General features: G+C 39.8%; 3 protein-coding genes across 11 annotated transcripts; 1 reads left to right on the forward strand and 2 right to left on the reverse strand.

Moving 5' to 3' along the window:
* Positions 1–12,759: 12,759 nt before the first annotated feature.
* Positions 12,760–34,552, reverse strand: LOC132805808 (zinc finger CCCH domain-containing protein 10-like). Of its 8 annotated transcripts, none has more exons than XM_060821087.1 (4): positions 34,505–34,552; positions 22,457–22,526; positions 18,163–18,793; positions 12,760–13,086 (listed from the first exon to the last, which is right to left on the reverse strand). In XM_060821087.1, exons 3-4 carry the CDS (start codon positions 18,743–18,745, stop codon positions 13,064–13,066), a joined length of 606 nt encoding a protein of 201 aa, XP_060677070.1. In that variant the 5' UTR covers positions 18,746–18,793; positions 22,457–22,526; positions 34,505–34,552; the 3' UTR covers positions 12,760–13,063. The 8 variants fall into 8 exon arrangements, with proteins under 8 accessions (XP_060677070.1, XP_060677069.1, XP_060677072.1 ...); XM_060821086.1 differs by lacking the exon at positions 34,505–34,552 and adding an exon at positions 23,379–23,865; XM_060821089.1 differs by lacking the exon at positions 34,505–34,552 and adding an exon at positions 23,375–23,865 and having other exon boundaries at positions 22,482–22,526.
* Positions 34,553–34,702: 150 nt separating this feature from the next.
* LOC132805814 (zinc finger CCCH domain-containing protein 10-like) lies at positions 34,703–50,084 on the forward strand. 2 transcript variants are annotated; one of them, XM_060821099.1, is made up of 2 exons: positions 34,703–34,830; positions 47,376–50,084. In XM_060821099.1, the coding sequence occupies exon 2, from the start codon at positions 47,423–47,425 to the stop codon at positions 48,623–48,625; it is 1,203 nt and encodes a 400-aa protein (XP_060677082.1). In that variant the 5' UTR covers positions 34,703–34,830; positions 47,376–47,422; the 3' UTR covers positions 48,626–50,084. The 2 variants fall into 2 exon arrangements, with proteins under 2 accessions (XP_060677082.1, XP_060677083.1); XM_060821100.1 differs by lacking the exon at positions 34,703–34,830 and having other exon boundaries at positions 47,382–47,522; positions 47,615–50,084.
* Positions 50,085–60,857: 10,773 nt separating this feature from the next.
* LOC132805857 (lens fiber major intrinsic protein-like) lies at positions 60,858–70,034 on the reverse strand. Its single transcript, XM_060821173.1, has 4 exons — positions 69,672–70,034; positions 62,990–63,154; positions 62,247–62,327; positions 60,858–61,043 (listed from the first exon to the last, which is right to left on the reverse strand). Exons 1-4 carry the CDS (start codon positions 70,032–70,034, stop codon positions 60,858–60,860), a joined length of 795 nt encoding a protein of 264 aa, XP_060677156.1.
* Positions 70,035–72,089: the final 2,055 nt, after the last annotated feature.

The raw sequence follows: 72,089 nt of genomic DNA on the forward strand, positions 1-72,089 counted from the left end.
GGAGGATGAACAGTTCATCAATTTCACTAACACCTTCCACCATGACTTCAAGTTCACCTGGACCATCTGTGACACCGCCCTCCCCTTCCTGTACCTCTCCATTTCAGGCAACCGACTCAACACGAACATCTACTTCAAACCTACTGACTCCCACAGTTACCTGGACTACACCACATCTCACCTGCCTCCTGTAGAAACACTATCCCTTACTTCTAACTCCTCCGCCTCTGCCACATCTGCTCCCAGGAAGAACAATTTCACCATAGAACATCCCAGATGGCCTCCTTCTTTAAGGTTCACAATTTCCCCTCCCATGTGGTCGACAATGCCCTCCAGCACATCTCCTCCACTTCCAGCACCTCCACCCTTGAACCCCACTCCTCCAATCACAATACGGACAGAACCCCCCTCGTCCTCATCTTCCACCCTGCCAACCTCTGGATACAATGCATCATCCTCCGCCATTTCTGCCACCCACAAACAGACCCCACTACCAGGGATATATTTCCCTCCCCACCCCTATGTGCGTTCCGTAGAGACCATTCCCTCCGCAACTCCCTTGTTAGGTCTACGCCCCCAACCACCAACCCACCCTCCAGTCCCTGCACCTTCCCTTGCCACCACAATAAGTGCTAACCTGCACCCGCACCTCCATCCAAGGCCCCAAAGGATCCTTCCACGTCCGACAGATTTACCTGTACTTCCACACATGTCATTTCCCAATGTGATTTCCTCTACATTGAGAAAACAGGATGCCAACTTGCGGAATGTTTCAGAGAACATCTTTGGGACACACGCACTAAGCAATCCCACCGCCCTGTGGCCAAACATTTGAAATCCCCCTCCCACTCCACCAGGGACATGCAAGTCCTGGGTCTCCTCCATTGCCAAACTCTAGCCACCTGATGCCTGGAGGAAGAATGCCTCATCTTCCACCTTGGGACCCTCCAATCACACGGGATCAATGTCGATTTCACCAGTTTTGTCATTTCCCTTCCCCCCCCCATCCTATCTCAGATCCAACCTTCCAACTTGGCACTGCCCTCTTGAACTGTCCTACCTGTCCATCTTCCTTCCCACCTATCTGCTCCACCCGCCTCCCCAACCTATCACCATCACTCCCCACCTTCATCTACTTATTGTATTGCCAAAAACCTTTTCCCAGCCTTCCCACCCACCTCTCCCCCTCCCCTCCCACCTTGCCCAACACCATTTATCTCTCAGCCTCCTCAGGCCACCCCCTCATTCCTGATGAAGAGTTTTATCCTGAAATGTTGACTTTCCTGCTCCTCAGTTGCTACCTGACCTGTTGTGCTTTTCCAGCACCACACTTTTTGACTCTGATCTCCAGTCCTCACTTTCTCCTGATCTTCTTCACTGTCTACTGCACCACCAATTCTGGTGTCATCCATAAACTTACTAATCAAGTTCTCATCCAGATCTTTTATATAATTAATATACAGTTGACCCAGTACCAATCCCTGCGGAACACCACTGGCCACAGGCCTCCAGTCTGAAAAACAACCCTCCACCACCCTCTGTCTCCTACCATCAAGCCAATTCTGTATCCAATTGGCAAGCTCTTCCTGAATCCCGTATGATCTAACTTTAGTAACTAACTTACCATGCAGTGCCTGTTTTTGTTTCAGATTTCCAGCATCCTCAGTTCTTTGGTTATTTTGTGTAGGATTAGTTGGTGCTTTTAAAACCCAGTTATTGTAATATAAATGTCTGCACAAGCATGGATGTCATTGCGCACTGAACATGGTGACATCAACAGCACATGCACAGACAAATCCGAAAACTTGTAGCAATCAGGTGACATCATCAACCTCACGTGTCCATGAGCCGGTGGCCATTTTGGCATTCTGAGTAATTATTTGAAGAATACTTGTAATTCAGGATCAAAGTGAGCAACTTAAAAGAATCACAATCACTACAGAACATGTACGGGGAAAACTATTAGATGTAAAGGTTGACAAGCTCTCTGGATTCGATGGTCTGTATCCTGGATCTAAAAATAAATGGTAGTACATTTGGTAAGTGCATTGTTTGTGGCCTTCCTAAATTTCCTAGGTTCTGGGAATTGAAAAATAGTTAATATCACACCACTGTTCAAGAAAGGAGGCAGAAAGCAGGAAACGATGGGCGAGTTAGCCTAACCTCTGTTGTAGGGAAAATGCTAGAATTCATTATTACGGGGGGTGGGTAGTAACAGGACATTTAGAAAATTATAATACAACAGAGTCAACATGCTTTTGTATAAGGGAAATTATGTTTGAATAATTTATTAGAAATATTAGGGGAAGTAACAAGCAAGGTGGATAAAGGGGAACTTCTAGATTAGTGTACTTGTATTTCCAGTAGGCATTTGATAATGTGACACATCAAAGGTTACAACACAAAACAAAGCACATGGTATAGAGAGTAACACATTAGCATGGATGGAAAATTAGCTCACTAACAGTATCATCTTCAGGTTAGCAAGTTGTTACTAGTAGTGTGCTACAGTGCTCATAGAAAAGTTGCTGCAGTGAAAGAGAGGTTCGGCCCCTTGTGTCAGAGGAAGTGGTAAAGGAGAGTACAATTACAGCATTTAAAGTCATTTGGACAGGTGCACGGAGCGACAAGGTTTAGAGGGATACAGGCCAAGCTCAGGAAAATGGGGTTAGTTTAGTTTGGGAAACATGGTTAGCATGAACGAGTTAGACCAAAGGGTCTGTTTCTATGTTGTATGACTCTGTGTTTGCACCATCTGAATAAACTAGCCACACATTCTAATCTCATTTGGTCTGTAGCCTTGCAGGTCACAGCATTTCAGCTGCAGATCCAAGTTCCTTTGAATTTGGAGAGGATTTCCACCCCAACTACAAACTGGGCAGTGAAAGCAATGAATCAGTGGTAGGGTCTGAACCATTTACTATCTATATCAATGACTTAGATGGACTTCAATGATTTGAAAGGACTGAATATATGATAACTAAGTTTACTGATGACAGAAATATAGGAGGAAACTAAAGTTGTCAAGAGGCATACAGTCTACAAAAGAGTTCAGATAGGCTAAATGAGGGGGCAAAAATTGGCAGATTAAGTATAATGTGGGAAAATGTGAACATGTCCGTTTTGGCAGAAAATGTATGATTTGAATGGCAACTGCAGTACTGTGCAGAGGTATCTGGGTTTCTTGGGACATAAACAATAAAAAAGTTGGTATACCATGTACAGCAAGTGATTAGGAAGACAAATATAATGTTGGTGTTTATTGCAGGGGAAATTCAGTAGAAAAGGAAGTGTTCAGGGCACAGCTGTACAGGAGAAAGTGAGGACTGCAGATGCTGGAGATCAGTGTTGCTGGAAAAGCGCAGGTCAGGCAGCATCAAAGGAACAGGAGAATCAACGTTTCGGGCTTATGCCCTGCTGCGCTTTTCCAGCAACACATTTTTAAGCTACAGCTGTACAGGGCCTTAGTTAGACAGTTCTTCATATGTGGGCTATGTTTGGTCTTGTGACTTAAAGGATATAATTGCATTCAAAGCAATTGATTCTAGAGAAGGCGATATCTTACGAGGAGTGACTGGGCCAATTCCTTGGAGTTTTAGAAGTTTGAGAGGTGATCCTATTGAAATAAAAAAACCTGAGGGAACTTGACAGGGTGGATGTTGGGGTGTGGAGAACTAAGGGAGGAAATGTTTAAAAATTAGGGGTCTGCCATTTCAGACCAAAATTATGAGAATTTTATTCTCTCAGAATTGTTAGTCTGTGGAATCTTCCTCCCCAGAATGTAGTGGAGGCTGAGTCAATGAATATATCGAAGGCCGAGTTAGGTAGATTTTTGATTAACAAGGTCGTCAAAGGTTATGGGGGCAAACAGGAAAGCAGAGTTGGCTCTCACTGTCTACCCTATCTAACCCTCTGCTTATCTTATACGTCTCAATAAGTCACCTCTCAACCTTCTTCTCTCTAACGAAAACAGCCTCAAGTCCCTCAGCCTTTCTTCATAAGACCTTGCCTCCATACCAGGCAACATCCTCGTAAATCTCCTCTGAACCCTTTCCACAGCTTCCAATCCTTCCTATAATGCGGTGACCAGAACTGTACGCAATACTCCAAGTGCGGCCGCACCAGAGTTTTGTACAGCTGCAGTAAGACCTCGTGGCTCCAAACCTCAATCCCTCTACCAATAAAAGCTATCACACTGCATGTCTTCTTAAAAACCCTATCAACCTGGATGGCAACTTTCAGGGATCTATGTACATGGACACCGAGCTCTCTCTGCTCATTTACACTACCAAGAATCTCACCATTAGCCCAGTAATCTTTATTCCTGTTGCTCCTTCCAAAGTGAATCACCTCACACATTTCCACATTAAACTCTGTTTGCTATCTCTCAGACCAGCTCTGCAGCTTATCTATGTCCCTCTGTAACCCGCAACATCCTTTGGCACTATCCACAACTCCACCGACCTTAGTGTCATCCGTAAATTTACTACCCCATTCTTCTATGCCCTCATTTATAAAAATGACAAACAACAGTGGCCACAAAACATCTTCATGGTACCCCATTAGTAAGTGAACTCCAGGATGAACATTTCCCATCAACCACCACCCTGTCTTCTTTCAGCTGGCCAATTTCTGATCCAAACTGCTAAATCACCCTCATTCCCATACCTGTATATTTTGTGCAATAGCTTACCATGGAGAACCTTATCAAACGCCTTACTGAAATCCATGTACACCACATCAACCAATTTACCCTCATCCACCTATTTGGCCACCTTCTCAAAGAACTCAATAAGGTTTGTGAGGCACAATCTACCCTTCACAAAACCATGTTGATGATCCCTAATCAACTTATTCCTTTCTCGATGATTATAAATCCTACCTTTTATAACCTTTTCCAACACTTTACCCACAACCGAAGGTTCACTGGTCTATAATTACCAGGATTGTCTCTACTCCCCTTCTTGAACAAGGGGACATTTGCTATCCTCCAGACTTCTGGCACTATTCCTGTCAACAATGATGACATAAAGATCAACACTAAAGGCTTTGTAATCTCCTCCCTTGCTTCCCAGAGAATCCTTGGATAAATCCCATCCAGCCCAGGAGACTTATCGATTTTCACACTTTCTAGAATTGCTAACACATCCTTTCTTATGAACCTCAATCCCATCCAGTCTAGTAGCCTGTATCTCAGTATTCTCCTTGACAACATTGTCTTTTTTCAGTCTGAATACTGATGAAAAATATTAATTTAGCACTTGCCCTGTCCTGGGACTCCATGCACAACTTCCCATGACTGCCCTGATCTTATTCTAGTCATAATTCTATTAGATTTAAAATAGTGATGGAAAAGGATAGACCAGGTCTAAAAGTTGAAGTTCTAAATTGGAGAAAGGCCAATTTTGACGGTATTAGGCAAGAACTTTCAAAAGCTGATTGGGGCAGATGTTCACAGGTAAAGGGACGGCTGGAAAATGGGAAGCCTTCAGAAATGCAGAAAAAGTATATTCCTGTTAGGGTGAGATAACAGGCTGTTAGGTATAGGGAATGCTGGATGACTAAAGAAATTGAGGGTTTGGTTAACAAAAAGAAGGAAGCATATGTAAGATATAGACAGGATAGATCAAGTGAATCTTTAGAAGAGTATAAAGGCAGTAGGAGTACACTTAAGAGGGAAATCAGGAGGGCAAAAAAGGGGACATAAAATAGCTTTGGCAAATAGAGTTAAGGAGAATCCAAAGGGTTTTTACAAATACATTAAAGACAAAGGGATAACTAGGGACAGAATAGGCCCCCCCAAAAATCAGCAAGGTGGCCTTTGTGTGGAGCCGCAGAAAATGGGGGAGATACTAAATGAGTATTTTACATCAGTATTTACTGTGGAAAAGGATATGGAAGATATAAAACATAGCGAAATAGATGGTGACACCTTGAAAAATGTCCAGATTACAGAGAAGGAAGTGTCGGATATCTTGAAATGCATAAAGGTGAATAAATCCCCAGGACCTTAGAACTCTGTGGGAAGCTAGAAAAGCAATTGCTGGGCTCTTGCTGAGAAATTTGTGTCATCGATAGTCACAAGTGAGGTGCCAGAAGACTGGAGGGTGGCTAACGTGGTGCCACAGTTTAAGAAGGGTGGTAAGAAAAAGCCAGGGAACTATTGACCAGTGAGCCTGACATCGGTGGTGGGCAAGTTGTTGGAGGGAATCCTGAGGGACAGGATGTACATGTATTTGGAAAGGCAACGACCGATTAGGGATTGTCAACATGGCTTTGTGTGTGGGAAATCATGTCTCACAAACTTGATTGAGTTTTTTTGAAGAAGTAACAAAGAGCATTGAGGGCAGAGTGGTAGATGTGATCTATATGGACTGCAGTAAGGTGTTCGACAAGGTTCCCCATGGCAGACTAGTTAGCAAGGTTAGATCTCACGGGATAAAGGGAGAATTAGCCATTTGGATACATAACTGGCTCAAAGGTAGAAGACAGAGGGTGGTGGAGGGTTGTTTTTCAGACTGGAGGCCTGTGACCAGTGGAGTGCCACAAGGATCGGTGCTGGGTCCTCTACTTTTGGTCATTTACATAAATGATTTGGATGCGAGCATAAGAGGTATAGTTAGTAAGTTTGCATATGACACCAAAATTGGAGATGTAGTGGACAGCGAAGAAGGTTACCTCAGAGTACAAAGGGATCTTGCTCAAATGGGCCAATGGACTGAGAAGTGGCAGATGGAGTTTAATTCAGATAAATGCGAGGTGCTGCATTTGGGAAAGCAAATCTTAGCAGAACTTATACACTTAATGGTAAGGTCCTAGGAAGTGTTGCTTGGAGACCTTGGAGTGCAGATTCATAGCTCCTTGAAAGTGGAGTCACAGGAGGATAGGATAGTGAAGACGACATTTGATATGCTTTCCTTTATTGGTCAGAGTATTGAGTACAGAAGTTGGGACGTCATGTTGAGGCTGTACAGGACATTGGTTAGGTCACTGTTGGAATATGCATGCAATTCTGGTCTCCTTCCTATCAGAAAGATGTTGTGAAACTTGAAAGGGTTCAGAAAAGATTTACAAGGGTTGGAGGATTTGAGCTATAGGGAGAGGCTAAACAGGCTGGGACTGTTTTCCCTGGAGTGTCAGTGGCTGAGGGGTGACCTTATAGAGGTTTACAAAATTATGAGGGGCATGGATAGGATAAATAGACAAAGTCTTTTCCCTGGGGTGGAGGAGTACAGAACTAGAGGGCATAGGTTTAGGGTGAGGGGGGGGGGGGGAAGATATAAAAGAGACCTCATGCAGAGGGTGGTACGTGTATGGAATGAGCTGCCAGAGGATGTGGTGGAGGCTGATACAACTGCAACATTTAAAAAGCATTTGGATGGGTAAATGAATAGGAAGGGTTTGGAGGGATATGGGCTGGGTACTGGCAGGTGGGAGTAGATTGGGTTGGGATATCTGATCGGCATGGACGGGTTGGACCAGAGGCTCTGTTTCCATGCTGTACATCTCTATGACTCTAGTCTTTCTTTTATTCCTAATATACCCTATAGAAAGCTTTGGGGCTTTCCTTGATCCTATCTGCCAACAACTCACGCCCCTTCCTGGCTCTTTTTAGCTCTCGGTTTAGGTTTTTCCTAACTTGTAACTGTCAAGTGCCCTAACTGAGCCAGCAAATCTCAGTCTAACATAAGCCTTCTTCTTCCTCGACAAGAGATTCAACTTCTTTCATAAACCACAGCTCCCTCGCTTGAACACTTCCTCCCTGTCTGACAGGTACATACTTATCAAGGACAAGCACTAGCTTTACCTTAAATAAGCTGCACATTTCAATCGTGCCCATCCCCTGCAGTTTCCTTCCCCATCCTATGCATCCTAAATCTCGTCTAATCACATGTTTATCAGAGTCGAAAAGTGTGGCGCTGGAAAAGCACAGCAGGTCAGGCAGCATCTGAGGAGCAGAAGAGTCAATGTTTCAGGCATAAGCCCCTCATCAGGAATTCCTTCATCACATTCCTGATGAAGGGCTTATGCCCAAAACGCTGATTCTCCTGTTCCTTGGATGCTGCCTGACCTGCTGTGCTTTTCCAGTGCCACATTTTTCGACTCTGATAAACATTAATAGACAAGAGGCTTGAAGAACACAGCAAGTCAGGCAGCATCACAGCCTGAACTTTTCCACCTCCTGAAGCTGCCTGACTCGTTGTGTTGTTCCAGTCTCCTGTCTGTTTATTTTGGATTCCAGTATCTGCAGAGTGATAAATGTTAGTCAGCTTATAACTGCTATGAGATATTTCTTGCTCACTGAATGTAGTCAGGACCTCACATAAATCCTCAAACAACTTCTCCCACCCTCAATAGTAAACTGAAGAGCTACCCTAAATTACATGCTCAAGTTTCAAAAGTAGAGTTTTGGCCCGAAAGTGGGCATAAATTGCAAACGCCTACAAGAATTTTATGCACATGGAAATAATCAAATAGGTAGAATTATACGAAAATATATTTGAGTAGTAGCTGTTCATACTGAGAAATGTCACAAAATACTTCACATAAATTAAAAGGTTGAGTCTTCAGGATCTTTCAAATGCATCTGGGTGAGTCGCAAATACTACGGGAGCATAGCTTTAATGTCGTTATTTTCACAACTAATCTTGATTTCGTATGCAGTTAGTTAGCAAACTTGGAAATTTAGGACGGAGGGATGAAAACACAGTTGCATCACAGGTGTTGCTTTGCAGTGCAGGCTGAGGTAGTGTGAGAGGAGTTACAGCACAACTGGTAGAGAAGTTTAAATGCAACATACAGCAAATCCTCGTTCTTCACACGGGATAAAGGCACGGACTTTTCGCGGATAACAAAAAACTCCCAGACAGTTCCGATGTAACTCTCCGATGTAGCGTTAAGGACCGCTAGATCAGAGTAGACGAGTTACTGACAAAAAATAAAGGAATCTGGAACCAACTTTGCGAGTACCCGGATCGCAAACAGAGTGAGTGTAACAAGTTTACATAAACATTCTGAGAAAAGAGTTAGATGAAAGAGATGACAACGTAAACTAAGATTCTGCAGACAGGACGTGTGCAAACATTTTGATATGTTACATGCATACTGGAAGGCTTTTCCCAGTCACCATTAAAGTGTAGGATGTGGGTTAGGTTTTGATTTTGTATCCTAGTCTGTTTGCTACGGCAAGGTAGAGAACTAAAACTATACAGTCTTCAAGAAAAACATAACTATTTCGACCAAAATTTAGAAATATGATTCAGTTCCAGTTCTTAGGTCAAATATTCTATACGGCTTTGATTTTGTAGTTAAACGTAGGAATTTGAGAAGCAGAGAAGTGGTTGGATCACAAGTTTCTCTACAGAATAAACACAGCAAGGAGCGGCAGGAAGCAAAACAAAGCATTACAGCAACATTTCAAATGATCAGAGCACAATTACAACTTGACAACCTTCCATTCTGGAAATACGTATATATAAATTTACAGAGAAAGTGCACGCAAACGTAGAATTTCAATATATTTATTTTTGTTTATATTCGATTGGTGTGCATTGTTCTGTCCCAAATGCTCAATTTTCCCGTTGAAACAATTATTAACTAAATCTCAGTTAATAGCATTATTGCCTGTGAACCCACGACCATCTGACTTTAAATCGCATTTGTATTAAAAATTAATTTTGTATTCTAATCTCTTCAGTGCAGTACTAATGAAATGCTACACAATTGGAAGTGTCTTCTTACAGATTAAACATTAAGCCAAGGCTTCAACATTCTTTTCAGGTGGATGTGTAATGAGTCATGGCACTATCTGAAAGAAGAGCATTGCAGTTATCCCTGGTCAACAATGATCCCTCAAACGACATCCTCACATTAATCGTGCTTTCCACAAGTTGGCTGCTGGATTTCCTACATTTTTTTAAAAAATGTACTTCAGTGACTGTAAAGCATTTTGGGATGTCCTGAGGTCATTGAGATGTACAACATGGAAACACACCCTTCAGTCCAACTTGTCCATGTTGACCAGACATCCTAAATAAATAGTTCCAAACTGCCAGCATTTGGCCCATATTCCTCTAAAACCTTCCTATTTATATACCCATCCAGATGCCTTTTAAATGTTGTAATTGTACCAACCTCCACCTCCTCTGCCATACATATACCACCCTCTAGTTGAAACAGTTGCTCCTTTGGTCCCTTTTAAATCTTTCCCTCTCACCTTAAACTTATGATCTCTAGTTTGGACTCTCCCTACCTGGGGAAAAGATATTTACTTTATCCATACCACTCATGATTTTATAAACCTCTATAATGACACTCCAGGGAAAATAGCCCCAGCCTCTTCAGCCTCTCCGTATTGCTCAAATGCTCCAACCTCAGCAACATCTTTGTAAATCAGATCATGAAAGACACAATAAAAAGTGCTTCATATGTGAACATATTACCTACCATATTAGATTTGATGTTATCCCTCTAACTTGCACCATCTTATTACAGAATTATGAAATAGCTTAACAGAAATAAGTCACTAAAAGCAAAATATTATAGCAAAAAGCAAAGGTGCTGCTAATATTGAAAATAAGCTACTTCATCGCCTTACATTGGCTCTTTTGAGGAGCAGTTTCCACTCTTTTCTCATATCTCACAAATGTTTTCTCCTTCAATTATTTATTTAACTCCCTTTTGAAACATACTGTTGGATTTGTTTAGACCACCTTGTCAGGCAGTGCATTCCAAAACTTAACTGTTTATTGTGCAAAGATTCACATTCATGTCATCTCTGTCTCTGATGCCACTATCTAAATGTGAGGAATTCCCTTAGTCACCAGCTCCTGGAAGTGAGACCAGTCTGGAGCTTAGGTCAAGGAATGTGTAGCTTCACAAAACTTATCAACTTTTTCCATAAGCTTGAATATTTCCTACTCCAGATACCCACATTACAGTTCATGCGATGTTGTTTGCGCTGCAGCTTCCAAAGTTTTGCCATTTATTTTATGCTTGCTGGAGCTATTGAAATTGAGACCTTAGTAGGTTTGCAGCTGCAGGAGGTTCACATCAGTTTGGTTATGCTATTTTAACCTTTATATATTTTCACCTCATAATGAGTTTAATAACATCCTACTTAAAAAAGGTTATTAAAAAGAAATCGGCAAGTTTAAAGATGGCAACGCTCCACAACATTCCTCCAAAATATTAATAGTAATATGCTGCATTCAACACAGCAATAAACCAAAACAATGTGCAATGTAAATACTATGTACTTAGACCATTCAGCAAAGAAAGAATCAACATAATCATAGTGGTTTAAATGTTTTCCAAACTATGAAGATTGTAACAGAACAAATGCCTACAGGCTGCATCATGGCATGTGCAGCAAATTTACATGACTGATGTTAATTTCCAACTTCTAACGTGGCTATTATTTTCAGATCTATTTTAGAATAGAAAGATGAATTTGACCAAAGGCAGGACCTGTCAAACTCTTGAAATACACAATATTTTCTTCACTGTCACAGACATTTTCTTGTCCTCATCTGTGAAGCTGTCTTGTGAAAAATACTTGTTTAAGCTCCAAGGTATATTTAAGGAAAAGATGAATTCAAGCAGTGTTACGAGGAGCCAAAGAAAAGGGGATAGAGTGGTCATATTGAGCCAAATTGTAAATGGAGGCAATCCACGACAAATAGGCAGAAGCAGCAATTTAAAGTTAAGGGAGTTACATTAAACTTGTGTCAAACACTGGTTTGGCCACAGCTAGAGTGTTGTGTACAGTTCTGGGTGCTGCACTTTGGGAAAGATGGTGAAAGCATTAGAGAGGATGTAGAAAACATTCATCCGAGGGATGAGGAACTTCGGTTGTTTAGATAGACTAGAGAAGTTGGTACCGTTCTCCTTAGAGAAGGTTAAGAGTAGATTTGATAGCAAAATTTGAAATTTGGGTGGTCTGGAAGAGTATGTATGAAAACAATGTTCCCATTTGTGCAAGGTTAGAGAACAAACAGATTTAAAGGTGATAAGCAAAAGAAGTAATAACATGACAAAACATTTTATCACACAGCGAGTAATTAGGATCAGGAACGCACTGACAGTCTGGTAGAGGCAGGTTCAATCAAGGCATTCAAGAGGGAATTACACCGTTATCTGGGAAGAAAGAACATGGAAGGTTACAGGGAGAAGTCAAGTGAGTGGCATGAGGTAAATTGCTCATAAAGAGCTAACACAAACACAAATGGCCAAATTGCCTCCTTCTGCACTTCTGTGAAGTTGGTTGTATAAGAGCCAGAGCTGAAAATGTGTTGCTGGAAAAGCGCAGCAGGTCAGGCAGCATCCAAGGAGCAGGAGAATCGACGTTTCAGGCATGAGCCCTTCTTCAGGAATGAGGAAAGTGTGTCCAGTAGGCTAAGATAAAAGGTAGGGAGGAGGGACTGGCTCATGCCCGAAACGTTGATTCTCCTGCTCCTTGGATGCTGCCTGACCTGCTGCGCTTTTCCAGCAACATATTTTCAGCTCTGATCTCCAGCATCTGCAGTCCTCACTTTCTCCTGTATAAGAGCCAGTACTAGCAAGTTATAAGGAACCAATTGATTTCATCTGCAGAAGTGGAAATCCAAAAAGAAAGCTAGTAACTTGACTGAAAAATGTAGTTCATTCAACAGCATATACCATATATCCATTGAATTGGTTCAATTTATGAAAAACAATGAAAACACAATCAGAAAAAAACTAAAAAAGACTTTGAAAATCTTTAATTTAATTGCACCACACACATTAGTATCCAACAGAAATACAATGTTTTAAAACTTTGTTCAGAAAGAGACAAGTCTTTCTACACAAAAAAAAATCCTTGGTTCATAAACTGCCCACAGATAAGAAAATGGGTGTCCTTCACCCAGCCTTTGCTTATACTGCTCTGAAACTGGCTGCTGTTGGACATACAAGAACACCTCGGACAAACCCTCCTGCTACTGCCCCATACTTTGAATATGGCGAAATAGTTGGTCTCTGTTCAGCAACTTTCTTCAGTGATGTGGTTGAACTGGGGATTGTAGGTCAAAACTCATGTCCTCTATATGGAACATCTGTGTCCATCTTTAGCAAGCAGAACAAATCAGTGTTAATTTAATCTGCCAGGAGACAGTGCACACATCTGTAGGAAAACATTCTACCTTCCAGTCTCCACTCCCAGCCTCCTCCAAATCAAACATTATAATTTAGTAATGGTGAATAAAAGAACCAATACATTTGAGTCACAACCACAGATGGGACTTGCTTAAAACAGGGTACTTAGCAAACTGACCAGAATTATTCTGAATGGTTAAAACCACTAGATTGCCCTTCTTAAAGAATCTTGCCATCTAAAAATGAATAGTTCATATTTCACACTAAAAAAATGTTTACAGATCAACATTTAAAAAGTAAACTGATAACAAATGTAGTTATACACAGCATGGAGAAAACTTGTGTTTAATTTTCTCACAAATGTGATTTTTAAAAAACTTACACAATATCAATCAAGCAAGACACAGAAGTAAACTGGAAATTTAGGTTATTCTGGAGGTTCTTATCAGTGGGAAAGTTTAACTTTGAGAAATGGTATTACATGTCATACCCAAAAGGAAAAACACACCTAAAGACACAGTTCACTTGGCTCTATTCAGAAACAGTGTGAGTTCATCCATTCTGCTCCTATTTTAATCCTAACAATAAGTGACAACACTGCTGTACATTCTTTGTCATATAATCTATATTTACATACAGTGGAAGTCAACTGTCATCTTCAGATTTTCAATAAATCAGAACTTCTTTTCATGAACACCAGTATGCACACGAACAAGTTATCAGCATTAAAATGGATGAAAACATGCTTAATGGACCATTTTCAAAGTTGTACTAGAAGTCCTATTTTGAACATCTATGAATTTAAGACCTGCCGACTGCAGTTAGACAATCTTGGCATTGCACTTTATGCTGAGAAATCCCAGGGACTCAGAATAATAAAGGGTTTACTGTATTTTGAGACTAAAATTTGTAAAAATTCATATTTCCCATGTTGCAGACCCAAACTTCTCAGTGTTGGTTTTGGCTTCTTAATCCTTCCTTGAGTGCATTTTCTACATGGCTCCCCAGTTGATAGTAATGTAACCGTTATGTAAATAGAAATTCTCATGTCTAATTTTAGCAAGTTAGAAATCTGTAATAGAATAAAAATATTGGAAACATCTGAAAAAAAAACTTGCAACAAGTTAAAATTTACCTTGAAGTTAATAACTATACAGAAAATTTGGGAAACTGCTGTTTTTCTTAAACAAATTGGATGCAGGGCACAGGTTCATTTTCAAAATGCCATCTCTCCAATTGGAAGTACCATACTTTGCTTTGCATCTCCCTCAGATCGTCAAACCTACCATGCAGTAGAGGAAGTCATTGACATACCAATGTTGTCATTTGTTAAAGTGAAGAATCAAATGGGCACAATAATGTATTACTCATACAACTTCAAATAGAAATAAACTGCCAATATTTCACACATTGTATTCTATGTTATTTACTACAGTACACTTTTATACCCTATGTATAATTGTAAGCCTTCCCCCCCCCCGCACCTTCCTGTCAGTTTTCTACTCTCCTCCTCCTCCTCACCCAATGGCATTGACACCATGCTGAAGTATCATTCAACAAGGTGTCTGCTGAAACCTCATCCAAGTGGTTATCTTTCGGTTGAGCCTAGATACTGGAGGTCAGCAGAATATTCAACCAAGGGAAGGAAACATTACACTGGGCCAGATTCTTTTAGATTAGATTACTTACAGTGTGGAAACAGGCCCTTCGGCCCAACAAGTCCACACCGACCCGCCGAAGCGCCGAAACATGGAATTCTGTCCCAGATTTTCTCCTCGCTCAACATCACAAATATTTTTAGTAGGGGTAGTTGGACATTACCATTCAACATACATTTACAATATGGATGACTAAAAAATATTTTAGTCAAGTCATATACATGTGCATATATAGCTACCTTCTATATATAGTAAGTTGTGACTCTGTATGAATGTAGATGTTTCCTATTCTCTCTCATTGACTTTGCAGTTTTGTTGCTGCTGAATTGAAAACAAAAAGCAGTTGTACTGTTGTATACATTGGTGATGCACATATGAAACCCTGATTAACAATGCAATTAGTTAAGTTTCTTGACGAGATGCAGAAATGGCACAGCGATCTACAAGTTTTGAACCTAGAACTTTGAAAAATCACATGACAAAGATGACAATCCACAAACCTTTTCTTCACATCATCTGATACAATGCTACTTTGTTAGTGAACACCCAGTTTCCACGCTTCAGGCATTAAGTATATATTTGTTACATACACAGTTTAGTTTGCCTCACCAACTTAAATCGTAGTACTGTAGCACTTTATAATCATTTTCATCCACTGTAACCTCTTAGGATATACGTTTGTGGTGAGAATGCTCATTTAGTTTTCTTTTTGCACTACAGAAGGTGTTTTATCTTTGGAGGGCTTGTATACTTTTGAAGGGAAAATAAATGATGAGCAAAAAAATGCTTTGGTCAGGAACTCTTTGTACCAAAACATAAAGGAAACATGGAATTTGATGACGTTTTAAAAAAAAAGATACAATTTTAATTACCAAAAGTAATTTCAACTAAATGCACATGTATCACCAAAAATTAACCCTCCAAGTGCTTTGAAATGGGATGGGTATAGAATGTCTATAAGCAAATATCAGAGAAATTTAAAACTAACCAAGTAAGCAATTTATTTATTTGTTTCTGATAACCTCAACTGTAATTCTAAATAAAGAAAGGAAAAATAGAACATTTGTGGCATACGATTGCTGGTAGAAAAAAAATAAAAATTATCGGTAATTAAAAAAGTGAATTTCATAAATTGTTGGAGAAGGGAAGAACAGGTAGTTTGCAATTTATATTACATTAAATTATGTGTTTTGATAAAGACTGTCAATTCATTACTAATCTTAGAGCACACTTTTTTTGTTTAGTTTATGTAGAGAGAGTCTTACCATCAGTACCCCAGGAAATAAAAAAAAATTTGTTGCTTCACAAAGCTCATCAATGTAATTTGAACTTTGAGAGCTCAAAGCTAAGGAATTGTGAACAAGAAAACGCAAGATAACTTAACGATCAGCAGTAGTTGGGAGGCATTAACCCAAGTTGCTTCAGTGATCGTATTTCAAATGTGTGTATGTTGTGTTAGCCCCCTGTTGCTGCCAGACTCCCTGATGCTGCATTTAAGAGAGCCATTTTTGGCTTTCAGTCCCCGACCCCACCACTCCCCAAAAACGCTCGAGTAAAAAGTCCCATTTATATTACAAGGCAAAATATCTAGCAGAAGACAGTTATTCTCCCTTCTTCATACCCTCCAATTACTGTCCTGACCACAATTAAAGCAGGATTTATTCTGGTGGTGGGGGAGGGAGGGGAAACAAAATGATTTGTTTTTATTGCTGAAAAACGAAAACTCTGGATTTAAAGGTGATTTAAAAACAAGTAACTGCAGAACAGGCACAATCTTTTTTAACACAAGCGTTGTTTTTTTTAAACCGCGTTTTTGTGAAATTAAACCAATTTTACAGAAACAGACAGAGCAACCATAGTGCAGGCAAAACTATTACAAGTACAGCAGCAGGAGAGCTCAAGTTGGTCTGGGCATTGCAATGCGTTGTCAAAAACTTTGCTTTCATTAGCACCAGAGTTTACAGGGTGAGCAAAACAAAAGCAAGACTTCTGCTGACACCAAGTTTTCAAAGCATTCAAAAACAAGGGTTCTGTTGGATTTTGTTTTGAACATTTGCGACATACATAGTGGCAAACTGAAGGGTGGTTTAACTTCAGTATGCTACTATTGCTGAGGTACAATTCTGTACAGGCAGTTTGCCAGTGAGTTCATAAGCCCGCACCATTTGAGGCAGGAGTAAAAAGCATCCTCATTTCATTGTTTCGGCAAAAGGGTTGCTGATGGTGAGACTCCCTCTTTAAGAATCATATTTCAACTCAATTTTCACAATTTCCCTGGGAAACAACAATGGGAAAATATTAATTTTTCATAAAGTCTTCAAACCTCAACTCTCTTCTGCACGACAGAGGAACCTCATACTTTGGGATGCATTTGGGTAACTGACCATTTGAGTGGTGGTATAACTCATGGCAATTCCTGGCAGTGATTGTGTAACTGCCACAGGTGTAGAGATGGCAAGTGGTGCCATTGAAACTGGTGAAGTCATCCCCTGAGCATAGGGTGCAGAGATAGAAGCGCTAAGACAAGGAGGACTTTGGGATGTGGCTTCAGAACACAATGCATTATGAGCTCGAGCTTGCGCTATCAACTCTTGATGAGAAATGGGTTGTGATCTCAGTGTCTGGTTGCTCAGGGTGGTGTGAGTCTTTACTATGCTACGGTTATAATTGGTAACAGTGTGCAAAGCTGGGTGTTGTGTTGGGTCAGCCCCAGTGTTCAGGATCCCCAACTTCACCTGCTTGCGCAGATCTGCATTTTGTTCCAGAAGGACCTCATTAGTCAGCATTAAGCTTGACACCTGCTTTTTGAGTTCTTCATTGCGCTTTCTGAGCATATGGTTTTCCTCCTCCAAAAAACTGAGTTCACCTGGGCGCAGACTAGGAGTGCTGTAATCAAATACTTCAAAACGCAGGCCCTCCACCCTTCTCCTTTTCGGATGTTGGTCGTAATCACATCTCTCTGTCTCATAGAGGTCATCCAAACGGTCATATCTACAAATCTCAGGAGAAAGTTCTCTATCTTGTGACGACACTCTTTCTACACTTTTTTTATCATTGTCATCACGTTTCAAATGCTGGAATTTACATTTGGATCCTCTTCGACATTTGCCCTTTAGAAAGTCACGACAGAATGGGATCTCCTTTGTAATAAGAGGAAGATTAGAGGGTGAAAGCCCAAAGGTCACAGCCACTGTCTGTTGCAAGTGAGCAGGAAGCTTTCCTGTTTTATTGTAATAATTCTCTTCCCCCTTCGTCCCGTGAATGAATGTGCAGTTCTCACGGGTACATTTACTATTCTGAAAGTACTGACAAAAGATTGACTCATGCCGCATGTCACCCACATTGTAGGCCTCAACATTGTCCGGATGAAAATACCTGCAATTCTTACCACGGTTGCAGACATTGCGCAGAAAGTCACGGCAAACATTCCGCTTGCTCTTGCTCACCTCATATTTGCTATTATTGACTAAATTATCAGCGTCATCACTTAGATCAGCGTGGTTGGTGACCTCAATATCATCTGGGTGAAAATACCTGCAATTCTTACCACGATTGCAGAGATTGCGCAGAAAGTCTCTGCAAATGTTCTGTTTGCTTTTGCCAGCCTCATCATTGCCAATGTTCACTAAATTATCAGTGTCATTCCTTACATCAGTGAGGTCAGAAGCCTCAATGTCATCTGGGTGGATATACCTGCAATTCTTACCACGATTGCAGAGATTGCGCAGAAAGTCTCGGCAAATGTTCTGTTTGCTTTTACCAGCCTCGTCACTGGCAATGTTGACTAAATTATCAGTTTCGTTCCTTATTTCGGCGAGGTCGGAGGCCTCAATATCATCTGGGTGGAAGTACCTGCAATTCTTACCACGGTTGCAGACATTGCGCAGAAAGTCTCGGCAAACATTCCGTTTGCTCTTGCCAGCCTCATATTTGCCGCTGTTGACTAAATTATCAGTGTCGTTCTCGGACATGATTCCAGATTATTTCTGCGCTACTCAGCCAAGGCTCTCAATAAACAACTGCAAAAGAAAAAGAAGCCAGTTCTTTTACAATGAACAAGAGATTAATCTACAAAAGTAACTGTGGTTAATCCTTTTCTCACAAAACATTGTAGTTGTACCTACATTATTGATTTTTTTAAAAATTAGGAGATGGCAGAAGTTTGATAACAAAATGGAGAAGCAGTTTTATTTTGATCAGGAATTTGCTATTGTAATGATGGCAAAATTGTCAGCTTTGCCATCATTTCCTTCTGTAACTGACAACATTGTCTGAAATTCACATGTACAAAGGATAGCATGGAAATTGAGAAGTTGCTCTCAATGATTTTGCATTCCTCCTCTGAAAGAACCATTTGTCTTTTCTCACTTTTAAAATGATAGGTATTAACGATTTACGGGTGTTTCTTTTCTTGATTACGTCAGTGGTACAAGAAAATAAGTAATAATTGCTAATAAGATAATTATTTGAAAAATGAATTCTTATTGCAATTATACGATTGGGATTTTGAAATACAGAGACATACAATCAGCAGTGGAAACAAACTACTGAAGAAATGTAAAGAACAGAGAAAATGAAATGCTCACCAGAGCAGAGTTCAGTCTACCCACAATTACACATTATTGTAGCAAATACTATATAAAGGAATATTGCAAACCCAACCTTTCACTTTCCACATGAAATTCCATAAGAGCTTATGTCTAATCTACTGTATAAAATTCTGACAGCTAATCATTTCAGACTTGGCCCTCAAATTCTAGATTTCAGAAAACAAAAACAAACCACTTTTAACACTGAACGCCACAGCTATGAAGATAAACGTTTAACTTAAGTAGTAGGATGAGAATACCTCAGATGATTAAATGCATTCCTAAATTGCAAACTAGCATATTGCATATACACACAATCATGGCATGTTGAAATTTATATTCATTAAAGAGTCCGTGAGTAAATACTATTGGTGGAATTTTATAGATGAACATACATACTACAGTTTCTAATTCATAAAAGCTAATTTATGAAAATGCAACTGAAAATTTAACGCAAGCAATGTCGAATTAAAATAAAGTTTCAACTTAAGTGATTCAAAAATTAAACAAAATACAAACAACTCAATTTTCTTCAATATATTTAATATATAGTCAACTTCATTGCAAGCTGTTATTGAAATAAAGGCTGGATTCTAATCCATTACATTTACACATCAACTCTGACTTAAATCTACATCCTTCACACTCTTTAATGAGGCAGTAAAACATAGTTCCTTCAATTTTTGCAAAATATTTCCTTCTTCCTAGAATCAAAACAATGGACACTTTTTGTCTTTGATAGTCTGGGGGAGGAGGGGTGCTTTTTTTTTGTAAAAAATTGTTTTTACCTCACTCCTTCTGATTTCACATCTCCTTTATTGCTAAACTTGTTCCCAAGAATCAATTCCTCTTTCATGTCAAAAACCTTTTCATCCCTATTCCCATCCTTCAGCACCTCTTAACACTTTACATCTACCAGACACTGGAGTACTGTTCCCACAATCTGAGAGGTGGGAAAGGGGATGACTTTTCTGACATTGCTCCAATTTCTAGGCACAAGGCAAAAATATCTTCCTGTCAGTTAGCCAACTGTCTTCACCCCATCATCCTTTTAACAACCACAAATCTTAATGTTTATTAATATAAACCTTCTTGGAATTTTCTTTTGTTCATCCAAAGCTCCAAACATGCAGTCTTCCTACATCTTTATCATTAAGAATGCAAAGTTTATAACCCTGAATAATTAGATGTTTGTTTTTGATTGGCCCATCAAGTGTATGCCAAAGGACCTTTTTCTGTCTTGTCGATGTTTCATGACTTGAAGCTCCTTGCTCTAATTAATTATTTCCAAGGACTTAGCCATAGATATGTACAGTACAGACCCTTCGGTTCAACTCGTCCATGCCGACTAGATATCCTAAATTAATCTAGTCCCATTTGCCAGCACTTAGCCCATATCCCTCTAAACTCTTCCTATTCATATACCCATCCAGATTCCTTTTACATGTTGCAATAGTACCAGCCTCCATCACCACTTCTGGTAGCTCATTCCATACACGCACCACCATCTGCTTGAAAATGTTGCCCCTTGGGTCTCTTTTATATGTTTCCCGTCTCACCCTAAATCTATGCCCTCTAGTTCTGGACTCCCCAACCCCAGGGAAAAGACTTTGTCTATTTACACCATCCATGCCCCTCATGATTTTATCAACCTCTATAAGGCCACCCCGCAGCCTCTGGCGCTCCTTGGACTCAGCCTATTCAACCTCTCCCTATAGGTCAAATCCTGGCAACATCCTTGTAAATCTTTTCTGAACTCTTTCAAGTTTCACAACATCCTTCCAGTAGGAAGGAGACCAGCATTGCACGCAATATTCCATTCAAAAGTATTAATTTTTTACCTTTCATTCTTTGATCCAATTATTACATACGGGTTAACCTCAGCTTTTCCAATTTCTGTGGTGTCCCATTTAAGGAGACTTAGTGGCCAAGTTCATAACTTTAGAAAATTATCTTGATTTGCACGTTTTATTTGCATTCAAGAATATGGGTCTGATAGCAACACATCATTGAAGAGAGGAAGTAGTGAATAGCTTTTATTTTAATTTATGCTACCATAACACAAAGTGACAATTATCTAAACCACAAACTGATTTAGTTGCAAAAATATATGTAACTTATCGGTTTTATGCCTCAAAAGTTCATACAAGAACGCCTCAATTATCTGACAAATTGCTTCAAAATCAGTTTATCAAATTTTTTGAAAGAAAAAAAAGGTCCCAAATAATGAATACAGGTATTGATTAAAGGAACAGCATGGCTTCCTGCACTGAATACATTTGCCAAGATAAGTTAACATCAGGCCATCAGGCAAAGGTACAAAGGCTGCACTTTTGGGAGTTCCAACCTTTCAGTTCAGCTCCAAAATCACCAGAATATAGCATTTTTATAAATAGTCTGAATCAATTTCTGGTCCAGTTTTTTTTGATATCGGAATTAATTTTAATGTTATTATGAAGGACAGGAAGAGCATAACTTTACTATGTTTTCACCCCCAAGAACTACAGATGGGACAATATTTTGTACTCCATCTATGTCCTCAGGATTATTGTTTCTTTAAATATAACATAGTGATTCAGTCCAATCAAACAGCATAACAATCAAATCATTCTGCCCATCACTACCAACTGAATACGCACATGGAAGTTATGATGTCGTACTGAGGAATCAGTCAGGATAATATAGTCCCAGGTTCATCCACAGTTTGCATTGATTCTTTTTTAAATCAACCAGGGCAGCAGTGGAAGAATAAAATAAACATACCTCGATAATTCAAATTAAACTAAAAGCAAGAGTTCTAACCTGACCACTATTAAAAAAAGTGTACACATGAATATGCAGCAAAGACAGAATTAAGCTTGGCAATGTGTTTCTACCATTGAATAGTGATTAATACCACCTCAGGATGAGTCATTATCTTTAGGTTCAAGGGGATATAACTGGGCACGACAGAAGGAAAAACAGGATTTTTAGAATCATCTCTAAGAGTTTTCACACTGTAGGGTGCAAGTCAACAATAACTGCAAATAGGACGAGTTATAAAGTTATCTGACATCCAAAGGAGAAAAATGAAAAATTTACCCTCCCTCATACCTTTGATTGATCAACTAAAACTTACTGCTTTCTCCAGCTCTTGCTCTTGAATGGCAAAACATAGAGCGATCTACAAAGAATAATATTTGGAAATAATTTTCAGTAATTGTCATTTTTAAAAACAAAAATCACATAATTAGGGTTTTTGTTTTAAAAAGATTCCAATGGTTTAGTAGATAAATGTACTAACTGTGTGGCAATAAAGCACGTTTCAGTTTCAATCATTATTTTATTCAAACTGGACTGGAGAATCCATGTCAATGAAGTATAAAAGTGGGGGGGGAGCTTAGGTAGCTTGTCGATATTCTGGACTCAGATTTAAAAACAAAGATTGGTGTATTTCTCGTCACTTGGAAAAAAATGCCAGAAATTGAGCAGTCTTAATACTGTACAGATCATGTTACCGACAGAAAAATCGTTTCTGCATGAAACCAACGGGATGAAGCGGTTTCAAATAATATTTCAACAATAAATTTGAACCAAAATTCTTTTGGCGTCCCACACTTGAAACCGGCGTTTTCGGTATCCTTTAGATGCTCTTGCCTTAGATTTTCATTTAGATTGTTTTGTGTTCAATCAATCAATTAATTCCTTGCTTTCATGCCAGTTATAACCTTAATAATATTACTGGACACGAATTCCTTCATTCCGAAGAACAAATCCGTTCTTAGGCCTACCGGAATTCTGACAGGAAATCGCACTGTTGACAGCTCTGGTGGCGGAAAGTTCTCGAACTTGCTACGAGGCTTCATTACACTCTAGGCCTCAACGGATTTACTCAAAATGATGCAACTGTCGGCGTATAAATAGAAGTGGGGAACACTTTTTTTTAATAAAGTAACTACAGAAATAAGTAATTACACTCAACCTGGAATAAGACCGATATATAAAAATATAAAGAAACAGGGCCACATTTACCTACACGGTGTAAGCCTTTTTTTTATCCTCTAAGTCCTCCAAGCACAACGAATATGGACTCAGGTCCTCCGAGACAAGAGCACCCGTAGAAGACGCTATTGAAACCAGTCTACAACCATTGTTTAATGAACAGTAACTCGCTCAGCAAACGTTTCCCATCTTATCACAAACTTTCCTTTGTGTTCTTTCTTCCCCGACTTCGATATTTCCTTAAAACGTTTAAGATATTTAACTTTTTTCAGTTCTGAACAAAGGTATTTGACCTGAAACATGAATTCTCTCTCTCTCTCTACAGATACTACCAGAACTCTCAGAATCACTATGAAGCTGAAGGAGGCCATTCGGCCCATCCTGCCGCCACCACATTTCTATGCAGTGCACTTCATAACATAACTAACTCGCTGTGTCAAAAAAAATCACATTGCCCTTGCTTTGTTTGCTTATCACTTTAAATCTATGCCATCGTTCTTTTTCTCTTTTATGAGCAGGAACAGTTTCTCCCTATCCACTCTGTCCCCGCCCCGTCATAATTCTTAAACTGCAAGGGGAACAGGGTAAAAACAATGACTGCAGATGCTGGAAACCAGATTCTGGATCAGTGGTGCTGGAAGAGCACAGCAATTCAGGCAGCATCCGACGAGCAGTTCGTAGGATGCTGCCCGAACTGCTGTGCTCTTCCAGCACCACCGATCCAGAATGCAAGGGGAACAGTACCAACGTTTCCAATCTATCCTCATAACTCACCAACAGATTTACACTCAGTGCCATGTACATATTTTCGACATTTCTGTTCAGTAGTACTGCCTCACAATTCCATTTCATCTTTCACCTCTTACTTTTCAATAATGGCTTTTTTTCATTTTAGATGTGAGGGTATCATAAGCTTTAACAACTGATGGATACTGACACCCTTCTGGATTCTTCTCTTTCCATTTCTTTGACTCCATCCCTCCTTCCAGATTTCCAGAAGGCATTTAATAAAGGACCATGAAAAACATTATTGTCGAAAAGGGCTGAAAAATGTGTCGCTGGAAAAGCGCAGCAGGTCAGGCAGCATCCAAGGAGCAGGAGTATCGACGTTTCGGGCATAAACCCCGAAGAAGGGCTTATGCCTGAAACGTCGATTCTCCTGTTCCTTGGATGCTGCCTGACCTGCTGCGCTTTTCCAGCGACACATTTTTCAGCTCTCATCTCCAGCATCTGCAGTCCTCACTTTCTCCATTATTGTAGAAAATACAAGCTCATGATGTAGGTGGTAATAATATTGGCATTGACTGAAAATTGGCTAACTGACTGGAAACAGTGTCGGCTTTGAAGTGACTAAGGGGTGTCTATGCTAGTGGTTGTCTAATAAACCTTTCTTTTAGGAAATCAAATCCCACTGAGAAGGCTGTAAAGTTTCTAAATAAAGAGGCAGTAAAATTTGCTTGCAAACCCACAGAGAAGCTAGAGAAATAAGAAATGTGATTACTGAACAAACACTAATTACAATGAGGAGGCCAGAAGGACTGAAATGACAGAGTTTTCTCAGAATATTGAATGAGGCAGAAACAAACCAGAAATTGTTGGAAAAACTCAAAGTCTGGCAGTATCGATGGAGAGAAAGCAGAGCCAACACCTCGCGTCTAGTTCATTTCTTCTCTTGCATAACAGCAATAGAGTTCCCTTGACACTCACTTACCACCCCACCACACCATCATCCACATCCAAAAATCGTTACAGATAAAAATGATTCCACCAACTCCAACAGTTTGTCACCACCATAAACATATTCTCATCATCTCCATTGTCAGCCTTCTGCAGGGAAGAATCCTTCCAGGACATCCTGGTCCACTCCTCCGCCATTTCTACACATCTGAAATATTGTGTAAAGTCTTGGTTGCCTTATTTAAGGAATGGTGTAAATTGTTAGATATAGTTCAGAGATCATTTACTGGACTAATACTGGAATAGGTATGTTATCTGAGGAGATGTTGGACAGGCTGGGCTTACATCTGCTGGCATTTGAAAGTAAGAGATGATTTGATTGAAACATTTAAGATCCTGAAATGTCTTGACAGGGTGCATGTAGAAAGAATGTTTTCTCTTGTGGGACATGCTAAAACTAGAGGTTACTGTCACTGGTGACCAACTGCTATGTGTGGATCAACAGTGGTAAGCGAGAGTCAGGACGCAAACATAGTTATCTGTAACTGCAAATTATAGTCTGAGCAGTATAAAAATAATTTTTATTTATATTTTTGATTGCGATCTGAAATGGGAAAACAATTGTTTTAAAAACCAAAGATAGTTAAAGGATTGCCGCACTTTTTAAAAGCCAATAACCTGACACTCATTGAAGTACTGCTTGTACTTCAACTGTTTGGTTTGCAGATGAGTTGGAGCTAAATGATGTGTTTGAAATGTAGAATGAAGTATAAAAGTAGGGAGGTTTTGCTAAAATTATGGAATACTGTGAACAGTTTTGGGACCCTTCTCTGAAGAAAAATAACTGGCATTGGAGGCAGTCCAGAGGAAGTTCACTAACTTGATCCTGGATGTGGAAGGATATTCTTGAGGAGAGGTTGCAGAGGTTGGGCCTGTATTCATTGGAATTTAGAAGAATGAAAGCTGACCTTATTGAAACATACAAGATTCTTAGGAGTAAAAACTGAGGTCTGCAGATGCTGGAGATCAGAGCTGAAAATGTGTTGCTGGTTAAAGCACAGCAGGTTAGGCAGCATCCAAGGAACAGGAAATTTGACGTTTCGGGCCAGAGCCCTTAGGGTAGATGCAGGGTAGATTTACCTTGTGGGAGAGTCTAGGATCAGTGGGCATAATGTCGGAATAAGCGATTGCAGATTTAAGACAGATGAAGTGAAATTTCTTCTTTTAGAGGATAGTGTATCTTGGAATTTTTTTATCACAGAGGGCTGTTGAGGTTGGAGTTGTTAAGTATTTTCAAGGCTAAGATAAACAGACTTTTGACCTGTAAGGGAATCAAGGGTTATGGGGATTTGGCAGGAAAATGGAATTGAGGATTATCAGATCAAACTTGATGGGCTGAATGGCCTTCTGCTCATACACCTTATGGTCTTGTGCATGGAACTTTGGTTGGCCAAGTGTAGTTGATTGATCTGTGAGCTAGTGTCTCGTTATCAATAACATCTGCCTGCCAACACCTACATTGATTGGTTCCCAGATTGCTGAACAGCATGTGGGGATAAATGTTTTCACAGAAATCACTGGGCCTCTGGAGGAACAGAGGCTGTTTTGCTTCTGTAGTAAAAAGCACTTGAGTCTGAAGGCAGCCAGTTTATTTTCTTTTTTTTTAATCCAGAAGTGCTCTTTTTTCCCATCACCAAGTTACCCATGATATTTTTTCACCTGTTAACATCCACCAGTAAATCATCCGCGTTCTCCTAATGATTAAGCTACATGCAAAGCCCATTAAGGGAAACACGATGTGGAGATTCCGGTGTTGAACTTGGCTGGACAAAGTTAAAATTCACCCGTCACCAGGTTATAGTCCAACAGGTTAATTTGAAAGTACAAGCATTTGGAGCACTGCTCCTTCATCAGGTAGCTAGTGGGGCAGGTACATAGGACACAGAATTTATTAGTAAAAGCTCAAAGTGTCATACGATTGATGCAATGCGATAGGATTTACATATTAATCAATAAAAACCTGCATCCCCATTCTACGTGATTCAATACTTAACAGCCATCTAGGTTTGTCTAGTACATTGCATCAGTTGTATGACACTTTGACCTTTTACTTATAAATTCTGTGTCCTATGTACCTGCTCCACTAGCTACCTGACAAAGGAGCAGCGCTCCAAAACCTTGTACATTAAGGGAAATGCAGACCATCAGAATTGAGGGAGAGGGAAAGGGGACTAAATCAAGTTGGAGTTGGAAGGTGAGACAACCAGTTTATTTCCCATTTCCAGTTTCTGTCAGCTGTAACTTTTAATTGATAAGTCAAAGACCTTTATAGGTGGGAACCAGTCACCTTGTGCCTCCTGTAAACAGGTGAAAGTATCTGGAGAAAAAAAAGATGAAAAAGCAGCCTTCTGATCAGCACAAGATTCATCTCCACAAGCCCTGTGCACAGGGATCACTGAACTGTCTTCCGATTGTTTGCCTCAGCCTATAACATTTATGTTTTTTGGGTGGGGGGTGGGGGGGAGGGATGTTAAAGGGGTGACAGTTTTAACTATGAGAGTTATATTTGGACAGTTCATTATTGCTTATCTGTACTTAGAAACTATTTATTTGTAATAAATAAATATTCTATTTAAGTATGGAAACCTGGTCCTGCTTTCTGTCAACCTTTGTCTAAAAGACAGGTAAATTGGGGAATTCTGCGTACTTCTTAAAATCTTTAATTCTAGTGACAACGCCAGGACTAGTGAAGCTTGATTTCTGACATGCTACCCCAGTGAGACGTACCAGCTGTAAAATTAACCTGTATAGACTTTCAAGTAAACTGCACTGCTACCTCACAGCACCAGAGACCTGGATTCAATTCCTGCCTCAGGCGACTGACTGTGTGGAGTTTGCACATTCTCCCCGTATCTGCGTGGGTTTCCTCCCGCAGGCCAGGTGAATTGGCCATGCTAAATTTCCTGTAGTGTTAGGTGAAAGGGTAAATGTATGGGTGGGTTGCAGGTCAGTGTGGACTTGTTGGACCGAAGGGCCTGTTTCCACACTGTAAGTAATCTAAATCCATGTGATTTTATCTGTTACTTACCAATAATACAAGAAACACAACATGATCAATGTTGATTTTTCTTAAGAAACAAAAGCAGTGATGCATGCTTGAAAACCACAGAAGAAAATCTTAGACAAGACTTGAAGCTGTGCCAAAGTCACATTTTTTTTCTGGGGTCCCAGTGTAAAAGTCATTACGGGGCAGTGAACCTGTTGAGGCAGGGTTGGTTCCAAATTGGGCTGTAAAGATACTAACTGCAACAGAGAGACCAAAAATAATCGCATTTAGTCAATCCAAGACTCTCAACTATTGTGCCCAGACAGGTTCTATGCCAAAGATAACTTCAAAGTTGATGCTGTATTGCACCTCTAAGAAGATACAATTCCATCAATCAACCCTCCCAAAAATGCAGTATTCACATACAAGAAAAGCTCAAGCATGAGCTGGACAATGTGGGACATAATGACATTATTTGGCTTATACATCAGCACACAGACTGGTGCAGTTCTATTCAGTGTGTGCTTAAGAAAGATGGAACATTCAGGACATGTTTGGACCCAAGACATCTGAATCTCTTTCTAAAGGAATGTACGCACAAAATTCCAATGCAAGATGAATTGAATCACAGGAGCTAAATTCTGCTCTGGTCTGGATACCCAACATGAATGTTGACTATTCAATTGGCCAAAAAATCTCGAAATCACTACTTTCAGATACCACGTGAAAGACATTGCTTCCAGAGGCTACCTTTTGGCCCGTCATTCTGGATCAGTTCTAGCAGTGTATGGATCGAATTGCAGAAAATATTCCTGGATATATAGGTATTCCCAATTTATACTGTGGTGATGGTACAATCAAAAAAAGAACATGGCCAAAATCTGCATTCATTAATGGCAGCAGATCGTGGTGAAGAATGTGTCTTCAACAGCAAAAGGTGTCAAGTAAATGTAGGTCAGATCAAACTTTTTGCCTTTATCTAGTCATGTCATGGGATCTGTCCTGACCCAGGCAAAGTCAAAGATATAGGACGCACATTTCAAAGATGCTCTACAGGGATTTCTCAGATATTTACAAGTTCCTAGCTCAGAACATATAATACTTTTCCAATAAAGCACTTTCTTTAAGAGAACCTTAAGGAAATACATACTATATGTATAACATATATGTCTGACACTTTGATCTTTTATTTATAAATTCTGTGTCCTATGTCAATGCATGCTTGAATCGCTGTAAAGCTGGCATTGTCAGTGGAAACCTGTATCCCACAGTGTTATGACGCAGGGATTAAGATAACCCTGGAAGCCAATGTGTTTCAGAAGGAGCATGCATCCAAACATTTGAATCCAAAGATCTATCACAAGTACAATTCAACTATTCCAACATAGAGTATAAAATGCTTTTCTATTATTTGGTGTCACAAGATTGCATGGACTAGTCCTACCTGCCACACTTCAACCCCAAGGCATCAATGTGGACTTCAACAGTTTCCTCATTTCCCCTTCCCCCACCTCACCTAGTTCCAAACTTCCAGCTCAGCACTGTCCCCATAACTTGTTCAGACTTGACCTACCTACCTATCTCCTTTTCCACTCCACCTTCTCCTCCCTGACCTATCACCTTCATCCCTTCCCCCACTCACCCATTGTACTCTATGCTACTTTCTCCCCACCCCGACCCTCCTCTAGCTTCTCTCTCCACGCTTCAGGCTCAGTGCCTTTATTCCTGATGAAGGGCTTTTGTCCGAAACGTCGATTTCGCTGCACCTTGGATGCTGCCTGAACTGCTGTGCTCTTCCAGCACCACTGATCCAGTGCATGGGTATCTGTTTGGCAAGAAACTTGTTTGGTACATCACTGTGGAAACTGATCTCAAACTATTGAAACTGATTTGGCGCAAACCACTTCAAGAACACCACCTAGATTACAACGACTCCTGTTAGGTAGTGACAGAAATCAATGGTGCTCTGCCCCTGGTCCCTAACCTGGGCATCATAACCCTACCCTAACCTGAGTACAACAGGCTCCCTAGAGCCAAAAACAGAAGTTGCTGGAAAAGATCAGCAGATCTGGCAGTATCTGTGAAGAGAAATCAAAGTTAACGTTTCTAGTCTGGTGACCCTTCCTCTGAACATGGGCTTACTGTAACCAACAGAGATTATGTTTTGAAGGCAAGTTGGGATAACTCTGCCAAGCCCTTACCTGTCTAAGTTCTCATAGAACAAAGAATATTACAGTGCAGTACAGGCCATTCCACCCTCGATGTTGCACCAACCTTTAGAACCAATCTGAAGCCCACCTATCCTACACTATTCTATTTTCATCTATATGTTTATCCAATGAGCATTTAAATGCCCTTAAAGTTGGCGAGTCTACTACTGTTACAGGCAGTGCGTTCCAAGCTCCTACCACTCTCTGAGTAAAGAAACTAGCTCTGATATCTATCCTAGACCTATCACCCCTCAATTTAAAGCCATGTCCCCTCCTGCTAGCCAATACCATCTGAGGAAATGGGTCTCACTATCCACCCTATCTAACCCTCTGGTTATCTTATTTTTGTCAATTAAGTCATCTCTCAACCTCTTTCGCTCTCATGAAAACAGCCTCAAGTCCCTCAGCCTTTCCTCACAAGACCTTCCCTCCATACCAGGCAATGCCCTAGTAATTCTCCTCTGAACCCTTTCCAAAGATTCCATATCCTTCCTATAATGCAGTTACCCTCGTCCAACTGTTTGGTCATCATCTCAAAGAACTCAATAAGGTTTGTGAGGCACATCCGACCCTTCACAAAACCATGTTGACAATCCCTAATCAACTTATTCCTATCTAGATGATTACAAATCTTATCTCTTATAACCTTTTCCAACACTTTACCCACAACCGAAGTCAGGCTCACTGGTCTATAATTACCAGGATTGTCCCTACTCCCCTTCTTGAAAAAGGGGTCAACATTTGCTATCCTCCAGTCTTCTGACACCATTGCTGTGGTCAATGATGACATAAAGATCAAAGCCTAAGACTTTGCAATCTCCCCCCCCCCCCCAGCTTTCAAGAGAATCCTAGGATAAACCTCATCCGGCCCAGGGGACTGATCTATTTTTACAATTTCCAGAATTGCTCACACCTCCTCCTTGCGAATGTCAATCCCGTCTAGTCTAGTAACCTATATCTCAGTATTCTCCTCAACAACATTGTCATTTTCCAATGTGAATACTGACAGAAAATATTCATTTAGCGCTTCCTCATCTCGTCAGACTCCATGCTCACCTTCCCACTACTATCCTTGATTGGCCCTTTCTCTAGTCATTCTTTTATTCCTAATATACCTATAGAAAGCTTTAGGGTGTTTCTTGATCCTACCTCAGTTACGACAAACACCTTGAAAATCATAAAAGGCTTTGTGCGTGGGAAATCGTATCTTACTAAATTAATTTGGTTTTTAAAAGAAGTGATTGGTACGTGTATGGAATGAGCTGCCGGAGGAAGTGGTGGAGGCTGGTACAATTGCAACATTTAAAATACATTTGGATGGGTATACGAATAGGAAGGGTTTGGAGGGATATGGGCCGGGTGCTGGCAGGTGGGACTAGATTGGGTTGGGATATCTGATCGGCATGGACTGGTTGGACTGAAGGACCTGTTTCCATGCTGTACATCTCTATGACTATGACTCTATGATGAAGAGGATTAATGAAGGCAGAGCATTGTCTGTGCAGACTTCATTAAGGCGTTCAACAAGGTTCACATGGTAGACTAGTTGACAAGGTTAGATCATGTGGAATACAGGGATAACCAGCCATTTGGATACAAAATTGGCTCAAAGGTAGGAGAGAGAGGGTTTTGGTGGAGGATTGTTTTTCGGACTGGAGGCCTGTGACCAGTAGTTTGCCGCAAGGACCGGTGCTGGGTCCACAGCTTTTTGTCATTTATATAAATGATTTGGATGTAGATACAAGAGATATATGTTTAGTAAGTTTGCAGATGACACCAGAATTGACGGTGTAATGGACAGGTAAAAACAATGACTGCAGATGCTGGAAACCAGATTCTGGATAAGAGTGGTGCTGGAAAAGCACAGCAGTTTGGACAGCATCCAAGGAGCAGTAAAATCAATGTATCGGGCAAAAGCCCTTCATCAGGAATACCTGTGTAATGGACAGTGAAGAAGCTACCTCAGAGTACAAAGGGACCTTGATCACATGGGCCCATGGGCCGAGGAGTGGCAGGTAGAGTTTAATCTAGATAAATGTGAGGTGTTACATTTTGGTAGGGCAAATCAGGGCAGGACTTATACACTTAATGGTAAGGTCCTTGGGAGTGTTGCCGAACTAAAAGACCTTGGAGTGCAGGATCATAGTTCCTCGAAAGTGGTAGACAGAGTAGTGAAGAAAGCGTTTGGTATATTTGCCTTTATTGGTCAGTGCATTGAGTTTGGGAGCTGGGAGGTCATGTTGTAGCTGTACAAATCATTGGTATGGCCACTTTTGGAATACTGCGTTCAATTCTGGTCTCCCTACTGTTGGAAGGATGTTGTGAAACTTGAAAGGGTTCAGAAAAGATTTACAAGGATGTAACTAGGGTTGGAGGGTTTGAGCTATAGGGAGAGGGTGAATAGGCTGGAGCTATTTCCCTGGTCTGTTGGTGGCTGAGGGGTGACCTTATCAAGTTTTATAAAATCTTGAGAGGCATGAATCGGGTGAGTAGCCAAGGTCTTTTCCCCAGGGTAGGGGAGTCTAAAACTAGATGTCACGGGGTTAAGGTGAGAGGGGAAAGATTTAAAAGGGACCTTAGAGCAACATTTTCATGTGGTATGTATATGGAATGAACTGCCAGAGGAAGTGATGGAGGCTGGTACAATTACAGCATTTCAAAGGCATCTGGATGGGTATACGAATAGGAAGGGTTTCGAGAGATATGGGCCAAATGTGCCTAGATTAATTTAGGCTATCTGGTTGCATGGACGAGTTGGACCAAAAGGCCGGTTTCTGGCCTGCATATCTCGATGAATCTATGAAGAATGAAGATAGTGCATGATCGACATGCAGATGTGGTACTGCTGAATTTGTACATAGGACAGAAGGTCAGAATCATAAAAGCTACACAGGAACAGAGAAAGCCAAAATATGCAGTGAGCCTAAATGCTACAGTCACTACACCAAATAAAGCAACATTGAGGGGAAACAAAAGCCAACTCAGGGAACTGTAAAATACACCAATTGTGCAAAAAATACATGCAGAAATCAATCTAGAAATGAAGGTGTGGATGGTCATCAGGACAACAAACAGTGCACTAAATAGACACGTGACTTGAACACACCTACAAGTCAAGAACACCTAATGGCGAATCCAAATCTCCAGAAGGTTAGACCACCATAAGATTTGGAAGGATTGTCAAGCCTTCCAAATATGTAATTTAGACTCTTAACTTTTTCCAATTACTGTTTCTATGTTAATACATTTGCAGCTACCCTAATATAGATGTACTTTCACTCTGTGAGTAATTTTTATCTTGGGGGGGCGGTTAAAAAGTAATGTGTGATTTTTGCTTCAAGACATGATTTGTTTTAAAGAGCTGGATGTGCTCATGTGCCAAAGATTAGAATGAAACTACATGATCAACTGTTGCCCAGCCAAAAGCAAACTAGAATCAGAATCCATACAATTATCTACAACTGCAGTTACAGTAGTATTATTGAGATTTTCAAATAAATGGAATCCATGTGACTTAATCTGCATTGTAGATTAATAATACAACAGCTTCAATCACCACCCTCAACACCCCTTCTCCTCCCAACAACAGTATCTTGTGCAAATGCAAAGGATACAAAACTTACCCTTCTCATTGTCCAAGCCTCCTTGCAATCCATCAAAATACCAATTTACGCACTGTATATGTTTTTTTTCTGTTTAGTACTCTGTATTTGCCTTTCCTACTCTCTACTGGGGAGACCAAACCTAGGTTGGGTGACTGCTTTATGGAATATATCCATTCAGGCCAGAAGCATGACCTCAGATTCCAGATTGCCTGTAATTTTCATTCTCCACTGTTCTTCCAGTTTGAACTCTGTCCTTAGCCTCCTACAGTGATCCAATGAAGGTGAATGTAAGCTCGAGGAACAACATGCATCTTTCGATTGGGTACTTTGCAGCCTTTCGGAGTTCAAACATTTTAACTCATAACTACTGTTTTCATTTTTCTCCAATGTAATTGTTGATTATTCGACTTTCCTGTTCACACCTACTGTAAGTCCACCATTTGTTTCCTTACAACATTGGCATTTCATTGCACCATCATCCTTTTTTGTCGTTTACTCCCGCCTTCCACAGGCTTTTCCTTTTGTGTAAACCCCCTCCCACTTTTCTTGTCTCTGTACAGATACTTGTTATTTGCTTAAAACCTGTTACTTCTGAATTCTTCCCCAGTTAAAGATCACTAACCTGAAACGCTTCTCTCTTGATTTTTTTTCGTTTCTCAAAAGATGGTGCAAGACTTGCTGAGTATTTCCAGTATTTCCTTGTATTGTTTCAGGTTTTTAAATTATTAACATCCACGCTGTTGGGGACTGTTCAATGTTATAGATATTAACTTAGAAAATTTATGGGCGCGGGAATTCAGGTTAAATTTTGAATGTAAAATAGTAACCGAGCTGACTGAAAGGAATTCAGGTTACGAATCGCAACTCATTGGCGTTAAGCCGCTCTTGTCTGGGAGGAGCTTTTTTTTGATACTCGTTGTGTTTGGAGGAGTGAAGGAGCTGAACCGTGTATGTAAATACATTCCGTTTTTTCTGTCTGTTTTGTATCCGTTTTGATTTTTACTCTTGATTATTCCGACAATTTAAATAGTCAGAACGAAGGTTTAATTTTGTTTTCGTGTGTACGCCGTTGTTTCATGTAGCACAAAGTTAAGGCCTAGAAATCCATAACAGCCTTCGAATCCCTCGACTAGCTTGCGACTGATATACGGTATAATGTACAGTAAAATGATCGTTAAATCAGAATTTTACGAGCATTGTTTTTGAAATTTCATAGTTCATTCATACATTTGAAGCACTAAGAAATCAATATTTACTTCTAATGAAACTTGATTAGACTCTTGTTTTCTGCCGAAATGCTTCTTTCACGTACAAAGTAGACAAGCAAGAGGCTGAAAGAACACAGCAAGCCAGGTAGTATGGACTCCACCTCCTGATGCTGTCTGGCTTGCTGTGTTCTTCCATCTCTTGCTTGTCTACTTTGGATTCCAGCGTTTGCAGTTTTTTTTTGCCGTTTTTTGAGTACAAAAGCTTATACTTCTAAATTGCCTTGAGCATAACAAAATGGCCCAAGGGATTTCATGGGGAGGAGATGGAGCCCTCAGCCGAGTGAAGGCTACTTGAAGAATATTTTGAGGGCGGAGAACGATGTAGCAAGGTGGAAGCCCTTTAGGAATTCAAGAATACTTGTCAGCTGAAGACCCATTGCAAAGGTTGCAGCGGATGTGATGGACATGTAGTTCAGGTTTAGAAATTGTAAAGTGAATTGAAACCTAGAAATAGAGAAAATTTTAGAATTAAGCTGGCAGTTAGGCTATGGAGAGATTTGTAGATGAGAACTTTGAAATTGACATACCATGATTAGCCAACAGAAATATATGAAGCCTGAGGTGAATGGGGCAAGTTAGAGTTTCATGCTGGTTTGAATGAGATGGAATTGTGGGGCATGTGCAGCAATTAATTTAATACACGCCGTGACGTCGAACAATTCTTCCGTTGCCTCCGCCTTCGAGCTTATTTTCACAATCAGGATTCCCGCCCACCTCCAACACACTGCATCCACCTGGACACCCTGCGCTGGCCTATTACTTGCCCTCGACCTCTTCATTTCCAACTGCCGCCGGGACATTAACCGCCTCAACCTGCTTCCCCCCCTCACCCTCACAACGTGCAGCCCTCAAATCCCTCTACTCCAATCCCAACCTCACCATCAAGCCAGCAGATAAAGGGGGCACAGTGATAGTCTGGCGCACTGACCTCTACACCGTTGAAGCCAAATGCCAACTCGAGGACACCTCTTCCTACTGCCTCCTCGACCATGACCTCACCCCCCATCACCAAACCATCATCTCCCAGACCATACAGAACCTTATCACCTCAGGGGATCTCCCACCCACAGCTTCCAACCTCGTGGTCCGGGAACCCTGCACTGCCTGGTTCTACCTCCTTCCCAAGATCCACAAGTCTCACCACCCTGGCCGACCCATTGTCTCAGCATGCTCCTGCCCCACTGAACTCATCTCTACCTACCTCAACACTGTCCTATTCCCCCCAGTCCAGGAACTCCCCACATACGTTCGAGACACCACCCACGCCCTCCACCTCCTCCAAGACTTCCGTTTCCCCAGCCCCCAACGCCTCATCTTCACCATGGATATCCAATCCCTCTACACCTCCATCCGCCATGACCAGGGCCTCCAAGCTCTCTGTTTTTTTCTCTCCAGACGTCCCCAACAGTACCCTTCCACCGACACTCTCATTCGTTTGGCCGAACTGGTCCTCACCCGTGACAATTTCTCCTTTGAATCCTCCCACTTCCTCCAGACCAAAGGGGTCGCCATGGGCACACGTATGGGCCCCAGCTATGCCTGTCTCTTTGTTGGCTACGTAGAACAGTTGATCTTCTGTAATTACGCCGGCACCACTCCCCACCTCTTCCTCCGCTACATTGATGACTGCATTAGCGCCACCTCGTGCTCCCACGAGGAGGTTGAGCAATTCATCAACTTCACCAACACATTCCACCCTGACCTTAAATTTACCTGGACCATCTCTGACATCTCCCTCCCCTTCCTGGACCTCTCCATCTCCATTAATGACGACCAACTTGACACTGACATTTTTTACAAACCCACCGACTCCCACAGCTACCTGGATTACACCTCTTCCCACCCTACCTCTTGCAAAAATGCCATCCCGTATTCCCAATTCCTCCGCCTCCGCCGTATCTGCTCCCAGGAGGACCAGTTCCACCACAGAACACACCAGATGGCCTCCTTCTTTAGAGACCGCAATTTCCCTTCCCACGTGGTTAAAGATGCCCTCCAATGCATCTCGTCCACATCCCGCACCTCCGCCCTCAGACCCCCGCACTCAGACCCCACCCCTCCAACCATAACAAGGACAGAACACGCCTTCCACCCTACAAACCTTCGCATAAACCAAATCATCCGCCGACATTTCCGCCACCTCCAAAAAGAACCCACCACCAGGGATATATTTCCCTCCCCATCCCTTTCTGCCTTCCACAAAGACTGTTCCCTCTGTGACTACCTGATCAGGTCCACATCCCCCTACAACCCACCCTCCCATCCTGGCACTTTCCCCTGCCACCGCAGGAACTGTAAAACCTGCACCCACACCTCCTCCCTCACCTCTATCCAAAGCTCTGAAGGAGCCTTCCACATCCATCAAAGTTTTACCTGCACATCCACTAATATCATTTATTGTATCCGTTGCTCCCGATGCGGTCTCCTCTACATTGGGGAGGCCGGGTGCCTCCTAGCAGAGCACTTTAGGGAACATCTCCGAGACACCCGCACCAATCAACCACACTGCCCCGTGGCCCAACAGTTCAACTCCCCCTCCCATTCTGCCGAGGGCATGGAGGTCCTAGGCCTCCTTCACTGCCGCTCCCTCACCACCAGACACCTGGAGGAAGAACGCCTCATCTTCTGCCTCGGAACACTTCAACCCCAAGGGCATCAATGTGGACTTCAACAGTTTCCTCATTTCCCCTTCCCCCACCTCACCCTAGTTCCAAACTTCCAGCTCAGCACTGTCCCCATGACTTGTCTGGACTTGTCCTACCTGCCTATCTCCTTTTCCACCTATCCACTCCACCCTCTCCTCCCTGACCTATCATCTTCATCCCCTCCCCCACTCACCCATTGTACTCTATGCTACTTTCTCCCCACCCCCACCCTCCTCTAGCTTATCTCTCCACGCTTCAGGCTCACTGCCTTTATTCCTGATAAAGGGCTTTTGTCCAAAACGTAGATTTCGCTGCTCCTTGGATGCTGCCTGAACTGCTGTGCTCTTCCAGCACCACTAATCCAGAATCTGGTTTCCAGCATCTGCAGTCATTGTTTTTACCTACCAGATTGTATTGAAGTCAAGCCTAGAAGTGATAAACACAAGGGGAGTTCAGCTTTTTGCAGTGAAAGCAATATGAAGTTTGATTAGATTCGGTACAGTGTGGAAACCAGCCATTCAGCCCAACAAGTCCACACCAACCCTTCGAACAGCAACCCACCCAGACCCATCTCCCTCTGACTAATGCACCTAACACTATGGACAATTTAGCATGGCCAATTCACCTGACCTGCACCTGTTTGGATTGTGGAAGAAAGCCCACACAAACATGGGGAGAATGTGCAAACTCCACAAGAACAGTTGCCTGAGGCGAGAATTGAACCCAGGTCCCTGGTGCTGTGAGGCTGCAGTGCTAACCACTGAGCCACCCTAAGGAGTTTGTAAATCTTTACAGTTCAATAGGGTAGTTCGATTATAGTAAAATGCAGTTTAGGGTGTGGAATTTCTGATGGAAATTGAACAGAGTGCCATCAGTCTTGATCGTGTTTGGTTTATCCACAATTTAATATCCAGCAAGCTGTTTCATAAAGCAGAGTTGAAAGTATAAAGTTCCCTATCATCATTCTAGAAAAGCTGACCCCATGCTTCATGAATTTGTTATTTTTAAAGTATTCTATTTTAGAGTATAGTACTCAAAATACTGTATAACTCTGAAAATTGTCTTGATGGAAGACCCTGATGTTACTTCAACAATGTTAAATGAAGCAAATCAGCTTTCTAGAATTTGATGGTGACTTGGAAAAGCAAGAAAAGTAGTGAGAAGGAAACTGATCTTGAATATTGGTTTCTGAGATGCTATTATACAATTTTGAAAATGTGCTTAAGCATAGAGGTTACAAATCCTTTTGTATAGCTGAGCTATCTGACATGTACTAACTAGTCACTAGTGGAATTGTCCAAGTACGAATTAGAGTTAAAAGGCAAGCTAAGTCCCCAATTAACATCCTGAAATTGATAAATGAAAAATTCAGAACAATAGTGTAGCAAGTTTTTTGCAAACTACATTTTCTTTCCTAGTCTTATGCTAATCCTTTCCTGAAAATAGTGGTTCACCTGGATGCACCTCCTCAGCTGCCACTAAATCGCCAGTGTCTCACCCAAGTAGATAGTCCGCATTTGTGAGCCTGACCAGTGAGTTCTAGAAGGTTATTTAATCATGAGGATCATTGCAGCCTACCTGATCCTCTTTGTATCTAGTGTCCATATAGGTATATTTCTACCTATTAATTGAATCAGCTACACACTATCATCACTCTGGTGCCTGTGATAATATCAGCCTTTTTGCAAACCTGGATCATGTGTGGCTGGTCTGTTTTTCATGATATTTTGGGTAGCTTGTGTACCTGATAGCAGGAATCGCTTTGCCATGACTGCTGAGGATGGAAATGTTTTATTTTTTTTGTCACTGTCTTCCGCTCCTTGCTCCTAACCTGGTGGATTAATGTTTGCTTGGACGTCCGCAATCCAAATATTTCTGAATTTAAGCACTTTAGCAATAAATTTAGGAATCTGGGTCTCTGCTGATGCTCTGATGTAACTGTTTGTTAAGCGGTATGTGACAGTGGTTTGCTTTCCACTCTTTTTGGTCCTTCCCACTCTGAGGAATATTCCGACTTTTTGTTTGATGATGTGACTGAGTTCAGAAAACTTAACATTTTGATCAGTTACAGGAGTGAGCCTGCATTCTACTACTCCATAGCACAATACGTTGCCATACATGGTTCGTGAACCAATTTGTAGTTCATTGCATTCACTTTTTGAGGTCACTGAGTACCATCCTTACTACTGTAATTAGGATACAGCTAGCTCAGCACAGGCCAAGGACCACATTCAAGTTTTTGCTGATTTGTATGACGTTGGTTTAAAATTCTTGAACATTGGACAAGCCCTAAGTCTTTCCAATAATTCTGCTTTTCCTCAAATTCCACATCAGTTTATTCTGGTGTGATATGTATATGCTTTATATGGCATCTTACAATTATGCCTCCCTACAATAATTAACTATCAGATTACTTAGCCGATGCATAAAATACAAAATAAAAGTTAAAGGTGCTGTATCCTTGATTTTAAAAAAATAAACCTCTCGGTACTTAGTTGTTCAGCATAGTGTACTTCCAATTTAGGATATTTTATTGGTGGCAATGTGGAAGATGAGCAGCTAGGCAAAGGCTGCAAACTGATTACTCTACCACCTTTTGGATGTGTGGCTGGTCTGCTGTTCATGATATTCTGAGTAGGAGCTATCTGAATGAATATGATTTAACTTTTTTAAAAATTACGGTATTGTAAGGTATAGTTGCTTTATAGTAAAGTACATCTGTCCTAAATTTAGTTAGGTTATGCAAATTGCAGGATGGTTGTTTTATATATTAATATCCCTTGCTTATGATGCAGTTTTATTTTAAAAAGTTACTTTCTACGCATTCATTGATTTACAAATCTTGCAGCTTGCTGTTTAACTATAGATTGAGCAGAAAGCATCAAACATCAGTACAAATTTGTTTTTTTCACCTTCTGTCTTTTTCCATGTTGTTTTAATAACTGTCTGCCAGTCGTTGGATTGAATGTACAGCCTTACATATCTGGCATCACACTAGTACTGAAGCTCCTATAGCTTTGTGTGGTAGTCAAAAAATCTCTATGGCTTGATGAAGAATACCTCTTAATTATGAAGTAGCAGAATGAGACTGCTAGCCCTCACCTGTTGTTCAAATATTTGATTCACCCTATATTTCCAAGGTACTCTGAGGTAGGCTGGACACCTTTCAGGGCCAAATGTGGCAACCATTGCATCTTCGATGAGTTTGTGTGATGTATAGCAAATGATGATTTTATCAGGTTATGCATTAGTTTTGATGCATCATATCTTGGTGTTAAGCTTACATGGTAAGCAGTTGGCTAGTGCCCTATCAATGAGGTTGCCAATAGGTTGATTTTGTAGAATGGGGAAATTATAGGAATTACAATGCATATATTGACTGTTGAATGTAGGCTTGTGGTAGATAGTAGTAGAGAACACATTCCTGATGAAGGGCTTATGCCCGAAACGTCGAATTTCCTGTTCCTTGGATGCTGCCTGACCTGCTGCACTTTAACCAGCAACACATTTTCAGCTCTGATCTCCAGCATCTGCAGACCTCACTTTTTACTAGAGAACGCATTAGCATGTTTCTCAATTTACATGAGGAAAGAGAGCTTGTTTACCTCGTTTCGGCAGCAGATTTTACCCCTGACACATTTACAACATTTGTATCCACAGTTGCATCAAAGAATTTGTTTATACAGTTTCATAAATTCCCATCCTGTGCACAAATTTACATTGAAATGGCACAATCAAACAAGCTCTGTATTAGTTAGGAAATCTGCAAATGGGTTTTCTTCCACCATGTATTGCAAGGCTGCATACACTAGTCAATTTATGCACTGGTATTCCAACAATTCGATGCACTACAAGATCAACGTTATTGGGAAACTCGTGAATTGGCCTCTAACCATCTGCTCACTGCAAGCTTGATGCTGAGAGAGCCATTATCATATGTGAATAGCTGTGATATTGGCTATCTTATTAAATCAGCACCCACTGTATATCTCACAAATTTATGGAAGGATCTATGGCCACTACTTTTTTGGCCCTGAAGCCTCCAATCTACCTTGATATCCATCTCTCATTGCTATTTTGCAGTAAACATGAGAATGGTATTCCATACTGATAGGATGTTGCCATCAAGCCACAGAGACATTTTGCCTCTGTAAACACGTAATGCGGTTAATGAGTTTCAGTTGTGTGATGTATGTCTATAGGTTCTACATCTTAAAAACTGACAGATCATATTAAGCAAAACATCCCATTGATTGTCCACAGCAGGCAGCAGGCCAACTGTGCTCAACCAGCCTATCCTTATAAATTTCAGAATACCATGTCCGACATTTGGATGCGATCTTGCTGCTGGACAGCATTTTACAAATACTCCTGACTCCGATGAGAATTACACCAGAAACCAAGATTATCAACCTGGTTTGAAGTGTGATTCATTTGCAAGCGCTTAGGCTACACATATTCACACACCTAGCCCTGTTCTTTGTAGAATTTGTCCTTACATTGTACCTTTTCATTGAGGAAACCAGTATGGGGACTGGAACAGCACAGCAGGTTAGGCAGCATCCAAGGAGCAGGAAAATCGATGTTTCGGGCAAAAGCCCTTCATCTTGCCTGAAACGTCGACTTTCCTGCTCCTCGGATGCTGCCTGACCTGCTGTGCTTTTCCAGCACCACTCTAATCTTGACTGATCTCCAGCATCTGCAGTCCTCACTTTCACCTAGGTATGGGGACTGCCAATCCATGCTGCTTTTGTCATGGCAACACCTTTGCCAATCAGAGACTATCTGCCTGGTCTAATTTTAAACAACTAATTAAGATTGACAGTTAACAGTTTCTAATTCATCTCCATGCCAGCCATGGTTGAAGTAATAAGCACCATCTTCTCATGCTGTCTAAGTTGTTCCTTTTCTAAATATGGTTTCTTGCATTCCAGTCGAGATCAGTGTGAGTTAAGTTTCAATGTTATGCTTCTTTTTGACAATGGACAGTGCAGTTTCCAATCTTGGGAGAAGAGGGAGGCTAAGATTCTTTAAATTGGTCATGACACTTAAACTTCCATAAGTAATACATTTAAAGAAACTTTTGTTCTCACATGCTGCAAGGAGTAGTATGTATGCCTTATACTCTATTCCGAAGAAAGAGGATTGGTTCTTTTGTTCTGCTTGCATCCTATTGTTCTGCTTGCATCCTATTGTTCTGCTTGCATTCTATTGTTCCAGTTGCTGTCAAAAAAAGACAAGGAGTGAAGAGCAGTCATGTTATCGTTTGCACGTTTTGGAAATTTGTCTTCCAAACAATACTTTTCATTGTCATTCAACGTTTTTGCTACATCAGATTAGTTTGTTGAGTGTTTTTTTTTACAGGCGTGTATATGTAGTCTCTGTAAACACTGTCAAGTCTGAAAATAATTTTAGAATGAATTACATTGTTACTATTTCTGTTATAATTATAAAGGCGGATCTGTGCCAGGATCAGACTTGGGTTGATTTGTTTTGATTGTAATCCATGATGGGAGAACAGCGACTGCTTCAGGTCCTGGAAGAACACTCATTTGTATTCTGTGTGAAGGCTATATTGTATATTGTGATATATAAAACAGGACAAAATGTTGTCTAAGCACAAAGGTAAGTACAGATGCAGAAGGAAGTTCAGTTATTTTTTTTTCTCAGCCTCTCATAGAAACTCCACATATCAGCCTTGTCACAGTATCGCACATATCACAGATTAACTCAAGGTTTTTGCATCCTCTGCCCTATCATAGGCATCATTTTAATTAATGATCACTGTGCTAAAGTGCCTTTTGACATCAATGCTGTATTTGCATTTTTTATCAGTTTGTACCTCATTCCCCTTTGCTGACAGTCATGACTTAATTTGAAACAGTGCTCAAATTATTGTTTTCAATTTCACGTGTAATTTCTGTTCACTAGTGGGACATGGACATCGCTGGCAAGACCAGTATTTGTTGTCCATCATGTACCTCCTTTCAAAGTTGAACAATCTCTGATTTTTCTCAGTTTTTCCTAAGTAATTTTGAAAGATTTAAGATCATAGCATGTGACAATTTGATACATTTTAATTTTTCTTGCAAAAAGCCACCTAACCCCATTCTCTTGCTTGTTTCCCTTTATCCTTTTTAATATTCTTTTTCAAGTAATTATCTATTTAATAATTGTGACCTTGCCTGGAACAACAGTTTTTAGAGCATTTCACATCCAAATCATCCTCTATGAGGAAACACTTTTCAAACCCCTCTCATTTATATCTTCATGCTAAACTTATGTGCACTCATTACCAGTTCACCATAATCTTGAAGGCTTCTAATCAGGAATCCCTTAATTTTCTCCAATCCAGCAGTAAAGTCTTAAATTTAAAACTTAAATCTCTTAACTGTAATAGCCCATCCTGGTAACGTTATTTCATTGTGAGTTTTGAGAAGATTTGTAGCTCAGGTTGAGGTTTTGGATGTAGGTTTGCTTGCTGAGCTGAAAGGTTCATTTCCAGACGTTCCTTTACCTTACTAGGTAACATCTTCAGTGGACCTCATGCAAAGTGATGCTGAAAATTCCTGCTTTCTATTTATATGTTTGAGTTTCTTTGGGTTGGTGATGTTATTTCCTGTGGTGAAGTCACTTCCTGTTCCTTTTCTCAGGGGGTGGTAGATGGGGTCTAACTCAATATGTTTGTTGATAGAGTTCCAGTTGGAATGCCATGCTTCTAGGAATTCTTGTGCATGTCTTTGTTTGACTTGTCCTAAGATGGATGTATTGTCCCAGTCAAAGTGGTGTCCTTCCTCATCCATATGTGAGGAGAGAGGGTCATGTCTTTTTGTGGCTAGTTGGTGTTCATTTATCCTGGTGGCTAGTTTTCTACCTGTTTGTCCAATGTAGTGTTTGTTACAGTCCTTGCATGGTACTTTGTAAATGACATTAGTTTTACTCATTGTCTGTATAAGGTCTTTCAAGTTCATTAGCTGCTGTTTTAGTGTGTTGGTGGGTTTGTGGGCTACCATGATGCCAAGGGGTCTGCGTAGTCTGGCAGTCATTTCTGAGATGCCTTTGATGTAGGGGAGAGTGACTAGGGTTTCTGGACGTGTTTTGATTGCTTGTTTGGGTTTGTTGCCGAGAAATCGGCGGACTGTGTTCATTGGGTACCCATTCGTTTTGAATACACGATATAGGTGATTTTCCCCTGCTCTGTGTAGTCCCTCTGTCCTGCAGTGTGTGTGTTGGCTCATTGAAACAATGTTCTGATGCAGCTTCATTTGTGGATGTTGAGATGATTGCTTCTGTAGTTCAATATTTGGTCTGGATGTGTTGTTTTTCTATAGAGGTTGGTTTGAAGTTCCCCATTGGCTGTTCGCTCTACCATGACATCTAGGAATGGCAGTTTGTTGTTTTCCTCCTCTTTAGTGAATTTTATGCCAGTAAGGATATTATTGATTGTCTTGAGAATTCCTAGAAGCATGGCATTCCAACCGGAACTCTATCAATGAACACACCGAGTTAGACCTCATCTACCACCCCCTGAGAAAAGGAACTGGAAGTGGCTTCACCACAGGAAATGACATCACCAACCCAAAGAAACCCAAACATATAATTAGAAAGCAGGAATTTTCAGCATTGCTTCACCTGAGTGAAGCACAAAGAACTACCACAAAGTACTCCAACTGCAGTCTGACTAATATCTTATGCAAGTTTAACACATCTCCTTATTTTGGTATTTGCTACTTCTAATTATAAAACCCAAGAATTGTGTTTTCCTTTTTTTTCATGATGTTCGTGAAACTGAAAATATTTTCAGTGAATGCCTGCAGTATCAAGGTTTTTTACATAAATAAATGTACTTCAACTTGTTGAAATAGCTGTTTCTCATTGAAAATATTCTGAATATACATAAATTATACAATTTACATACTTTTTCCCCTCAAAGTAATACTGTTCCCTCTACAAATATCTTCTGCATCAGTTGTCTTGATCCCAATGTCTATGGCTAAATGGAGTTTTACTGATGCCACCTTTTGTTAATATTGACCAGTTTGTGATAAATGAAATAAGTTAGAGATCTGTGATACTGGCCCAGATACACTGGTAAGGAATTACTTTTAGCTTTGTATAATCAAAACGGGGAACGAGCTTTGTCATCAGTGCCTCTTTCTGGGTAGGGGATAATGAAAGAAAAACACTGAAAATTATTTTTCACACCTGCACTACTTTAATAATCTTGTAATTTTCAGCTGTGTACATTATTCATTTCAGTGGCCATCATTTGGAGCTTTCAGTCCGTTCATTATTGACTATCAAAGGCACACAAGGTTTTGGCAAACAGATACCTTTTTTTTAATAGGGTATCAAAGTTCTGAATTTCATAACTGCATTATTTTTTCAAACAAACATTCCTGCCAAAAGTAATTTCTGCTCTTGTCTTCCCAATCACTGTCCATTTTCACCTTTTCACTTTCTTGTATGTCATCTCATTATGTTAAAGTATCATAGAACTAGAAACTTATTTTGTTTCTTTGGGTTAACATTTGTTTAGTATGATTGCAAGTATTGGATTCCACCACCAACCCCCACCCCTATCTGTCGAAAGTGTTGACTCTATTGCTGGGGTACTTATGCATTATCTTCTTTACCAAATTGTGGGCATTCTTTACGTGCTAGTCAGGGTAATAATGAATGACCCTTACAAATGCTGGGATCAAAGGTGATACCAAGCATTGTGGTCCCAAAGCTCTCATGTATATTTTCCAGTAGAGGTCACAGAGTTGAAATTTGAAGTGAAAACTCTCGCTTTTTTTTGTTTTCTGGATTGCTAAAAGCCATAGTTAACAATTCTTCTTTCCAGGCAAGCAGGTGCAGTTTGTACTTTGGTCTGTGAGTCAGGTTCTCTTATTATTTATTTTTTTCAGTTTTTCTCCTATCCCAATACCCAGAATTGTTTCTCCACTGAGAAAAGAAATACGTCTTCCTCACTTCCATCAGTGGTATTTTGAAGTGTGTGAAAGCATTATATCATGAATTACTCTCTGATACTTCTGAAAATATGCATGTACATTGAATGTGGATAAGTTAATTCATGATAAAGTCTAAATCTTGGAGTTTTTTTGAAAAAAACAATTTTTATTTTTACTTTCATATAGATGCAGTTATTTAATGTATCTCAGACTAATGAAATAATTTTTTTTTGTTCTTTGGTGATATCTAAAATTATGTAGGTTTGGCAAACCTCAGGCAAGTTTGCAATGAACATAAGCCAAGCACAAAATAACCTATAATTTATTACAATCCATACTCATCATTCCCCAACTCCGCCAAGGGATCCATGATGAAAATGTGACTCTGGTACAGTGAGGTAGACTTCCGAAGTTGTAGTGAAGCCACATTGTGGGGAAGCATGTGGTACAACTAACCTAGGAATGTTTGTTGCTGACTCTGAGCACATTTAGAAACCTTTTTTCAATTCCATTACAATTGTTGCTTAGCTTGCTGAGTACCAATTACAGTGGTTCAGGTAACACTTAGCTTGTGGCCTAATTCCTCCTTCTCTGTAAAGACATACCTTGATTTTCTTTTTCAGATGTTTTTGTGTACAGTGGCTGAGAAGCACAGAAATAGTCTGTGAAGATGCCGGATAAAGATAATTTATTTAACAGTGGTAATGACGAGGCTGGCCACAGCTCAGATGATATTTGCCGAGACTTCCTGCGCAATGTCTGCAAACGTGGTAAGCGCTGCAAGTTCTATCACCCTGATATTAATGAAGTGTCTGACTTGGGCGTAAAGAAAAATGAATTTGTCTTTTGTCATGACTATCAGAACAAGGAGTGCACTCGCATCAACTGCAAGTTTATTCATGGGACAAAGGAGGATGAGGAGCATTATAAAAAGTCAGGAGAGCTTCCCCCACGCTTGCGCCTGACAGTGGCCATGGGTCTTGGCCTTTCGCCATCTGACCTCTCTTTTAAAAAAGGTGAGGTCCCAATTTGTCGTGACTACTTGAAAGGTGACTGTCAACGAGGATCTAAGTGTAAATTCCGGCACTTAAAACGTGATGAATATGAATATGAAAACAGAACTTTGGAGAGATTGTCACGAGACCAAGTGATTTCTCCTGTAGTGCGTCGATATGACCCATTTGATGACCTCTATGACACTGATCGCTATGCTGATTATGACCATGTTCTAAAGAGACGAAGAGTTGATGGCTTGCGATTTGAGAGTTATGATTTTAATATCCCAAATTCGCGTCCAGTTGACTATCGGTTTCTGGAGGAGGAGAATCTGATGCTTCGAAAGCGTGTTGAGGAACTCAAAAAACAGATCTCAAATTTAATGGCAACTAATGAGGTACTTTTGGAGCAAAATGCACATTTCCGCAACCAAACCAAGGTGGTCACGCTGACCTCCACTCCCACAGCAACAGAGCAAACACTGGCAGCACCAACTGTGGGTGCAATCACCAATTACAATCATGGAATAGCACAGACTCACACCACTTTGAGCAGCCAAGCGCTTCAACCACGACCTGTCACCCAGCAAGACCTGGTGGCAACTGCTGGAGCTACTGCTGCACCACCTGCTAACGCTGCACCAACAGCCCAGCATCTTAATCCTGAGATTGCTTCACTTCCTGCAGCGCTTGCCCAGACCATTGCCCAGGGGATGGCGCCTCCAGTCTCTATGGCCCCAGTGGCTGTTTCTGTTGCACCAGTGGCAGTGTCAATTGCACAAGCAATGCCAGGAATCACTATTAGCCATGCCACCACTCCAATGGTTACTTATCCAATTGCATCACAGAGTATGAGGATAACAGCAATTCCTCACTGAGTGGTTATATGCAGGCTTTAGAAAATGTTCTGTGTTTCTTTGTTGCTTCCCATGATGTGCATTACATAAAAATGCACTCCAGAGTCAAATATAATTCTGACCCAGCCTTTAGTTCTCTTTGTGAGTAAATTCTTCCTCTTCAATCTATTGTTATTTTTGGATACTCGTTTAACCCCCCCCACTCCTGTTTTAGTGCACAGCTTGCCAATCTTTGTAAATCCATCATCTAATATAACTTTAAAACAGTTGCACAGGCTCTCCGGGGCGTTGCCTTCTAAAAGGTTTTGGGATAAACAAGTCTCTGGGCTGTGGTGCTGCGCAAAATATTCAAACTGATTCTGTATCCCAAGCTTGGCTATTTGCATTCTTGACGCAAAATTTTCATAGCATATGAAATTGTAAATTAACAAAGCAAAATAAAAATATTTTGAAGCTTTTGATTGTGGATATTGCTGGCGCTGAATGATTGCTGCATTTTCCCAGGTAGTGATCACTGCACTCCAAAAACTAATTCTCTGAATCTTTTTGGAATGTTTTGATATGACTGAGATGTAAATAATTATAAACCATCCAGAAAGTACAATTTAACCCTCACAATTTTGAAAATGCTCATTACATTGCTCTGTACCAAAGTGTTTAATTAACTTGGAAGCCATTGCGATGATTCTGTTTCTTAATGACCCGAAAGTGTACTTTCAACTTTGTCAATCTTCGCACATTGGACCAATCAGTATGTAACATAGGCTATTCAAATCCTGCCACACTGATGGGATTCAAAATTTTTTTCTTTGCCATCTGCAAGGATGATGCATGACTGGAGGTTAAAAGAATCTGAATTCTGTTTCTGCTGGAAGCCAGTCTATAACACATTGGCAGTCTTACACTGGCCAGTTGACTGGAAGAAATGGGATGGGGATTACACAGACTCTGTAGTTGTGCTCTTTTGAGCATTAAATAGTGTCACAGTAGAGTGAGTATTTAAACTATCCTTGCTGAACTCCCTGATGCCATTTGTCCTCGAGTTGTGTGAATTCACAATATAAAAGAAAGGAAACTTCTGTTCACTTGACTCTTAAAGGCAATAAAGCAAATGTAGAGTGAAATTGGATAAAAATAGTTAAAAGAGCAAATGCCAGTGATGATTGCTCTGCACCTAATTTGGGTCAGCGATGCAGGAACTGCAAAACCTTTTGCAAATTCTTGTTAAACTGGAATATATAGATATATTTTCACACCAAATATTGTAATTTGTATACAAATTCAAGAAATGTATAACTTGTTCAGTTAAAATATACAGAATATTAAAAAATACTTTGCACCTAAGGCAGCTTAACTGCTGACTTATTTGGAGCCAGAATGGAAGTGTTTGCACACAGTCTTTTGAAGTATGCTGAGTCAAACTATAATGGATTTGAGTGTGTGAACATGAATGTTCACTATTTTTTCCCTTTATCAAAAAAGCAACCTGTAGTGAACTCCATTAGAAATAGGGCTTGCCTTTTGCTGGCTAATGTCTTCAAATCAGAAAAATCCTTAAAGGTATTCTGAACACCATGCTTTTTTTAAAATATATTGATTTAACTCCTGGAAGTCCATAACCAGGATCAGTGGAAAACTACAGAAAACTGAAGTATAATGTATCGGGCACAAAAAATCCCAAAGTTCTGATTCATTTTAAAAACTTGGTGCAAATCTTTCCTAAAGCTGATTGACTGATTTGTTTGCATTTTCTTCAAGCTTGCCAAAATGATCTTGCAACACAATTAACAATGTTAATGATGAAATTGGCTTTTAATAGTCTGTTAAAGCTGCCTGATGTAACTGGCTGTTTTGTTTAATTGATTCAGGTGCTTATTTTGTTGAAAGGGGTGGTGGCTGTGATATGAAACTTTAAGGGTGGTCATACTTATGCTATTTAATCAACTGTTACTGAGGACATTTGGCCTTAATTGTTGTTTTTCTGTTAACCTTGTCTACAAATTGTATATAGTAGCTGTTTAGTTGTTTGAAACCTGCTGTAATGTTTGTCAGGTTCTTGTCGAATCTAGAATTCAGAACCGATGATCTAAGCTTGTACAATTGAAACAAGTTTAATTAAGCAGATGTGCTTTCATTTGTCGTGCTTTCAGTGTACTCCACAGAACTGAAAATTCTACTCTGTACTTAATGTAGCTCTTTAGCTGTACTGCAATTTTATATTTTGCAGGTGGGAAAGAGAATTTTCAGATTAGGAAATACAGGGAATAGGCTATCCAATAAACTGAAAATTCTACTCTGTACTTAATGTAGCTCTTTAGCTGTGCTGCAATTTTATACTTTGCAGGTGGGAAAGAGAATTTTCAGATTATTGGATAGCCTATCCCCTGTATTTCCTCTGTCTTCATGCTATAGTTGTGTACTTCCAGGAATCCCTGTGACTGAAATTTACCCAATTATAATGTGTATATAATTTATACTTGCTAAACCATGAATATTTGGGAGCCCTTCCTAACCAAAGGGAGTCGCAGTTTTATTAGATTAAAATCAAAATTATGCAAACTGTCTCTTCACAAAGAGCTCTGGGAACATTACTGTCACGTATCACAGACTAATATCACTGTCTCATGGTCAGCAGTTAAAATAATGCAAATACTAGACAGTGCACAGTCTTAAGGAATGTTCAAACTAGTCTGTGCTTTTTAGCTATAGGTCTGACATAGATGAGTAAAAATAAGCACTATTCAATCTGAAAAGAAAGATGAAGAGTCACCTAATAGAGGTCTTTTAAAATTTTGAAAAACTGTTAAAGTGACCACAACAGTATGTTTACTTTTATTTGGAAAAAAACATACAACAGGAATACACTGAATGTGTATGTAATGAATCTGAATGTAACAAACTTGCATAAAACTAGAAACTGTAGTGGCTGATTCGGGGTCAAATTGAAGTTTATAGTAGTTTGTTTAAACTGCATTATATTTTCAGATTTGACTTGTTGATTCAAAGAGTATCTCTGCTTTGAATGTAATTTTGATGTCGTTAAAGAAAGTTTTACAATATTCTATTTATAAATGACTTTCTGTAAAGAAGTATATGTTCCTGTAACAACAATTTGGATAATAATAGAAGAATTAGAAATAGGAGCAGGAGTAGACTGTTTGACCCCTTGAACCTTCTGTGTAATTCACTAAAATATTGACTGATCTAATTCCTCCACTTTACAAACCTTGACTTCCTCTGATAATCAAATATGTTTAACTCTGCCTTGAATAAATTCAATGATCAACCTCCACTATTGGCTCTGAGAAAATAAATTCTTTCTCGTCTCCATGTTGAATGGGAGTTCCTTATTTTTGAGTGGTGTCCCCTTTTTGTTGATTTCTGCTAATAACCAGAAACATCCTTTTTGGCGTCAATTTATTGGTATTCTTGGGAACCACCTTGTATTGATGGATTTTAGTTACGCTATTCCCAATAAAAGAAAATATTCTGTTGTGTTCAGTTTATGTCAGAGTCTTTTCAAAATTTTCAAATACCTCTGTTAGGTGATTCTTCAACTTTTGTTTAAGATGAGGAAAAACACAAAAGACCCATGCAGTTCTGGTAGCATCTTTTTAAATCCTCTTTGAACATTTATTCTTTCCATAAAAAGGTGAGAATATTGAACACCCTAGAGAATAGTTGAAGAGAATTGTACAGAATCATTTAAAGGTGAAGGAAATAGAGGGTTACGATACATTTAGATGGGCAGAGATTTGGACAGATCATAAACACTAGCATGGCCTCGTTGGGTTGAATGGCTCATTTCTACACACATACACACAAAATACAATCAAGTTTTGTGGGCGACACGGTGGCACAGTGGTTAGCACTACTGCCGCACCGCGCCAGAGACCCGGTTCAATTCCCACCTCAGGCAACTGTCTGTGTGGAGTTTGCACATTCTCCCCGTGTCTGCGTGGGTTTCCTCCGGGTGCTCCGGTTTCCTCCCACAGTCCAAAGATGTGCTGGTCAGGTGAATTGGCCATAGTGTTAGGTAAATGTCGGGGAATGGGTGGGTTGCATTTCGGCGGGTCGGTGTGGACCTTGTTGGGCCAAAGGGCCTGTTTCCACACTGTAAGTAATCTAATCTAATTCTCGTTCTTAAACATTTTTAGATTAGATTCCTTACAGTGTGGAAACAGGCCCTTCAGCCCAACAAGTCCACACCAACCCTCCGAAGAGTAACCCACCCAGACCCATTTCCCTCTGACTAATGCACCTAACACTATAGGCAATTTAGCATGGCCAATCCACCTGACCTGCATATCTTTGGAGTGTGGGAGGAAACCGGAGCACCCGGAGGAAACCCACGCAGACACAGGGAGAATGTGCAAACTCCACACAGACAGTCACCCGAGGCTGGAATCAAACCTGGGTCCCTGGTGCTGTGAGGCTGCAGTGCTAACCAATGAGCCACCATGCCGCCCAATACAATAAATATAGGCCCAGCCTCCTCAACATTTCCTCATAAGATAAAGCCCTCATTACAGGAATCAGTGGGCTTCATCGGCTAGGTAAGCATTTATTGTCCAACACAAGTGGTATTGAGCTTCCTTCTTAAAGGGCTGTAGTCTTTGGAGTGTAAGGGCACCTGTCGTGCTGTTGGAAAAGAGTTCTTGGGTTTCAACTCAGTGATAGTGTAGGAAGAGAGATATGCTTCCAAGTCAAGATGGTGTGTGGCTTTGAAGAGAGTCTTGCAGCTAGTGTTGTTCCTATACCTCTGCTGTCCTTTGTCCTTCTAAAATGATATAGGTTACTTAGAAGGTGCTGTTAGAGGAGTCTTGGTGAGTTACTGCTATGCATTTGTAAGTGGTACACGCAGTTGCCACTGTCGATAGTGGCAGGAGTGAATGTTGAAGGTGGCAGATGAGGTGCCAGTTGGTCCATTTTAGTTTCAGCAAAGTGAGTAAATTTGCACATGATCCTCTAAGTCTGGTCTCACCTTGTACAGTGTAGCAAAGCTTCCCTAGTTTCAAGCTGCATCTCCCATGCAATAAAGGCCATTGTTCTAATTTCCTTCCTAATTTGTTGCTGTACCTGCATTTTAACTTTTTTTTGTGATTCATGTACAAGGATACCTAGATCCCTCTATCACAGCATTCTGCAGTCTCCCTGCATTTAAACAGTATACTTCCTGCCAAAGTGGCAACCTCACTTTTTCCCACATTATACTTCATTTGCCAAATTTGTGCCCACTCAATTAACCTCTCTATATCCTTTCACCGATTATCTTCCTCACAAATGGCTTTCCTACCTATTTTCATATCACCAAATTTGGCCACAGTCTGTCTCTTTATCCAAGTCATTGTTACGGGTTGTAAATAGTTGAAGCCCCAGGCCTGATTTCTGTGGCATTCTGCTAGTTACAGTTTGCCACCTTGACAACTTGTGTACCTAGATTCTCTCTTTGCTGTTAGCTAATTAATCCCTATCCATGTTAATATATTACTCCCAATACTGAAAGCTTTTATCTTATCACATAAAAAGGTTGTGATAAATGCCTTTTGTAAATTCATATGTTTTGCCTTCTGTGCAAAGTGAGAAAATAATGTCATGATGACCAATTACGTTTTTACCTGTGCTTAGATATTCACGAACCAGTTAGGATGGTTTACACTCCTGGGATCTGTCTGTCCTTTTCTTTGCACCACATGCTTGAACCACAGCAAGCTTTTCCACTTTTTCAGATTTTCCATGTTTCCCATGCCCTCTGCTATTCTGCTGTATCCTATTATTCGAGCATTCTGAATCTCAGACATCTTTTGTATCTCTAACTTTTCTCATCATTGTCCCCTTTGTGTACTATTATTATTTCTGTCTGCTAATCAATTCCTGGCCTCCATGTAATCAGTTTACAGATAATTGTTTTTCCTATGTGTGTGTGTGTGTTTTTAACCACCTTGCCCCTTTCCCGACTCTGTTCTTGTTCGTAGGCTGTTCGTAAAATCCCTACAGTGCAGAAAGAGGCCATTTGAATCTGCACCCACCTTCCGAAGTGCATCCCACCCAGACCCCCAGTCTATCCCTGTAACCCTACTCTTTTTTTTAAATCAAGCTACTCCACTTAACCTGCATATCCCTGGACACTAAGGGAAAATTTAGCATGGCCAGTCCACTTAACCTGCAAATGTTTGGACTGTGGAAGGAAACCAGAACACCTGGTAGAAACCCACACAGACATGGGGAGAATGTGCAAACTCCATGCAGACAGTCATCCAAGGGTGGAATCAGACTCTGGTCCCTGGCACTGTACCACCCCTAAACAACATGGCTGTTGTTCTGTAAGTGACTCCGTTTTGATGCAGGGTCAAAGACCTGAGCTATTAAGCATATCTCCTTTTCTCCACAGATGCTGCCTAACCTGCTGAGTATTTCCAGCCTCTGTTTTCTTTATTTCAAATTCTTGCTCTTAGTTAAGCCAAATGTGGAAGGTGCCAAGCAGATACAGAAGGCAGGTCATCAGATTTAATACTCTTCCTTAATCAGAACTGTATTTGTGTAATTTCCAGTACTTGAAATGCTCATTTATCATATTATTTTTGTTACCACTCCCAATTCAGTTGATCTGTGACGGGTAAGAACCAAAGCACAGACTATTTTGATGTTCTTTCATTTGGCTCAATATTTTGAAGAATATTAGTAAAACAGGCAACCAGTGCTGCAAACTGATCCTGTGTAAATTGAAAGGATTAATTATATATTTTGTATATAATGTTTGCTATGCTGTGTTTGACATTTTTTAAAAAGTTGTGATTATGCTTAGAATGTTTCAACTGATACAGGTCTCCAGAACAGTAGAGCTTACAGTCCCAAGTGTATACTTCATTTGAAATGAGATAAAAGTCTCTGCATTTATTTGTATGGGATCCTGTAAAATGTAGAACAATAAAAAACATTTTAATTTAAGAGTAAGCTTCCTGTCCAGTCCTCATTCATTTTTAAGTGCACATTTAAAATAGTTGGTGAAAGATTTTTTTCTTGTTGATTTTTAAAGTTGCATTTATGAGTCCTTAAGTAATGTCAGTTGAAGGACCAGTTGACTGTGTTTGTTGTGTCTTAACACAGGTAAGTCTGACTTCAGGTTGAGAATGCAGATTTGACTTAAATTTTGTTTAATTCTTCTATGAAGGATGCTTGAAGGCTTTATTATGTTAAAGGTGATATGCAAATTCAAGGGTTGTTTTGTGTAAAATAGCTAAGTGAGCTATTGGGTGACCTTTTTCTCTCATTCACTTGCTTGAAGGAAATAAATTTTTCTATTAAGGACAGGCATTTTAAGAAAAAATAGTGCAAGCAATGCCACCTTAGTCTCATGTGTTACTTTCAGTTTTAAGCTAGGGGAGGCAGCTGCATTCCTACATGGAAGAACTATGGTAAAGAAGTGTCTTGCACTTCATAATACTGTACCTTGATCATTTGCACTCTGGTAGAGAATAGGCTAGATGCAGCGGAATGACCTCTCCATTCTATGTCAACAATGTATCTCAATTCCAGTCTCAAAACACAGACACTGCTACCAGCATCACGCTTTCATTTCTAGCCCCAATTATATTCATTTATGCAGCCTTTTAAACATCTCTGTGCTTTGGATTTGGGCTTACTAGGATTTATACTAGCAATGTGGGAAACCAATCTGGCAAAACTAGAGAATAGATGTGAATAGATACAAATTAAGAAGCCAGCAATAAAATGACAACATTGTAAACTGGAGCTGCTAAAAGATGTTTGGCAACGTGTTGGTGCCACATGTGGATTCAACTGTGAATTGTAGCAGCCAGAGTCTGAATCTTGACTCTTCTTTCCTGAAGAAGAGAGAAACCTGAGGAGAGGTTACTCCAGCTTCCAGCACCTGATTATAAAGTAAGGTGCACAGATCACAGCAGGTTGCTCGTTTGCTGCCTCTTAACGCTGGGACTTTGCGTAGAGTGGGGAAGAGGAGGGAAATGTAGCGCCTAACAAGGAATAAAAGTAAATTGACTGATTTTGAGAACTTTATGCAAATAGGGTTTATTTTCATTTTTGTTTTTTGGCTATAACCCTTGTAGATTTTGGACTTTCTAATTGTAGGTTGGCACCTGAAGTGGGTCAAGTACAAGTCGCTTCACTGACCCACTTGGCACAAAAGATTAAATACAACTCATGTTGTGTGGGATTTATTTTTTTCCTTTTTTTTGCTTATGTCTACAAGTTACAAACACGGGCAAACATGAAGGAGGTTTTAAATTTTACATTTAACTTCCTATAGTAACAACTAAAAACAGTGCACAAACTAATATAAACTGCAAAGCCTAGTACGTACATAATTATGTGGTGCTTACGAAGAGTTGGTATTGTGTTTCTGTAACTTGTAGAAAGAAATCAAATTTGGTCACTTTTTGGCAATAATGGATTAGAGCATGTCTGTGAGCTAGTATTTTTTCTTAAAGCAGACAATAATTAGTTAAATAAGACTCAAAAATCCCATCCTGTAAATATAACTTGGGCTTGAATTTAATAATGTTCCACGTTGACTACGGGCAACACAATCAAATCACCTGCCAAGTTCTTTTCCAAGTGCTGGGTTGGATGAGGAAGTTCTATAACAGCATCTCATTAACCACCTTTCGTACATAGCTCATGATAATTGCAGCAAATCTGCATAATCTGTTTAATGTTTCTTACAGACCACTTGCTCCTTTTGACATCTTACTAAAGAAGACAAGAAACTAATTCATTGTAATGGGATATTTGAACAGCTTAATTTGTAGTCAGTCCCAATAGGATTTTGATTTTTTTTTATTGAATGGATATGTTGTTTTGAAGGGTCAAAACTGTAGATCTTCAATAGCTGTGCTTTTGAAATACTTCCAGAGATGATGTCTTTGAACAAAATACATTCCCTTCTAAAGCAATCTACAAAAGCTGAAAAAGAAAGTTTAAGCACTAAGCAATTTAAAGAAATTCAAATGAATGACATGCTTAAATGGGTATAGCATTGTCAATTCTATGCAAAATTTGAGGTAAAGAGGTATCCTGAATCCTTAATTACACCTTGAGTACTTGACTTTTAAGAATGAAAAGTTTTATTTCACTTGCCATTTTAAGTATACCTCGGTTTGATGTTATGACTTCAAGAAATTTAATCAGAATTAATGTTAACTTTCATTAGAACAACACTGCCACTGTTCAAAGTATATTCATTCAAATATGTTGTCTTAATGGTACCACAAAAATGCACTGTTAACAACTGCAGCATCACTCCCAATTCAAAAAATAAGTTGAAAGACCAAAGTGATTACACACAAGGAGTTGCTCTCAAAGGACCAACAAAAGTCCAAATTGTTTGCCCATGAATACAAGAACTGATCCTAGTAAGAGTGGCAATGTTAAATTGATATTTTATTTCAGGTGACTGGGGGTGGGTTGGTGTGGTATAGAAATCTTAATTCCAAAATTAATGAGGGCAGTATACTCATTCTTCTAAAAGCAACTTCCTATATTCCCACCACAAAGCGCAAGTCTCAAAACAGCTTGTAAGAAATCCACATATGCAAACTCTAGTTCTAAATTTGGTTTAAATATTCCCCTGATCACTTTTTCCCAATTAGCAGTCACTCTAGCCTAAGGAATTTTTAATCAGGAACAAAACGGTATAGATTTATCGGTGGATGTTACCTAGTAGGTATAGCATAATATAATGTGGAGTGTAAATATGGACATTATTCAGAGCTATTTTAATATAGCTGTTTATTTTCTCTCCCTCTTTCCTTCTGATACATGCTAATTCTTTTGACCTCAATTGAGAGGTCAGAAATTCCTGGGCTGCTATTTGGGTGCCATTAGTGCTATCCCAGTGATGTGAGGTAGAAGTATTCATCTCTTCTTCCACCTTGCAATGTAATTCAAGGGTCTCAACTAGCAGCTTCAGCAGAATGTGACAGAACTTACCCAAATGAGGACAGATGGGTTTGTAGGTTAAATGGGATTTGGAGTTACAGTTGTTGGGTTTGGGAGGCCAATGCACTACCACTTTAAAAACCCTGTACTCTCAACAGTGTTGGTATTGTAATTATTCAGTTTTCAAAATTTGTGTTTTAGTTTAGAGACAAAAATAGGGTCAACAACAGAAAAAAAACACAGTTGGACAGTAGCTTTGTTTGGCTGAAATACGCAGAACTGTTGTTGCTGTCTCCAATAGACCACAGTTAAATATCTGTTTCCTGGTGTATCAAGCTGAAAATTGACAACCCTGCAATTACTGAAGGGTTTGTTGGCAGATTTGGTGAAACTTTGTTTACATTGAAGGTTCTTTTTTAGTGGATTCAATGGCATTGTTAACTAATATATTTGAGAGTTTTACGGATGGTCATCACCATTTGGAACTTGCCCTGAATTTGTGAAACTCAGGTTTCTGAATCATTCTAAAACTTGAAATTTGGTTTTAACCGTCAAATCTAAAGATGCACACTCCCATTCCTATCTACAAATTTTCATTACCTTCATTTTGAATAAAATATAATAATGTAAAATAATGTATTTGTTTTCTTCTATCTCTTTATCAACTGATTATGTCAAACAGTGCTGAGTTTCTGTGAGTTCAGGGTTTTGAACGTGTTTAGATTTATAATTTCCAGATTTAAGTTGGTTTAGACACCAACTAGTTCATTTTCATGCAAGTGCAGCAAACAAGTATCTCAGGAATAGAAGCACTGGCACTTGTTCCATAAGAGAGATTTTTCTGTTGTTAGGAAATTCGTATTCAAATTTCAGACCCTCAAACTCTCAAGCCAAGGTGAGATACCAAAAAGGAAGAGACATGTCCAAAATCAGCTAATGCGTAGGCAACACAAAAATAAGTACCAAATCCAATCTAGGTTTTAAACTAAATTACCTTTTGTTTTTAACATTGCGTTTTTGTTTGCAATAACAAGATGATGTCAGACTATCCACAGCTTTTCATCTCCTAATAATTATTGTCCTAGTCTCACAGTTACTTTGCTACCTTTTTATAATCTGAGTTGTATTGCTCTAAAATGTAAATATTTTGTGAATATTTGAAAAAGCATTTCAGAAGGTTATATGATTACTTACTATAAACTACTTTGATGTGGTAGGGGAGGGACTGAAATTATGCTGCAAGTGACCGAACATTCATTGTAATATGATCTGTATGTCAGGAAGAAAAAATTACCACGAAACTGGCTTAATGGTAAAGTTCTCCAACATGATGACTTTGTTCTTTTGCAATTTTCCTTCATTAATTAGTCACCTTTCAAAGCATACTGTTCATGTAGGGAATTGGGCGGGGGTATTTTAAAAATAAAACAAGTGAAATTAATTTTCATCAAAATCCATTCTACTTTGTAATGGCAGATTTAACTAGTCATATCTGACTTTCACTGCTGATCTTCACTAATATTAAACTTTGTTTTTCATGAACTTCAAAACTTTTTTTTAAAAAAAAGTTCTTTTTCCAATCAAAACAACCTACTAGATGATATTTCAAGCATAAGAATCTATAAGTAACAAACATTCTAAAAAAGCAGATTATAAGTTTAATGTAAAGCATGGTCAAAAAGGTTCCTGTTGATAACCCATTTCTAAATGGGCTTTTTGCCAATTAATGAGTGGATTATTACATTCAAATCCTTGAATTTAAAGAATCTTAGGAACAAATTTGAGTAATTTATCTTAATTAGGCACAGTGCTCCATGGTTAGCACTGCTGCCTTACAGCACCAGGACCCGGTTCGATTCCAGCCTTGGGCGACTGTGCAAACTCCACACACACATTCTCCCTGTGTCTGCATGGGTTTCCTCTGGGTGTTCCTGTTTCCTCTCACAGTTCAAAGATGCTCAGGTTAGGTGGATTGGCCATGCCAAATTGCCCATAGTGTCCAGGTATGCGTAGGTTAGGTGGATTAGCCATGGGGAATGCAAGGTTAGGGTTGGGGGTGGGTCTGGGTGGGATGCCCGTTTGGAGGGTTGGTGTGGACTCTGGGCCGATTGGTCTGCTTCCACACGCTAGGAATTTTATCTTCATTTTTTTTCAAATACCTTCCTGTCTGTACAGTAAAATGTGGATATTGCATCTGATCTATAATTCACTGCTTGGGACGTTAACAGCATTCATGTTCTTTCAAGCACACTTTCAGTAACAACAAAGTAAATTTCACAATGTCACTTGATGATAGGATAGTTCTTGTTGTAAACTCCTTTCTTAAAATTACTTTTTATAAGGCTTGTGTTTTGAGTTCGATGGGCTCACTCCTAGGTTCTTGTTGCCCCTCAGCTTCTGGAGGGTGAGCTCCTTTAAGAATAGCCAGTCTCTCTGAAAGACCTCTCATCCTGGGGAAGAGGATAAAGTCATAAAGCAGTGCTGCTATAGCACCTCCTATGAGAGGACCTACCCAGAATACCTGCAAAAATAAAGAAATAAGAACAGAGTTGAGACAAATGATATTATCTTATTTGAATTGAGCACTTTTCCTCTATCTTTTTATATTTGATAGTAGCACACTGTTGTACTATGGAAACATTAAGTTCAGGTCAGATCCTGTCCAGATGTAAACATTTTCCTGCAAGGGTCACTTCGTGATCAGGGGAAATTCCAGCTACGTTTCTTCATCACTGGTTTGAGGATGCCTGACACCCTGCTTGCAATCAGCCAACTTGGCTTAAGCCATACAACTTAATGATCTGAGTGGTGCAGTAGCTACCATGAGTTAAGCATTTTTAATGTGTTTTACACAGGTTTTGCACAGTACAGCAATGGTGTGCAAAGTCTGTGTAATTGCATCCATTTGGTAGACTATTGAAAAGAAGCAGCTGTAAAAACCAGGATGCTTGTTCCTTTCCTCACCCAGAAAAAGTAAGGCTTTCTGATTTCCTTCCCCATAGAGTCACACACTTCCTATGCTTGCTTCTGGATTGCAAGTTACAACATTGCAGTTTCTCCAGGTAAAATCTGCCTTTTTCACTGCTTTAGAATGTACAGCTGTATTTTTTTTAAATTATAGAGCTAATAAGTTACCTTTCTACAAGATCCAGTGAGATGTTTTCTTTTCTCATGTCAGTTTTTATAAATTATCTAAATTAGATTGTTAATGACAATTTGTGTTGAATTAGGGAGAATTTTACATCTTAATTAGAACATAAATCCCTCTTTAAGAGTTTAAAGCTCAGGAGAGGCCATTTTGCCTTTTAAAGTAGTCTTTCAGGTTACTTGGGAATCCAGAATACACTTAAAGAATATTTCAAACAATAGCTCAAAACTGGTACGCAGGGACTTACTGGAACTTTTGAAATTTCTGAATTGATGCATTTTCTAAACTGATGCAATCGCATGTGCAACCTCTTATTGAGTATGAGATAAGATGCAAACAAGGATAAATAAAATAAGTACTGTGTCTCCTTTGTAATAACCTTGTTGACCTGTGTCCAAGGAGTCCTTGGTCATGAGTTGGAATAATGGGCAACTTTGCAAAGTTCTTGGGGTTACAAAAGTCACTATAGTTTCTAACTGGTTGCCTGGTTAATAATTGAAGAAATTAACAGCCTCATGTTATGTGTTCTTTGTTCAGCATCCCACTGTATTTTAGTTGAATTTTGTTTGTTCTTACCCAGTGGTTTCCAAAGTTTCTCGTAAGTATGGCTGGTGCAAAGGAACGGGCTGGATTCATTCCACATCCTGTATAATACAGCTGAATAAAAAGAAGATAGGCATAATTTCAAATCTTTTTGAACATTAATTCATAAGATAGATGTTAATTTACAGCTGAGCACTCCATTGATGAATCAAATTTAATTTCCTGTTTTAATTTCAACTGTTAGTGTTCACCGAAGTATGTAAAGAGAAAAGATCATTGGCCAATCAAACCAAATTCTTCCAGTGGACCATGAAGTCTAATTTGATTTTTTTTCACAACTATCCATTTCTTTCTGATAATGTACTATGATAAAACTTCCAAAAAAACAGTTGAAATTTGAATTGCCACAGTAAAAATTTATTGAAATTGCCCAGAAGAGGTTGACACAAGTATAATGGCAAACTGAGTGTAATAATCGTCTTTGCTTGATGTTCATATATGTGTACCTTTTGGCGTAAGTTACTGAATAATGATTAAGAGCATGACCCCTGGGTAATTTATCTCCCCTTCCTAGCCCAGAGTGGGGACTTTGGTCTATTTTAGAACCTAAGTTGTGCCCTGTCTGGGATAGGCTAACTCACTACACACTGGGTGTCTTCTTGGTCTGTATAACAGAATGTCACACCAAGTAATAGTACATAAGTTTGGATAGTGCGCATTTACCTTGTTTAGTCTAGTTTCGACTCTATTTTCGATTTATAAAGTTGCAGACTTACCCCAAAGAAATGACCCACAGTGAGAGAAAAACCAATGATGATAGCTGCTGAGCCCATAAATCCATTTCTGCGAATGTCTGTTGTGGCAAAAATACAGAGAACGAACTGAAGAGTAAGGAATATCTCCACAGCTGTACCCTGGCCCAGACCCACTCCAGCATGCAGCTAAAGAATTAAAAAGAAATGGAAAATCATAACAACAGACTAGAAATTAATTTAGGAAATATTTACAGATTTCATTGATTTTGTTAGCAAACAAAAATATTCTATAAACTGCATAGAGCCATAAAATTTTAAAGCCACCTCCTTTCCCTTGTGTATTTGGGGTGAGTCCATTTTAGGGTTTGAAAACCAACTGAAACCACAGGCATTTTAACATTTTAATGGGTGCTATATGATAGAACAGAGTGCAACTTTGGAAAAGTGACTCAGTCAGAACTAATAATGGTTGCTCATTAAGTGTCATTCTTTTAGAGTCAAACAATCACTTATTCAAATTATCCTCAATTAGATTATTTTACTATGAGAATCAAAATCACTCTTATTTATTTTTCCAATCTTCTTGACATCACATTACGACTTCCTTTGTGAATCAAATACCTACTAAACAACTGTCTATTGAGCTGTGAATTATCATTGAATTTTTGTGTCTATCAAATTGAAGGAAATCAGTGCTGGATAGATAATGCAACTGTTCCACTTTTGGAATTGGTGTTAGCTTCAAACAGTTGGGTAAAACCAAAACTGCCTCTACTTTACCGTAACTGTGTGTTTTTTTTCTTCAAGCTCAAAAATGCTTGTATCACACCAGTTGTAAGGTTTTCATTTTCCATGAACTACTTTTCCATGACTTCTGAGTGAGAGTGGAAATTTGTGCCAAACTAGGTATAATTCTGATTTGTGGAACCATCTTCATATGGAATAGAATGAAACCACCCAAACTGGTTTCAGATATGGTTCTGTAGGTTGCTAGTCATGATTTTAAAAAAGGAAGCTTTGTGAGGTGTGTATGGTGGGAGGGGGGAATATAAATAAATTAAAAAGGTAATGCTTTAACCTACCTCCCATCACGAAGAGAGTTGAATTATGATCTTCCACAACTGTAAGAAAAATCTATGCCTGTGAACTTAACACTGGAATAATGTATTACATAATCTAGGGTTTTCTTCAGCTTATAGGAGACTTAAATCATCTGAGAATTCAATCACAATCATGGTGAAATTTGACCAAAAATCTAAAGTTTATTTTTTAAAAATAACTGCCCTCTCTGCAATCCTGGTCATTTCCTATTTTCCATTTACACCACAAAACAGTCTTGAAGAAAGGATGCATAGTTTTCTAGTTGTGCTAAAGGTTAACATTTTTCTACAACTGATATCAAACATCAGTCGTAACTCTAATTATTCTTCACTCTGTTCTGTTGCATATTCTACAACGTTTAACTTTGTAAGAATAGGAAATGAAACAAAACACTTTTTTTTGAAAATGAAAGCTGGTCAAATGTTGACTATGCACACTTTCAGTATATTAACAGTCACATTTATATATGTCATTAGTTTGTTGTGCATGTATCACACAAATGTTTTGCCATTGTCACAGGAGACTCAACCCAGTTGTAAATGTTTTGCTTTCTTGGCTGATGATCTGAGATACCAGACAGCCCCTATAAAATGCTTTATTCTAATAAGTTATTTGCTACAGTAAGCAGTTCATAGCAGGAATCCATGGCATGTTGAATTGAAAATCCCAAGTGATCAATATATATAAAATGAAGACTCACATTTTCCTAATGCTTTAATATATACATAAAAAATCTGTTTCAAGTACAGTGCACCACTACTAAGTCCAGTCCCTAATATGCAAGCAAGTACATAGAAAATGATGAGCGATCAGTTAATCTTTTTGGGTGGAGTTAGTTGAGGGAGAATGCTGAATAAATGTGGAGAATCTTTGAATAATGCTATGGAATTTTATTGTCCGCTTAACACCAGAATAAGTACATGGACCATGTGTTTTGAAGAATTGTCCTCTTTTTGTAGTCATTCAATCTAAGTGTTTGATCTTGAGGGATGGGGGAGAGGGGAGAATGGATTTCAGTTAATGATCTTGTGGGAAGTGTCCTTGTCCGAGTGATCGATCATGCATTGCATCCTATACAGCTTAATGGTAAACTATGCAATTGAGCCCTGGCAAGCTGCCAATTGATTTTGCATCCTGTAATTGGTGAACCAGTGCATGTAATCCTTCCCAGGCTAGTGCCAGTTCCGTCTAGTTGTCTTGGATTATGCCTTGATCGTTGGCATACCAGTGGTTAATTATGTGTTCAGCTTTTAGCGCAGACTTAGAGACCGCCATTGGCCTTCTCTCTGAAACAGGCAGGTAGCTGAAGGGGAGTGAATATTCGTCTGAATCTTAGGAGTGGAGATGTTGCAGAATTATAGCACATTTTCCTGGTACTCGAGAATGACTTGTAATGATTGTGGCCAATTTACATTTTAATCCCCAAATATTCAAAGCTTCGACTTACCAAAATCGAAACCTAAAAGCATCTTGAATACTTATTCAGATGGACTATCACTGAAAATGTTGAAACTAAAAGATAATACTTGATGTGATTGAACTACTTCGGTTAAAAGATACTTGTCATATCCTTATATCTTCCAACTCCATGTCAAAATGTTTCCTATATTGCAAACTATTCTGAACTCAATTGAGTTAGTACATCGGCAAATGCAGGAACAACTTAATTCGCATCAAAATTTTACACAAAAATGACCAATTACTAGTAATTTTTTGGCGCACAGCAATAAGAGTGATTGCTAGCCGGTCTAGCTTAGTCTCTTTTCGCGTGCAGTCAAATCCTACCACTACAACTCCGATCAATAATTACTTAATTGGTGTTGCTGATGATTTGTACAGTCCAAGAACACCAAATCAAAAATTGGATCAGTCAAGAGTTAGCTTGCTTTGTTGTTTTGCGCGCAGGAGGATTCCGTAAAAGGTGAGATCCCTAATCATCTGATCTCTCTTGGTGGAGTTTTACCCACAGCAAGTTTGCAGGAACTGCCATGTGATCACTGCCCATGTGGCTTGTCGCGTACAGTAAGGTCCGGCGAGCAGAAATGCGATCACGGGCTGACTTTCCGTGACGTTTTGCACACAGCAAGATTCCACGGAGCGAACGTTAGGCCAGTGACTACTGAATTCGCTTTGGTGTTTCCCATACAGCTGGATGTCATTAAAAAAGTCCCATTAATGACCACTCTGGTCTGTTTACGTGAATGTTTGCGCACAGCAAGATCCCATCAAAGAGCGACTAGTTAACCAATCGGCACTCCCCTACTCAGCAGCATAAACCGTCCCGCGGGTTTGTCCTGATCAGTGTAAAACAAAAAGCATCGGCAATGCACTTAGTCTGTTTTAGTGACGTTTGCGCACAGCAAGATCCCACTGAATAATTCCCCCCCCCCCCCCCCCAATGACCACTCTCGTCTGCTTTAGTGATGTTTGCGCACAAGATCCCATGAACAGTCCCACGAATGATCACTCTAACCTGTTTTCGTGACCCTTTGCATGCAGCAAGATCCCAGCAACAACAATCCGATCAGTAGCCAGCTAATCTGTTTCGGTGTTTTGCGCACATTCAAATCGCACGAACAGCAAGCAGTGAATCAGAGGCCCCTTACTTTGTTTTGGTGCTAATTTGCATACAACAAGCTTCCAAAAGCACGACTGAGATTAGTGACCTATCTTTGCTCTTGGTGGGTTTGGTACTATTGGTTGAGAATGGAATATTGCCCAGGTCACCAGCAGAGTTCTACTCTTCAAATATCGAACTGGGATTTGTTCGTTTCTACATCACACGATCTGTCATTGCCACTGAGACATACACTAACATTTGCGAGTGAGTTGTCACTTTATTTTATCATTTGCGTCCATAATGTGAATACACTGACTTGAATTGCAGCCGCTGTCCATGCTCACCTTGATGAGCTATTACTCAGATTGCAGCTTTTACTCCAGATGCTAAATGGGGCTGCTGCCAACAGTAACGTTTCCTGGAGAAAGCAATGCTTGTGCATTTGCTCTATAGCAGGGCAAATGTGTGGATTTTACTGTATTTGAAACCGCCTGATTTTCCTCTTTCCCCCCCTCGCCCCCGCCGAGTTATTCTGACCGCGATATCAGCATCTGGACAATGCACCGGCCCACTTAATCCGTTTTGCAAATCTTGGAAAAATACCCAATATCCTTTTTAGACTTGACACCAGTTTGGGAGATCGAAACCATTCACTCTGGATTGTTCAAACCTCCTGCCATGAAAATTCACCGTCCACTCCCAGCAAGATTTCATATATCAGTTAAAGCGTTAGGAAGGGGGTCGGTTTTCTTCACATGCCCCGCTAGACGCAAATAAAATGTATCTGTTCACCAAGACCAAACGTTCAAGCTGCTACTGTAACATGCAAGTCCCAAAGCCTCATAGTAGGATCACTTCTGCGAACAATGTAAACGCCAAGAATATATGGGGAGCTTTTAAGTCAATCAACTTGTTACTCCAGAACTAGTAGCAATTCACAGCTGAGTTTTGCGTAGTTTTAAACTATTGCGTAGTTTTAAAAAACCTTACTTCCCTGCAATTTACAAGAATAAAAATTGCATGCGACAACCAAAACACCCTGTTCTGTCCTCCTTGCTAATATCTCAAATCAGCTGGAGGGTTTCATTAACCTTTGGGCAGATTTCTAAGACCCTGAAAATGTCCAGACTGGTACATTTAACCCACAGGACCTTTATTGGAAATAAAATTCCTAGGTAACTGCGCCTGAGAAAAGTAACCCTGCAAGTACAGCTACAAGTGAACACATTCAATCATGCTATCTCAAGTATTAAAACAGAAATTAAGGCTTGTTAAAACGTATGACATTTCAGGAAACATCTATCAAATTGATGGGGCATTCTCAGGCTGTTATGTTGGATGCATCAAACAAATACTTATCTCAGAAGCACTCAAATCAGCAAACATCTCAAAACACGCCAGATATTTAACTTAGCAATGATCAGAAATACTACTGTTCCTAATTTCAGTAATCGATTTTAAAAAGAAAATGCGCACCTGGTCTACGTTTGAGGGTTAACCGCTAAAATACAGAAACATGATTTTGTTTTCCTGTGCCACATTAGCCCCTAAAGAAAGCCTGGAGTTGGACAGCATTTTATGCATCGTCGAGCTCTCTTAGATAGGTTCATAGAAATATGCAGGAACAGGGGTGGTCTCACCCAGAATTTTAATGTAATTTTCTAAATATATAGCTCATTTTGTTTTGATAAATACTAAAAGTGACAGATTTAAATGCGAATATGATTGGAAACGAAGTCTACCAAGACTTTGACCCTTCCTACAACTCAAGCTTCGTTAAAGTTCTGTCTGTTTTCACCTTGTTGATTATATTGCCGAACTTCCTGCCTTTTCATCGCTCAATCAACTTCACTGGATTTAACGGGATCGATCAGTCAAGGAGATCCACACAGAGAAAACCTGACTACCGTTCCATTTTTTATGTTTTTATTTATCTTACATTATTGCTAGGTTAGAATCAGAAATAAATTATCTGTACTTTTCAAAACTTCGGTTGATTTGTCAAGAAATCACATTCTTGGCTAAAAATTGCCGTGTTTACGAATTTTCAGAAAATGGCGAACTTCTTAAAATGTTGAATGATTTATTTGCATTTCGTGAGGAAAATCTCTTAATTTTGTTACGCTTAATTCCCAGCGGTAGGTAGATTCCCAAATTTTCCTCCCTAAAGTTCAGGCTGACTCACAATTAAGACGTTTGTTGAATGCGTTCTGGAGAGCAGCATTCCAGCTTCATTCAACACCTTTAAAAGTGTATACAGCAAAATGCAGCCATACTGATTGATTATGTGCACTCGCCGCTTTGACTCACAACAGACGAAACAAATACCTATTCAAAGTTGGAATGATGCCGTTTTAAATGACCAGAGATTTGTAAAGCCAGCGGAGCAACTTCCATCCCGGCACTTCAGATTAATATTCTTTTTGAAAGCTTTCAAGCACCAATTTACCGGGTTTGGTCGCATATTTCGCTGTCATTACACGTACTGCATTAATTTCCACATCACTTCTTTAAAAAAATTATGCCGGCTGGAATATTGCAATATGATGCTTTATTTCCCTATTCAAATCAAATAAAATTTAAACATCCTCGCATTAACTAGTTCAACGAAAACGTTTTAACATAGTTCCAGATGTATTTTATTTCAAATATTAAATGATCAATTCGATAAAGTTTAGATTTTACAGCGGTTCAATTTGATTATATAGGTTCTCGATTAATGTGTCTCGTATCTTTATACTTTGAAAATTGCGTTAGTTAATATTACCCCAATTCATTCTCAAAGATGTTTCATACTCAAGCCCGTTGTTTCAATAAATGAAACTTTTAGAAGTACTATTTATGGTCTCTACACGCTTACACCATTATATTTTTTGAAACGCCTTTCGAAACTCTGTTCATACTTTGACTTTCCAAGACATTAACTATTTTTCTATTTAATACTCGCTTTCAAAATAAGGATTTTGTTTTTTTTCTTCCCCCTCCAGATTCATATTTTAAGCTTTTTTCTCCTCTTAAGTGTACGTTTACCAACATATTTACCGTGTTGAGCCCCAGGTTGCCCCGGACCGAGGGAGGGGTGACCCCATACAGCACAGCTGCCCCCGCCACTGCCCCCAGGAGCTGAGCGATCATGTACATTACACAGCGGAATATGCTCAGCTGCGCCCCAAGCAGGTAGGCGAAGGTAACGGCCGGGTTGAGGTGTGCCCCGCTGACATGTCCAACCGCCTGGACCAGGGCAGCCAGGACAAAGCCAAAACCCAGAGAAACCAGCAGCACGTTCATGGGGCCCGGAGACCATCGCATGGTAAAGCCCAGTCCAAAAAATACGAAGAGCATGGTGGCAAAAAACTCTGCAAAGACTGCCCTCCAAAAGGAGATAGACTTCAGCTCCCACATCATTCCCGATCTTCCAAAAAGCAAACTATTAAAAGAAAACAGAAAATAAAAAAAATGAAGTTATCTCCTCACTCCTCAAACATTCCCCCCAAATTTAATTGCACAGAATGACGTATTTATAGGGGACTCTGAATCTGACAGCATTATCTGTGGGAGGGACCTGTCCGGTTTGTCATTATATTTAACTGTTTCATCCTAGCGCAATAGGCATATTCCAGTGATTTATATTTCCCCCATCCTATTTCTGCAATCGACTATATACTTGGTAACGATTGTCAAAAATAAAAAAAACAATTAGGAAGGCAACGAGGGTCCATTAAATTAAATTGTGAAAGTAAAAACTCTAATATCTTACAAACCCCTGAATAGCAAAAGGACATCAACGAAAGGTAAGGTCACAAAGGGATGTACAAGATGAACGCAGATTAGATTCCCTATAGTGTGGAAACAGGCCCTTCGGCCCAACAAGTCCATACCGACCCTCCGAAGAGTAACCCACCCAGACCCATTTCCCTCTGACTAATGCACCTAACACTACAGGCAATTTAGCATAGCCAATTCACCTGACCTGCACATCTTTGGACTGTGGGAGGAAACCGGAGCACCCGGAGGAAACCCACGCAGACACGGGGAGAATGTGCAAACTCCACACTGACAACCTGGGACCCTGGTGCTATGAGGCAGCAGTGCTAACCAGTGAGCCAGTGAAATGGCAACAATGAAGGCATTTAAAGTAGAAAAAAGTGAAATAATTGACAAACTTGAATAAAGAGGATGAAATCCCTGTATGGATCAATGCACACTAAAAATAAAGCTAGGAAAGAGATTACAATATACATTTAATAGGATCGTGCCAGAGGACTGGTGGGCAGCTAATGTTACTTCAACATTCAACAGAAAAGATAGAACAAATCTTTGGAGTTATACACTAGTTAACCTAATGCTGATGGTAGGAAATGTAAAGGCATCTTTCCTCAACGTTGCAATTGAAAAACATTGTGAACATGAAAGTATGCTGAAAATTTGCATGGATTGCAATAAGCATTTTGCTTGACCAACCCTGTTGAATTATTTGAGAAATCAACAAAGAGTAGACAAGGGTAATCCAATTGATGTAATCTATATAGTCTTGCAAAATGCCTTCAATAAGGTACAGCTTTTTCCTGATGAAGGGCTTTTGCCCGAAACGTCGATTTCGCTGCACTTTGGATGCTCCCTGGACTGCTGCGCTCTTCCAGCACCACTAATCCAGAATCTGGTTTCTAGCATCTGCAGTCATTGTTTTTACCTACCTGAGTAAGGTCAGACCATATGGATTTAGAGGACAAGTAGCAGAATGGATAGCAAACTGGCCACAAAGCTAAAAACAAACTAAATATAAAGTTACTCAGATTTGAAAAGATGGGAAGTGATAACATACAGGTAATGGTGCTGGTACCGCTGTTGTTCACCGTTGATATCAAGATTTGGTCTTGAGAATCAGCAGTACCATATCAAAACTTGCAAATAACCCCAAATTAGGCGATATAATTAATGTTGAGGAAGATTGCAAGAAAACACAAAAAATGTTGACAAACTTGCAGAATAAGTGTCTAAATGGAAAGTTAATTTCAATACAAATTTATAGGATGAATAAGAAAGCCAAATATTCCATGGAATGTAAGACTCTAAATGGGACGAACCTCAAAAGGATCAGGGAATCACATTAAAAGTAGTAGCACAGGTCAACAAAACCATAAGGTTAGGGTGTAATTGAGTACTGGATTACCAGAATTCAAAGGCAGAGAAATTATATTAAAACCTTAATGTGACAACACTTAGAAAAGTATGCACAGTTCTAGTCTCCATTTTACAAATGTGGAATAAATGAAGAAGGAAATTGCAACTTTTTTAAAAGCGGGCTCGGGAATTCAGAGGTTATAGTTATCAGGAAGGATTGAATAGGTTGAGCCTGTTTCCTCTTAAATAAGCAGGCTGAGGGATGACCTGGAAAGAGGTCTTTAATATTCAATTGTCACATAAATCTAATCAGCATTGTGGAGAAATTAATTGGGCGAA

Source organism: Hemiscyllium ocellatum, chromosome X (genome assembly GCF_020745735.1).
Source record: "Hemiscyllium ocellatum isolate sHemOce1 chromosome X, sHemOce1.pat.X.cur, whole genome shotgun sequence".
Classification (NCBI taxonomy): Eukaryota; Metazoa; Chordata; class Chondrichthyes; order Orectolobiformes; family Hemiscylliidae; genus Hemiscyllium; species Hemiscyllium ocellatum.

Coding starts and splice junctions, on each gene's coding strand:
- LOC132805814 (XM_060821099.1), top strand. CDS start 47,423: ATGCCGGATAAAGATAATTTATTTAACAGTGGTAATGACGAGGCTGGC.
- LOC132805808 (XM_060821083.1), bottom strand. CDS start 18,106: ATGCGGCATGAGTCAATCTTTTGTCAGTACTTTCAGAATAGTAAATGT.
- LOC132805857 (XM_060821173.1), bottom strand. CDS start 70,034: ATGATGTGGGAGCTGAAGTCTATCTCCTTTTGGAGGGCAGTCTTTGCA. Junction 63,155..69,671: donor GCAACCTGGGGCTCAACACG/GTAAATATGTTG, acceptor TTAATTCTTTAG/CTGCATGCTGGAGTGGGTCT. Junction 61,044..62,246: donor GAAACTTTGGAAACCACTGG/GTAAGAACAAAC, acceptor TTATTTTTGCAG/GTATTCTGGGTAGGTCCTCT.